This window comes from Malania oleifera, chromosome 7 (assembly GCF_029873635.1).
Source record: "Malania oleifera isolate guangnan ecotype guangnan chromosome 7, ASM2987363v1, whole genome shotgun sequence".
NCBI classification, from domain to species: domain Eukaryota; kingdom Viridiplantae; phylum Streptophyta; class Magnoliopsida; order Santalales; family Ximeniaceae; genus Malania; species Malania oleifera.
In genome coordinates, this window is record NC_080423.1 from 106,038,897 (window position 1) to 106,110,985 (window position 72,089).

At 32.4% G+C, this 72,089-nt stretch overlaps 1 protein-coding gene and 1 pseudogene across 2 annotated transcripts in view; both read right to left on the bottom strand.

Moving 5' to 3' along the window:
- LOC131159335 (uncharacterized) overlaps positions 1–5,948 on the bottom strand; it is a 22,907-nt gene extending 16,959 nt beyond the window's left edge. For both annotated transcript variants that reach the window (XM_058114179.1, XM_058114178.1), the window contains exon 1: positions 5,813–5,948. In XM_058114179.1, coding sequence (XP_057970162.1) covers positions 5,813–5,918 — 106 coding nt within the window. In that variant the 5' untranslated portion in view covers positions 5,919–5,948. The remainder of the gene's footprint in view (positions 1–5,812) is intronic.
- Positions 5,949–24,513: 18,565 nt separating this feature from the next.
- Positions 24,514–53,617, bottom strand: LOC131160994 (uncharacterized; annotated as a pseudogene).
- Positions 53,618–72,089: the final 18,472 nt, after the last annotated feature.

The following is a 72,089-nucleotide window of genomic DNA, read 5'->3' on the forward strand; positions in this document are numbered from 1 at the left end:
GTTCGTCGACAAGGTCTCGCCTTCGTCGACGAGCTCTTCAGTAACTTCGTCAACGAAGCCCTGCGTTCATCGATGAGTTGCTGGTTCTGAATTCAGACAAGTCTCGGTTTCTTTTCGTTGACAAGAACCCTGTGTTTGTCGACGAAATTTGCACAGGCCTCGTCGCCGAATCCCCTGTATTCGTCAATGAGGGGTGCCCTGAACTTTTAGGTACTCTCAGTATTTTCTCATCGATGAGGACCCTATGTTCGTTGACGAGGGTCTGTGTTGTACTCGTCGACGAAACCCTGTGTTCGTCGACGAGGCCCCTCTTACTACTTTAAAAATCCTTTTAAGTTCGAAGTAAAAGGTCCTTGTTCATTTATGAGGAATGATCCCTGATCCACTATAAGATGTCTTAGATTTAGTAAAACATGTTTTGAGGGTTTTTAGACATCTTACGTAGTTTTACTTGTCTTGTTGTGTGTGTGTGGGACTGTGCCTGTTGTTCAAGTGATGCGTGTGTGATATGCCCATTTCTTGCTTGTTCTATTGAGTCACTCCATATACAAGGGATTTACAAAAACAATCTCTCTAACTCTCACACTCAATCTTTAGAACACTTGCATACCATGTAGAGTCCATGAGTGCTTTGGTTTGAGTGGCTGAGCTCTGGTCATGTTACATGTTGCTTTTGGCTGATTTGAAGCTTGCTTGTTTTGGAGCCATTCTGTGCAACTGAACTGGACTAGAGAAAAAGGTTAGCAATCTTAAAGAACTGCTAATGGGCTGTTGTCATCAAACCAAAGTTGGAATCAAAGACCCTTGACCACTTGGTCAAACACTACCGATAACATAGCCTTCAACGATGTTGATTGTTCTTGAGAGGCTAACTCAATGAACTCCTCTGGCGACCTTTCCCCACAACAAGCACAACCATCTCCTATATACTCTTAGAAGCTGATCGACCTCCACCACTCCCTATCTTCCAACAGCAACCTGGCTCCATGAGCGATTTCCGTCCATGTTTTTGCTATATGCTCCATTCAAGCTTGACCAACAAGAACTCTCCAAAACAACAAAGCCATCCCTAAACTGAGACCACCCTTCCCATTCCAGCCCTTCAGGAACAAAGATGGAATACTTCTTTCCGCTGTATCCATGTCCTAATTCCAAGAATTTCCTTGCCCTAGTTACATGAATCCCCATCCAATAATCAACATAACCCACCCTAACTCTTTGAAATCCCTTGCCCAAACTACCAGCAAGATTTAAGAACCCATGAGAAAACCATAAAGTTTCTCCTAAAAAGAGTTGAACCCATCGATTGCACTTCTGATTCTTCTCAGGAACAAACAGAGCTCCAACCTTCCCTACCTTATCTAGCCTCAAATCAAAGGATTTCCCTTCAATTTAGATATAGAGAACCCCTACCATCACACCTTACTAATAACACTGTAATAGACAAGAGAGAGAGGAGAGATGAAGGGGTGAATGCACGAGAGAGACCACCATCGCGAGAACGACCTGCCACATACAAGAGTAATACAATCCACTAAACATAAGTTGGTCCTCAATCATTGGATACAAAACAAATATATCCACAATACGGTCATGAGTCAAGTAAGAGAAAAAGGAATCACAAGAGAAATCCCCAAATGCGTCTAAGCTCCAAACCCTCTTACCAGTCCCCAAATGAGCATGAAAATAATCGAGTAACCTAGTTAAAAGGGCCAACTCTCTAATTAATATTTCTCTCAAAATGGAAATTCCAAGAAACTCTATCTCCTTGCAAAAGAAGAAATGTAGAAATGGGAGTTTCATGAAGAATAGATAACCGAAAGACGAGGAAATGTAATAGGCAAAGGCATGCCCCCCACCCAAGCAAATTCGCTCCCCATTCCCATTGGCTTTTAGGAAGGAAATAATCATAAATTTAAGAAACAAACTTCCAAGGATGCAAATAAGTAGTATTAGTTCTCGCTTTAGCATCCTGCCCATTTTGTAGTATTCTAAACTTACTCTGAATTACCTTATGCCAAAGAGAATTAGCTTTTAAAGGAAAGCACCACAACCATTTCCCCACCAAAGAGATGTTTTCAGACACCAAGTTAACAAGACCCAAGCCTCCCTCCCTCTTAGGCCTACACATACTCTCCTATCCTACCAAATGATCTCTACTACCCTCTCCCCACTTAACCATAAGAAATCCCTCATTAAATTTCTCAAGCATCTGTGCCAAACTCATGGGGATTCTAAAAAGAGAAATGTAATACAAAGGTATATACGATAAACAAGCATGAATGAGAGTCATACGACCCCTAGAGTGAAAAACGCTCCTTTTCATGAATTGAGTTTTTACTTATTGAATTTTGTGCTAAATACTATGCACAAGTATTTCTTTTTTTAGAAGCATTGAGGGTATTATTTTATCATCATTCTCATGAATAAACCAAACACGGAAATGCCGCATCACCAACAATATATCAATAATATAATTCTAAACTATACACGGGAATCCCATAATCCAAGTATTATGATTCCCACAAATCACAATGCCAGAAGGCATACTAAATCCTGAAAACCATAAGCCACATAAGGGTTGGTATTTTAGGGTTCTTATAATGCTATAGATTCAGCTTTTCATAGATAATAAATTTTCAGATATTTGTGATTTTTTTTTTTTTTTTTGTGATTACAAACCCTAGAAACTCATTCATTCCCTCTTCAATACCTCTGTGTCTGCAGCCAACATTCTGTTATATAGCTGTTGGAATTCCATATTCAGTCACTACACATCAACCTTTACTGCCCAATGTTGCACCAGTGATACCAGAACGATCCTGAATTGCAGGATGCCTAGACACGTAAGAAGTCGGGGTGGAGGAAATACAAACCAGCAAGCAAAGATGGCTGAGATGTACCGTATGATTGAAGATCTATAGCAAGCAAGCAGACATTCCAACAACTGAAACGTCCAGAAGTCCGTATATTGATCAAAAGTTGTATAGTCAAATGGTTTAGATTCAAACTCATATATACAGAATTCTAAAAGAAAGGCATTTGATTTTTATAAAAAAACCAACAGGCAAATCAAAATTTACATTTTCTTCTTCCCTATTATTTCTCTACACTGTCTCTCTAAATTCATTCCTTCTTAAAATATTATCTAGAAGTTTAAATTCTGCATATGCAAATTTCCAACATCATGACATGTCTATTAAATGTAGGATAGCCAGGTTGCTTCTAGAAGTGCAGCGAGCAATATAAAGCATAAGCTAAGCTCTATTATTCATTGAGATGATCCACTACAAGGCCATTTGAACACCATTTGGTGGAGTATCTTAAGGAGAATGTTAAAACACAATCACCTAAAAGCTTAAGCTGTTAGGTAGAGCAGACCAACAATGTATATTAGGCTTAGCACCCAAACTACTGCTCTTTGCTGAACTGAAGCGTTGGGATAGAATTTTTGGAAACTATTTTATTCCTCTCTTTTCAAACACACCAGAAAATTGTAACAGGAATGAAAGACAAAGCCTTCGTCTTTTTCTTTGTTGCCAAAATCCCTATCCACTCTCCAGGCCCAGACTGCCATCCAACAGATCTAGCGGTAACCCACCGTTGTCCAATTAGAGTCAAAGCCACATTCCAAATAGTTCTAGTCTAGGGGCAATGGAGAAGGATATGGTCTACTGATTTTGCCTCAGCCATGCAAAGGGCGCATCTGTTGGCAATGGAGAACCCCCTTCACTGCAAGTTGTCCAAGGTCAAGATCTTACCATGAGCTACTTCCCAGGTAAAAAAGGCAACCTTAGTAGGGGCAGCTGTCTTCCATAATTGAGACTAAGGGAAGTGAACGTTGTTTAACTCTCGAAGAAAAAGTTTCCAGTAAAAGGATCTGTCAGTAAAAACCCTCTTCTTGTCCAAGGACCAAAAAGGACTTGGCACCTGCCTCTATTGTCATGTTAAAATACCACTTTATCTAAAAGCTTAAGCAATTAGGTTATGGGCCAACAATGCATATAAGGACTTAACAAAGAACATGTTTTTGGGTGCCTTGGACAGTTTAATTATATTTTTCTAATAAAAATAGAGACTTCATTTGGCAAACATTGAAACATATTAAAAAACATTGGAAAAATCATACTACAATGTATATTGAATAGCATTGGAAAAATAAGCTCATTTTGTCATTCATATACAAGTTAAGAATTTTGTGAAGTAGAATAATTTCATTTTTTGGTTTCCATCTGAGAAACTAGCACGAAACTCAGACAAGACACGACATGGACGCAACATGTTTAGGCATGTTTAGGCTTTTAGGACTTAGGAGCTTATTCCTACACACAAGAGTGGATAAGGTCAATAGTCTGCTCAAGCAAGCATCAATTGATAGGGCCCTAAACTTCTAATTTGGAGTGTTGGACTAGGATGATCAAAGATAGATATGCTTGTGGTCAAACATCAACTTAATCTAGTAGCGCTCTAAACTTTGGGGTTAAGCCATAATGATCAAACGTAAAATGGTTAATTTTATGAAAAAGCACTCTCTCCCCCATGCTAAGGATTCTTTCCAAGGCATGGGGTGCAAAGGACCATCCTTTGCATGTCCTTACGACGGATCTATTATCATTGATCAAATCATCGGTGGTAAACATAATTTTAACTTTTAAATGGGGGCTACAACAAATTCATAATGCCATTTGGTAAAGGATCTTTTGGGGTCCTGATACCGTTTACACATGGCCATATTGATGGAAGAAAAATCACAGCCATACCAGCCATTATGGATCGCTACCATTAGGTAAAGGCTGCTACAAACACGACTATTATGGCTAAAAATATTTTAATCTTTGTACTTTTCTTCTCATTTGACCTCTCTTTTTTTCCTTTCGTAAATCAATCTCAATTAACAATGTTAAGAGTGGGTATTAAGATTATAATAAGGATGATAATGATAAAGAATCATGATACACATTAATTAATAATTTGATACGATCAATGTTTTATTTTAAAAAAATTGTTTTTATTTTGATAATATTAGTAATTTGATACTTCTTTTCTATATTGTTCAACTTCAACCTTCTTTTCTTTACCTAGTTTTTATCTTGTTCAAGTTGTTAATCTTGTTCAATTACCCTCACTCACTTCTTAATCCATCCTTCCACAAAAAGCCCTTCTTTTTCTTACTAAAATGTTTGTAAACTTCTTATACTTGATAGCCAAGTTACTAAGCCAAAGAATTGTCGTAAAATTCCATGAACATAAATTATTAATCCTGTACACCTCAACCAAGGAGAGAATCCTCAATCCCCTCGCCTCATTACCCAAAACAAAAAAATATAACCCAAATGCATCATCTTATTAAAATACATGTCCTCACATCTCTCTATAAAGTATCTCCGATTGTGCCCAATAAGTGCTGGAAAACAATTTTTTTTTTTTTTTCATATATTCAAGTACACCCCGGATAGGAATCAAAAATTATGGTCGTCCGACACATTTCGGAATTCAACAAGGGGTTTTGAAGCATCGGTGCTTCTTAGATTTCCACTCGTCGTGATCGCTTTGCGCGAAGAACCCATTCATTTGATGAATTTGTGCCCTCAAGCCAACTAAAACAAACTAGTATGATTCAATGTCCAACAAAACAACCACACACAGTGCAAAAATTTTCGCCTAAAATAAAGAATCTAGCCTGAAAAATACCCAATTCAAGATAGAGTTGCCAAAATTTATACATACATATAGATATACACATAGGGTTAGGGAGAGAGAGAGAGAGAGAGAGAGAGAGAGAGAGAGAGAGAGAGAGAGAGAGAGAGAGTACGGAAACAGCGATCCAAATAGGATTCCTGAGTAACAGGGCCGAGGCAGATGGGGCGGGCAACGGTGGCGATGGCCGAGGAAGAACAGCTACTGGCATGCTGGCTCATGTTTCGCCGCGAAAACAACCCCCCGTTTTCCAGAACGTCTTGCCAAATTGTAATCCAAATACGGATTCGGATTCGGGTTCAGAATTATTTTAAAAATTTTAAATTTAAATTTAAATTTTTTCATGTTGTCAAAATATTTTTCCATGTTCAGAATTAATTTTTTAGATTAAATAATTAATTTTATAAGTAATTTTTTTAATTAAAATTAGGATAAAATTATCAGAGGAATTTAAAATATAATTGAAATAAAAATATTCATAAATTTTCTAAAAAATAAAAATAGTAAAGGTCATTACAAAATATTTTTACTATTTTTCAATAGTCATGCATAATAAGATTGTTCTTAATAATAATTAAATAAAATAATTATAATAATTAAATTCATATTATTATATTTTAAGTTTCTATTTCTGCTTTTTAGTTTTCATTTTGGATTTTTATTTTCATAATTTTCTACAATTATATCAAATGATTCCTAAATTTTTCCTTCTTAGTTATTAATTAGAAAAACAATTATAGATACGATGGGCAAGAGTCGGGCAATGTTTGGCATCACATATTTCACGTCTAAAATTGAATTTATTATAGCTGTAAATTATATTTTTTTAAAATTTTATTAAATAATTTTAAATTTTAAATTGCAAACTTTTCTTGTTCTTAAATATAAAGAAAGAGCATTTTATTTTAATTATCATGGTAATTATTGGACAATTATGGGCATGCTTTGAGTATTTAAAAATTTAGACCAATTTGAAAAAAAAAAATTTTGCTTAGTGTGTGATTGAGTAGCACATGTATTGCAACAAAGTTATATCAAGTTCTATCTAATCATATTTGTCCTCGTAGTCGTTGTGTCATGCCCCAAACCTCGAATGGGACCCAGGGGTGAAAAAGTAATCTAACCTGTCCCTATATCATACAAAACATCCAAAGATAACGGACAAAGGATGAGGGTCCAACCCAATGGAGTTCCCAGACACCCTAAACCATATACGCAGTGGAAAGAGGTCATTCTATATATACATGTAGTACCATACCAAAGTCTATATAAGAGCAGAAACAGACTCTAATACACAACATACAATTGGGTGCCCAACACATCCCAAAAAGGCAACCCACCAAAATACAGTCCTAGCACTTACTCAAGCGCTAACCGCAATACACCGGCCACTACGCTCCCTGCACCAGGACGCTAATTCTGATTACTCGAAGGACCTGTAAAAATGTACGTACAGTAGGGGTGAGACACCTCTCAGTAAGGAAGAACATATGTTATATTGGTGTGTGGCATTTAAGTGTTATCATGATACAACATACACGCAGTTAAATGCAATCCAATACTAATTTCACATCAGTGCATACACACACGCACACACATGATCAGCAATCCCGGTATCGTCACACCCTTCGGCCCAAAACAGGCCTACAACATACGGCGTTGGTCTGTAGCCAACCCGCATAACACGGCGCCACCGGTATATGGTTAGTCCCTGATTCCCATGGCATTGTACCGGTGCTAATTGGTAGATCCACACCCTTCGGCCTGATCTGCCGAAATAGGCTCACGCCCTTGGATATAGAGTCGGACACTTTTGCCTACATGGCAGGTGATAAACACATGCCCTCAGATATAGAGCCGGACACTCTCAGTACCTAGAACAATTTGGAACCTCGTTCCTACTAGCATTTCAACAAATCACACACACATGCATGCTCATATAACCAAACAACACTCATTTGGTAATCTAAATCATGGTTTTCCAAACAAATACAGTTTAAACAAGTCAAGGCACGGTCAAAACTGTAATCATGAAAAACTCATAGTTTTCTCCGTTAGATTCCCTCAAATGAGTAGTCAAAACACACACAGGACCGTGAATCACTGTTCCACCGAGTCCAATTTCAAAAATAACGGATACAAACACAGCTCCCCTTACCTTTTCCCCAAATAACAAATCCCGAACTCCAAGACTCCTAAATAGCGAACCGAGTTCCAAAATCTACAAATCATATATAGAATATACTCACAAGACTATTCTTTACTAAGCTACCAAATCAGAATTGAAAACTGAGCTTTACCTCGATTTTTCGCCAAAACTCGAAAATCTCTGAAATGGGATTCCAATCCGTAGAACTTGTAAAAAATTCTTCCACAATCCTCATGGTAACTTCAGATTCACGATTCTAATGACGATCGGCGAAGAAGTCTAGAGAGAGGAAGTGTAGGGAGAGTTCTAGAGAAAGAGAGGGATATGATTTAGTTTTCTTAGTTGAGAAGTAATGAAATTTGATATTTATAGCCCTTTGACTCGGACGTCTTCATCGACGAGATGGTGTACTCGTTGACGAGGCTCTATAGTCCTCTCGTCGACGAGACAGTGGATTCGTCGATGAATCCTGATATCATCGGTTCCAGAAACTCCTCGGCTTCTCCTCATCGACGAAAGATGCATAACCTTCGTCGACTAGAGATGCATAGTCTTCGTCGACGAAACCTGTTCAAATTCCAGTTTTACCCATCTCTTATTTATTTAAACCCATTTATCACAGTTCGAGTTCTTACACGTTGCCCTCATCGAGTCTCGCATTTGTCTTGTAATGACCCAAATATATATATATATATATATAAAATAATAAAAAATAATAAAAATGATCATTAAATTAATATCAATACAAATGTGCTTTTCTGTAGAATCCTTGATTTTATGTTTGATACCTAAAAAAGACATTGTCTCAGCGAGTGCTCAAAGACCATTGTGACTCAGTTGCTCCTTGGAGATCGGCCTGGTCAAAATGGAATTTCATAGGATAAACAGAGTAGATAATGTTTGTACACGTAAATAAATACATATATATAAAATAATGTTTTGACTGACATAATAATAATAATAATAATAATAATAATTATATAAGTATCCTATGCGGGGCCCACATTACTATGTGGGGCCCACACGAGTCATGAAATCATGTGGGATCCACAAGAATTTCGAAGTTGTGTAAAGCTCATAAGACCGTGTGAGTACTATTGGAGTTACGTATGACTCACTTGGGTCTCAAAGTTGTATGGGGTCCACATGAGTTTTTAAAATTCAAACTTAATTCGTTTTCAATATATATATATATATATATATATATATATATATATACTAAAACATAATTTACAAATAATAATAATAATAATAATAATGATTTTAAAATTAATTAATTAATTAAATGGGAGTGTCGGCAAGCACTCCCATTTTCCTACATGTACCTCATCCTCATCTCATACCTCCCAACCCAAGCTCATCTCATGCTCATTTCTTACCTATTCAATTTTTAAAAAAAAAATTATAATTTCATCTCTCTCTGCACACTTTTACAAATTCTTTTTTTTTTTTTTCAAAATTTTCCTATAAATAGGAAGCTCTCAATCTTCATTTTTTACAAAAAATTTTCAAATGAAAAGAAGAATTAGTGAGTAAAAGAATTAGTGGTGGAGGAAGATTTTTTGTGATCGTATCATAAGGTTGAGTAAAAGGTAATTAAATTTGATTATGTTAAATTTTTATTTAAAATTTATACCTGAATTTATTTGTAAGTAAATTTTGATTATATCAGTTATTTTCATAAAATTCTCCCGAATTTATTTTTACGCATATTTAATTATATCAATTTTATCTTTAATATACTTGTATTTTTTTTTTAGTGAAAAAATGTTCTAAATCCCTCGAGTATTTTACAGTATTAATTTCTATTGAAAAAAATATTTTTAGTATGAAAATTGTGTGACATGAGTTTATTTATATGTGCATATTTCATGAAAATATGAGTAAAGATAACATGAGTTGATTTTTACGTTACGTATTTCACGAAAATATGAATAAAAATGATATTTTCATGAAATTATTTTAATTATATAAATTATATAATAAGATGTTTTCAAAACCCCTTATGATTCAGACAATACAGAAAATTACAAATGTTCGGTGCCATAACTTAAAGATTAAACGGATCAGAGTGCACTCATATAATTTACAGAGTGGTTATATATGGCAGTGGATTTATCCTAAGTGCACACCTGGTTCTGGGTTAGGATTTAATAGGAAAAATCTCACTTAATAATGATATGCGTTGATTTAGTTTGACCGGTCAATAAGTTAAGTCCAGTCTTTGGACCGCACAACCCAGTTATAGGGATAAACATGACTCACGATTAATAGAAACATGACTTACGACTAACAAAAATATGACTTACGACTAACAGGTCTGAGGGTGATTTTTACAGTATATGTATATGCATATTTAATTACGTGTATAAAGTTATTAATGATTTGAAGGAAAAATATATGTTTATGTGAACATGATGATTTTTGTGCCTAAATGATGATCTAAAGGAAACGTGTAAGAAAAAGTATATATATATATAATTAAATATTATAGTTACAATTTTAAAGTTAAAATTTTAATTTAACAATTAAAGTATATGATTATAAAATTTTACTGCTGTAGTTGATGGTAAAAGTGTTATGTAAATTTTTTTAAATTCACATATATTTTAAAAGCAGTTTTGAAGTTATAAAATTTAATATTATTTTACGAAAGTATAATATTATGAAAGCTCATTTTGTCACACACTAATAATAATCTTATTTACTTACTGAGCGTTGTTTCTGTAACAACCCGAATTTAGAATGATATTTAAATAAAAAAGAGAGGGAAATAGAGACCGGAAACAGAAGGAGGCCTTCGACTTCGTTGACGACATTGAACTTTGGAAGGAAACACGGAAAAAGGGGATCAGCAAGACTTCGTCGACGAAGGCTTAAAAGAATTCATCGACGAACATAGGGGGCTTATCGACGAGAAAATACCGAGAGGGGTTTTTGAGCCGACTGAATTTCATCGACAAGGAGTGTATTTCGTTGACAAAATTTGTAAAGGACTCGTCGACGAAGGATGGGCTCGTCGACGAAATTCCATATTCTATAAATATGGGAAATCCGAATTTTAACTTCCTAATTAAGCTATCTTCATCCTCTCTCTCTCTTTCCCCCCTTCGGTTCTCCCTCTTTCTTTCGTCAATTTCGGGCCAAATCTTCGCCGGATCGACAATCCAAAGTCACCACGACGCTCCTGGGGAAGTTCTCTCCAAATCTGCCGGAGCGAATCGTTGGTGAAAGTTAGTTGGAAATCATCCCAGAGTTGAGGTAAGACTTTTTAAGCCATATCTGGTCTTACGCTAGTTATAAGAAATGTTGTGCGCATGAAAATACTAAAATTTAATACTGGGGGTTTTCAATTTCAGGGTATTGGTCAGGAAATCCCTCAGGAGACTTGAATACTTTTGGATAAAAACTTTCTACTCAATATTTGGGTTTTTGACAGTTGAGGAAAGTATTATATGCTTAGAAATACTGAACTTTAATACTGGAAATTTTCATTTTTAGGGTGTTGAGTTGGGAATCATGCGGGTGCGGGGAAGATTTTCTTAGGGGCTTTGTAGGAATCAGGTAAGGGGATCAACTAAGCTAGTACTTTTTGAAAAATGTTTGAATATTATTATAGAACTCGAATTTCAGGGAAATGAATATATATATTTATATATGATTTATATTTGGGAAAATTCTGTTAAAATGACAGTATGTTGAATATGTGAAAATTTGTTAGTGTGACATGAGTATAGAATGCTATGAAATACTGGTTCTGGAATTGTGTTTATGATATGAATTTTTATAATGAGAAAATCGGCGTACGGGCCAATATTTTTATATGTTATATGTTTGCTGGCGTACGGGTCGTGCTATGATGTGATTTGCTAGTGTACGGGCTGTGCTATGATGTGGTTTGCTGGCGTACGGGCCGTGCTATGATGTGATTTTCCAGCATACGGGCTGTGCTATGATGTGATTTGCCAGCGTACGGGCTGTGCTATGATGTGGTTTGTCGGCGTATGGGCCATGCTATGATTAAATGTGTAATACTGGCGTACGAGCCAATGATTTTCATGATATACGTATATATGCGAAATGATATGATTAATGTGAAAATTTATAATATGAGATATCCATGTATTACGGTTTTAGTATATATTATATGATATCAGAACCTGGTTGACTTGGTCTAGGCTAGCACTTGCACGGTACCGCTGCTTTATGTCCATGGTTTTCGTGATCATGATATCTGTGTTAACGCCGCTATACGAAGTGGTGTGAGATTGGATGGTCGATGTGGTTATTTTCAAGAAGTGTGCTGTTATCGCCCCTAGTGTACGGACCAGGTTTGGCAGACCCATTGGACCTACAGACTACTGTTTGACTTCGCAATGGTTGACCAACCATTGTCAGGTCCTGCATTCGGGCCGTACAACCCAGTCATGTGGGGGTAATACATGACAACAACTAGTTAACCTACCATGATTGTTTTTATGTTATTATTATGATATGAGATGAGATATGCTTATGAAATGCAGTATGTTCTGCCATATTTTGATATACATATGTTTTCCCATATTTGATCAATAGAACTGAATATGTTATATATGATATATATAGAACACAGAATACTCATGTTGTCACACGCTAGTATTAGTTTATTTCCCTTACCGAGAGGTGTCTCACCCCTAAATCTTATAAGCTTTTCAGGAGCCCCTGATAGAAGAGCGGGAAAAGCTCCGCTGACCTAGTGTTGGATATCTGCCCTTTTTAAGGGTAAGTTTCTTTTGTAGGGATAGTCAGATTTTGTGGGAAATGTCCCTAGATTTATTTTGGGATGTAAATATGGAAATACTGTGGACTATAGTAACTCTGATATATTGTAATATATGGTATTGAGATGTACATTATTGTATGTTTTCTGCTGCTAGGACTTCTGCTGTATGTTCTGATATATTCCTGGTACCCACGGGTCTAGGTGAATTGTGACTTGCTGAACTGAAATATGAGAAATGTGCTACTGATATTATCAAAAAAAAAAAAATTTGTGGAAAAATGAGCAGGTCGTGATAGTTTCACCTCAATCGTTATTTTACATTTCAGATAATTTTGAAGAGTATACTAAAAATCTGGCGTAGCAAGTGCATGAGTGGGAGTTGAAAGAACATAGTAGAATAAAAATTTAACATAATACAATTTAGAATATGTTTGTATATTTTTGAATTTTAGAAAATTTCATTTTAATAGTTGAAACATATATTTGTAATAAAGCTAATTAGTGCTCTGGTAATAAAAATAATTTAAATTTATGTGCGCCTGCTGAAAAATTTATATGCTGGAATCCACTTGGGTTCGAGTCCTTACATGTCCTCATCGCCCTCATCTAGTATTGCTCGTGATAATTGATATCTAGTTTTTCCTTTAAAAAAATAATAATAAGTTTGAAGATCTCACTCATATTCTTTCAAGATTTACTTGAAGAAATAAAAACTGGACAAGATTTTAGCTAGTCAAATATGAGTTTTTGAAGAGCCAAAATAAGATATAAATATAATCATGTTCACAAATTTTTTATAGAAATATTTTGCCAAAACAACTCAAATAGAAGCCATTTTTTTAAAATGCAATTATTAATCATACGCACATAAAATCTTCATAAGCTTCGAATTGACAGAGTTAAGCATATGCTTATTTTTTACTTAAATCCTAATTATTTTATAAGTAAAAATAATTATGGATTCTTAGATAAATTTCAGACGAATAATTTAAGGGTTTCATTTGTAAATAAATTTTGACATCTAATTGATATGCAACATGAGATGAATTACTTCTTATTATATATGTAGCTCAAATCGCGTGTGATCTTCTAATAGACTAAAACAAACTTTCATTATAAAATGCATCTTCAAATAATATTAACTAATTAGTATTTTTTGTATTATGAAATTATTTGTTTTGCTTCTAAATATAAGGGTGGGTTTAGCCGTGGAAGATGCTTTTTATTTTTTATTTTTTCAAAAATTATAAAATTAGCATTTTTTTTTTTTAGCTTTTTGAGATTCTATTAAAAAGTTAGAAAATGAAGAATTTGTTTAAATGTGAAAAAAAAATTCCATTTTGTATTTCTAGATTTTAAAATAAATACAGAAAGACAACTTGTTTTTTCAATTTTCTAAAAGATTATTGAAGGTAATAGCTTAAGTCATAGATTTTGGGACTTGAATTTTAGATTTGTGTGTATTTAGAAGAACCTTTATGCATAATCCAAACATATTGAAGTATAATATCTGAATTCCATGCTTCCATACACAAAATAAGAGTTAGAAATTTAGAAAAATAATGAAAAGTTATTTCCCAACTTTTATATGTAAATTAATAAAATTGAAAATAAGGCAGTATTTTTTTGTTTTCATTTAAAAAATTAGAAATGATAAATTAAACTATTTTTTCAAGAAAATGGTCGAAATTTTGTTTATCATTGTTCATTTATTTCATATAAATGTTAAAAAATGAAAATTAGTTGATTTTTTTTTTTTACTTTTTTGGAAAACTAAAATGAAAAATGAAAATTATTTTCTACAACCAAACAGGTCCTTAGAAAGTGTCTATAATTATTTTCTATAATAATATTATTTGATGTTCAATAGTAAGCAAACTTCATAAATAATTTCAACTAAAAAATCTTATTACACCTTAAATGTAATTTTTTAATAAATTAAGTGAATAATATTTTTAAAAATAAAAGATGTTTTTACACTGAAAGTTAAAAATTGTGGATCTAAATTAGGTAAAAAGAGGTATAAGGTGGAAGATGAGCTAACTCTTGTTGTGCAATTCGTACTCAATGCAAACTTTCAATTGACCAAAAAAAAAATAAAATTCAATTGTCTTAATTAATAAAATTTATTATTATTATTATTATTATTTTTATTATTATTTGTGTTTAAATTAATATGAACACATTGCACATGCTTCATCGCTAGCGCTAATAATAAAAAAGGTCACCATAGTACATTATGAAGACCCAAATGGTAAAATGTTAATAAAATATTTATTAAAATTACCTTCTCAATTAGTATTTTAGGTTTCTCATTAAGTATTTTGAAATTATGGTTTTCCTATACATTTCAACTTAATTAGTTCATTTAATAGAATTTCCTTTTAATTATATTTCTATTTTTAAATTTTTTCTTGAAAAGTTAGTATTGAAAATATTGAGTTAGTTTCAGGAAAATAATTACTTTTTAATCATGCTCTCCTAAATTGTTTAAAAGTTCTTTTGATAGGAAATTGCATTTTTCACGCTCTCATAAATTTTTTTTATGTTGTGTGAAATTTTCGAGATAAAATATTCTTAAAAATGTTTTGAATTGACTCTAAATGTGTACCCATATTCTATCTAGCATATTCTGAATATTATTAGATGATAAAAATACAAATTATCAAATTATCATTTGAGATTCTATTAAAAATTTAGAAAATAAAGAATTTGTTTAAATGTGAAAAAAAAAATCCATTTTGTATTTCTAAATTTTAAAATAAATACAGAAAGACAACTTGTTTTTCCAATTTTCTAAAAGATTTTGAGACTTGAATTTTAGATTTGTGTGTATTTAGAAGAAACTTTATGCATAATCCAAACATATTGAAGTATAATCTCTGAATTCCATGGTTCCATACACAATATAAGAGTTAGAAATTTAGAAAAATAATGAAAAGTTATTTCCCAACTTCTATATGTAAATTAATAAAATTGAAAATAAGGTAGTATTTTTTGTTTTCATTTAAAAAATTAGAAATGATAAATTAAACTATTTTCACAAGAAAATGGTGGAAATTTTATTTATCATTGTTCATTTATTTGTTAAAAATGAAAATTAGTTGATTTTTTTTTTTACTTTTTTGGAAAACTAAAATGAAAAATGAAAACTATTTTCTACAACCATACAGGTCCTTAGAAAGTGTCTATAATTATTTTCTATAATAATATTATTTGATGTTCAATAGTAAGCAAACTTCATAAATAATTTCAACTAAAAAATCTTATTACACCTTAAATGTAATTTTTTAATAAATTAAGTGAATAATATTTTTAAAAATAAAAGATGTTTTTACACTGAAAGTTAAAAATTGTGGATCTAAATTAGGTAAAAAGAGGTATAAGGTGGAAGATGAGCTAACTCTTGTTGTGCAATTCGTACTCAATGCAAACTTTCAATTGACCAAAAAAAAAAAAATTCAATTGTCTTAATTAATAAAATTTATTATTATTATTATTATTATTATTATTATTATTATTATTTGTGTTTAAATTAATATGAACACATTGCACATGCTTCATCACTAGCGCTAATAATAAAAAAGGTCACCATAGTACATTATGAAGACCCAAATGGTAAAATGTTAATAAAATATTTATTAAAATTACCATCTCAATTAGTATTTTAGGTATCTCATTAAGTATTTGAAATTATGGGTTTCCTACACATTTCAACTTAATTAGTTCATTTAATAGAATTTCCTTTTAATTATGTTTCTATTTTTTAATTTTTTCTTGAAAAGTTAGTATTGAAAATATTGAGTTAGTTCTAGGAAAATAATTACTTTTTAATCATGTTCTCCTAAATTGTTTGAAAGTTCTTTTGATATGAAATTGCATTTTTCACGCTCTCATAATTTTTTTTATGTTGTGTGAAATTTTCGAGATAAAATATCCTTGAAAATGTTTTGAATTGACTCTAAATATTATTAGACGATAAAAATACAAATTATCAAAATATTTTAATATGAATAGTCGTAAAAAGTGTGACGAGCATTAAATTTAGGTTTTTTTTTTTTAAGAATGTATTTCCCAACTATAGAAATTTATTAACTAAGAAACTCAATAATTTAAATATATTGATACCTCGCTTTTGAGGTAAAATATTCTTGCAAATGTTTTGGATATACTTCAAATGTATCCACATATTTTATCTAACATATTATGAATATTATTATATAAAAATTTACAAAGTATCAAAATTTAATTTGAATATGAATAGTCTCAAAAAGTGTGACGAGCATTTAGTTTAGGTGTTTTTCTTGACGAACACATTTCCCAAATATAGAAATTTATTAACTAAGAAACCCAATAATTTAAATATATTGATATGATGCATGAAATTTTTTGAGATAAAATCTCATTGAAAATGTTTTGAATATACTCCAAGCGTACCCTCATATTTTTTTCTAAATATTATTACATAATAAATCACAAAACATCAAAATTGAATTTTAATATGAATAGTCTTAAAAAGTGTGATAAGCATTTAATTTAGGTATTTTTCTTGACGAACACATTTTCTTACTATAGAAATTTATTAATTAAGAAATTTAATAATTTAAATGCATTGATAACATTTAACTAATATAAGTTTGTTTTATTGCCATTAGAATATTTACCTAAAAAAAAAATAGAGAATGCACATTAAAGTTTTCATGTTATTATATTATAGGGGGCCTAAAAAAGAAAGATTTTTCATATCATCAATGACAACAAATAAGGAAAAAACTAATTATAGAATGGATAACAGTAAAAATATTTAGAATACTACAAGTGTCAATTTTTTGCAACTACTCCAACCCTATATAAACTTGCTCAGACCTAAAATTTTCATATCAATTCATTTGTTCTCAGAAAATAAAAGCAAAATGAGTTTCGACGCAACATTGAAGTTTTTCATCTCGATGGTCGATGGCTCCCTCCTCTTGAAGTATTTCAAGACAAAAGATTTTTGTTTGAGAGGGCAGAAAGAAGAGTCTTTGCAAAAGAAGGTCCTTGTTCTTGGCAGATCAATGAAAAATACTTAAGTTGAGTAACAAACAGTTAATTTTGTATTAGTTCTATAATTAAGTATATAGTTTTCAAAATTTTATGTTGCTTTTTATTGTTTAATAAGTGTGATTATTCAAAACATTTGATAAAAATTGAATGATATGTAAGTGAGTTTTATGTTTTCTAAGGCATTTGTTTCTATATTATATCTCTGGACTATCAAAGCTGTTTTTGCTTATTTGTTGATTATTATCCAAATTTGAGATGAAAAAAATTGCAATACTAATTAGGGTTTTCATTGTCATAATTTTTTTATTTCGAAAGACTTAATTTTCACCGCACAATATTCTGTAATGTACAACATTTTTCACTGTTTTTTTTTTTTTTAAAATGAGGTTTGAGTTATTTGGATTATTATTTTAAAAATCTTAAATTCAATTCTTTGTCACATCAAATTCCGTGTCGCTAAGTATATTGAAAATAACTAATTAATGGGCTCTTGTGTTGTATGTTTGTATGCATAGTAACGGAATAATTTCAAAAATAAAATAAAATAAAAATAGAAAGACATTTAAATTTTATATTTAAGGGGAGAAAATACCAAAGAAAACAATATATATTGCTTTTACACAGAAAATATCATCATCACCAATACCATACTGCGTTCTTATTTCTAGTTCCATTTCCCACAGTACTGTTCTTACATTATATATATATATCAAACGTTTGGCTTAAAAAATTGTTTGAGATGTAATTAGGAGTTCAAGTTTTGTCTAGTAGATTTGAATATGTATGTCGTATTTATCTAAATCTATATAAATCTATATTTAAGCACTCGAATACTAGGAAATATTGTGTGTGGGAGTAGTGGTTTCAAGTTTTCAATTTCAATAGATTCAAGGGAAATTTAGTATAGCTGCATATTACACTTTATTTAAGTATATACATTTATGACCCAAATTGAAATATGAATAAAATTGAATTAATTAAAAGTAAAAACTTTACGTGTTTAGTTTGATTAGCGAAGTGAACTTTTCGGTGCTGAAATATTGTGTAATATACAATATTTTTTACATCATGTTTACTTTGTGGCATAAAATGGGAGAATGAAATAAAATTTTGAATGAAATGTATGATAAAATCAAGTGATAGGAATGCTTTCTTTTAACATATGGTTCAAAATTTTTGAATGAACAGTTCTAACACTTTAAATTTGATTATTTGTCACATGAACACGTGTCGCTTAGTATCCTGAAAATAATTAATTAATGAGCTCGTAATATATTTATGTATGTATGTAAGTACACATAAAATAATAGGATAATTTTTTTTAAAAAAAAAAGAAAAAAAAAAACACAATATACATTTCTCATACAAAGGAAATATCATCATCACCAACCTGTGCTCTTACGGAAAATATGCATTATAATTCATATATCACAATCCGAAATATTGATTAATTAACTCACTCTATCTTTCTGGAACGAAAAAGGAAAAACACACCACAGTTTTGTAGCGATATATGTAAATGTAATTTAAAATTAAAACCAATCCACTCAGTAATGATCAATTTGAAAGTGGATTACTTCCTTAAACCATTTGGTGATGCATTAATCTTACACATTCATAATCTTAACGTTGAGGTAGAAGCACAAAACTACTTGGTTAATATTGTGGCAACGACCATTTGAAACCTAAATCAAATTACGATGGTAGAAAACCCATATTGTGGCAATGACCATTTTAAACCTAAATCAAATTAAGATGGTAGAAAACCCATATTGTGGCAATGACCATTTGAAACCTAAATCAAATTAAGATGGAAGAAAACCCAAGGGAGAAGGAAGAAAAAAAGTTCCAAGACCCACCTCTAATGCCTACAACAAATTGAATGGAATCTCTTATGCATTCTTGAATGCAAAAGAAACTAAAAATATTTATAGCAAGCTTAGTGTTTGTTAAGAGTCCTCATCTTGAACCATTAGCTGTGCATAAACATGGCTTCTTAAATCATTGACACAAAATTTTTGGCCAATACAAAAAAATCTAGATCAAAACTTGATTATCTAAAATGTAATCTTCCAATGCTTGCAAATTTTAAGTCCTATTGAAATACTACAATTAAATTATTGACACCCTAAATTCAAGAATTTGTAAAAGCAAGATTAACCCACCTTTTTCAGAATCAATGCAGCCGTATATCAAAACATTTTAACCATAAATTCAAAATTTTGGCAAACCATTAACACATTTTACGCTTCTCCTTTGGAACCAAATCAAGTTTATACCAATGAGAAAGCACTGATACGCAAAGTACTGAAAAGTTCACAAAGAAGAAAATAAAACAAAGCATTACTAAATTCACGAAGAATTGTTCAATCAGTCTCATCGAAGTCGTCATCAAAGAAATACAAGTACGGAGCAAAAGGCTTGCCTTCATGGGATTCTCCTTGCGCAGCCTCACTATTGATCTTGGGAGTAGTTATCCAACCCAGCTGTTGCATATAAACTTCATCATAGGCTTCTATATTCAAGCCTGAGCAAGAAATAGTTCTATTTCATTCACAAACCCCTCTGCTCTTCCAGTCTGAAAAGGCCTTGCAACATCTAAGACCAAAGACTTGAAGGCTTCTTGTTTTGCTTCAGGCACACTTCTAAGTTGCTCATTTCTGGATAATTGAAGGTTAGTGTAAACACAGTATGCAAAATCATTATAATGGAAAAATGACACTGTATTCACAATATCCTTCACAATTCGTATTGATAGTTTTAATGCCAAACTTTAGCGTGTAACTTATAAGCCAGCAGAATTAAAAGTCAGTTAACAATTTAAATTTTATTCCATTTTGGATGGCAAGTTATTATAGTAAAGATGCATCAATATTGGATGCATGTTAGAATGCTAATTATTATTTTTTCCTGAATGAGTCAATTACGCCAAGAACATGATGCCAACATCTTACATAGAAATATTGCATCAACCATGTAGTTCTGTAAGATGAAAGGGAAAACTTACACACATTCAGCAAAAACATGCGGTCATCCTGATAATGGGTTTAAATTGATCAAATATTTCGTAAATGGGCAAAATCAGAAAGAAATCTAAAAAATATTGACTACAGGATCTTTGTTTCTTCTAAGAAGCATGTTATGGATTTCATTAGAACACCATGATTTTGTGGTAGGATGTTGAACGTGGAGGTCCAATCCCACCAGACGACATACTAAAAGCCAACATCCCTTTCGTAAGCTTTCTAATATGGTCCATCTGTTTCCCAGAGTGAAATCTAGGAAATGAGTATTTGTGGAGCAGCATGATGCAGCTGTAACTGTGGTGCTGTTGTTGGCAATTATTTACGAGCAAAATAAGTTATCCAACCGTGAGATTTGCCAAAACAATGCAGACCTCCTCGCATTTGAAAAATGACTCTACTCTTGGATGAGTTCCAATAAGAACACAACGTTATCCCATGCAAAGCTGGCCAATTGAAAATGCAACTAGAGAAAAAGATGCACAAAATTTATCAAAATAAAATTTTAGACAAACTAAATTTGAATATTTTATTTTATTCAAAATTTATCAAAATAAATGATAAAAAGATGCTCTAGCATATTCTGAATATTATTAGATGATAAAAATACAAATTATCAAAATAAAATTTTAATATGAATAGTCGTAAAAAGTGTGACAAGCATTAAATTTAGGTATTTATTTTTAAGAACACTTTTCCCAACTATAGAAATTTATTAACTAAGAAACTCAATAATTTAAATATATTGATACGTCGCTTTTGAGGTAAAATATTCTAGCAAATATTTTGGATATACTTCAAATGTATCCACATATTTTATCTAACATATTATGAATATTATTATATGATAATTTACAAAATATCAAAATTTAATTTGAATATGAATAGTCTTAAAAAGTGTGATGAGCATTTAATTTAGGTATTTTTCTTGACGAACACATTTTCTTACTATAGAAATTTATTAACTAAGAAATTTAATAATTTAAATGCATTGATAAAATATGACTTTTTGTTGGAAAAGCCAAGCATGTGCTCATTTTTTCAAAAATCTAAATCTTAATTTCTTTGGGCCCCGTTTGAAGCTTGGAAAATATAAGGAAAAGGAAAGGAAAGGAAATGAGAATATAAAGGAATCTAATTTCTCATGTTATCAAAGAAATAAAAAAAAATGTCAAATCAATGAACAAAAATTTGATTTTTATGTTTAATTTTCCTTAATTTTTAATTATATCAAAACAAATTTGTATTTTTAGTAGAATTTGATATAAAGAGAAAAATATAATGGAAAGTGAGTTTCCTTCTTAATTTCCTTTCTCCACCAAAATGCTTAATCCAAACAAATCTTAATTAAGTGAAAATGAATATGACGTTTTTTGTAAGTACCCTCATACTTTATCTAATATATTATGAACATTATTAGACGATAAAATTACAAATTATCAAAATTGAATTTTAGTATGAATAGTCTTCAAAAGTACGGCCAACTATTAACTTAGGTGTTTTTCTTAACAACACAAATTTTTTGAACCAATGGATAGTCTTTAAAAGTGTGATGAGCATTTAATTTAGGTGTTTTTTTTATGGACACATTTTCTTATTATAGAAATTTATTAACTAAGAAATTCAGTAATTTAAATGTATTGATAACATTTAACTAATATAAGTTTGTTTTATTGCTAATAAAAGAAAATATACATTAAAATTTTCATGTCATTATAGAGAGCCTCAAAAAGAAAGATTTGTTGCATCATCAATGACAACAAATAAGGAAAAAGGCTAATTATAGAGTGGAATAATGGTAAAAATATTAAGATTTTAAAATTTTGCAGCTATTCCAATCCTATAAAAACTTGCTTGTGCCTAAAGTCTTTCATGCCATTTTAGCTGTTTTCGAAAGATAAAGGTAAAATGAGTTTCGACGCAACATTCAAAATTCTCATGTCAATGGTGGATGGTTCTCTTCTTTTGAAGTATTTCAAGAGGAAAGATTTTTGCTTGGGAGGACAGAAGGAAGAATCTTTTCAGAAGAAGGTCATTGTTCTTGGCAGGTCAATGAAAGACACTTAGATTATATAAATATATATGCTTTATAAATATGTTGTTTTCACAATTTTTTTTCGCTTTTTATCTTATATTTGGAGATGTCTTAAATCTAAAATTGTATTGTATTTGGATAAGATATAATACAAATTTGTATTGAAATTTTCCAAATCCACTCAAATTCAAACCCATGGACCGAAATCCATACTCCCAAGCATTACCTTATAAAACAAATACAAATTTGTATTTGGAGATGTCTTTTATGTTTTTTTTTTTTTTTTTGCTTCTTTTTTCATTATTCTTAAAAGGTGACACTGTTGACTCTCTTACTGGTTTATTGGAAACAACATTCTCAACTTTGATGTTTTTGGTTTGACATATAATCACTAGGAATATTTAAATGGAAAAAGAAAAAAATGCTTTACTTATTTGTGGTTATAATAGTAACCAGGGTTTTGATTGTTATAATTTTTTTTTCATTGTGCAAAGCTACATTTATACAGTTAAATACTGTGTTATGTATAATTTTTCCTTTATGTCATGTTCGATTTGTGAAATAGAATGGGGTAATAGAGAAATGGTATGAAAATTTGAATAGAAAATATAATTAAATCAATTAATAAATTTGATTTAATTTCATTCTCTTTTGATTACACCAAATGTTCAATAAATGTTTTCTTTTAACATGCAGTCTGAGTTTTTAAATCATCACTTATAATAACACTTTAAATTTTATTTTGTGCCACATCAAACATCGTGGCTTCAAATCAACATATCAAGAAATCAATTCCAAGTAATTAATCAATTAAGCTAAGTACGAATCGCTTCATCCCCGGAGGGTTATCTTCTATATTTTCTTTTTCTATAATAGAAGATTTTGGAGACTTTTTGATTTAATTTTTAAAGATGTAAAAAATGTCTTTTGAATTTTTTTTTTTTTTTGGTTGGAATTGTTTTGAGGTTGTAGTTGCAAATTTAGGTTTCAAGTATTAAACTTGAATTTGTATATTGGATTGTTCTAACTCTCTATAAATTTAAATTAAAGTTCTTGAACATTGGGTAATATCGTTTTTATTGATTTCAAGTTTTGAATTTTGGTGGTTTCAGATGAAGTTTAGTTTATTTGTATATCACAGTTTATTTAAATAAATATGAACTTAAATTTATGACCAAATTGAAAAATGAATAAAATCAAACTAATTAAAATTAAAATCTTTATGAATTTAGTTTGATTCGCGAAGTGAATTTTTAGATTAAAAAATATTAATCCAAAATCATACCCCACAATCCAAAATATTGATTAATTAACTAACTTGATATGTAATTAAAAATATAGGAAAGGTTTTGTAGTTAACAATGGGGAACTCTGAGGTTACATTTAGTTTGTAAAATATCTATTCTTAATAGGTTAGTTAAAATTAGTGATATAAGAAATTATCCAGTATTTAACAAATACAATAACTGCAGCTATTACTATTCATTAAGAAAGTGTACCAAATTTATCGATCAGTTTTTCAATCAGCCAAGCATCATTAATGCAACCGCACTCAGAACACCATCGTCTTACATGCTTCAAGCTCAGTACGGCGTTGAATTTTAAAAATTCTCATCACAAGCCCAACCAAAACTTGATTATCTAAAATGGAATCTTCCAATGCTTGCAAATTTCAAGTCTATTGAAATACTGCAATTAAATTATCGACGCCTTAAACTCAAGGATTAAAAGCAAGATTAACCCACCTTTTTCCAGTATAAATACAGCCATAATCCAAACATTTTAATCACAAGATAAAAAATTTGGCGAACCATTAACACATTTAAATCTTCTTCTTTGGAACCAAATCAAGTTTACACCAATAAGAAAGTACTGATAAGCGAAGAACTGAAAGGTTCACAAAGAAGAAAATAAAACAAAGTATTATTAAATTCACAAAGAATTGTTCAATCAGTTTCATCGGAGTCCTCTTCAAAGAAATACAAGTATGGACCAAAGTGCTTGCGTTCATGGGATTCTCCTTCCACATCCTCACTATTGATCTTGGGAGTTATCCAACCCAGCTGTTGCATATAAACTTCATCAAAAGCTTCTATATTCAATCCTGAGGCAAGGAATAGTTCTATTTCATTGACAAACCCTCTGCTCTTCCAGTCAAAAAAGGCCTTGCAGCGTCTAAGACCAGAGACTCGAAGGCTTCTTGTTTTTCTTCAGGAGCACTTCTAAGTTGCTCATTTCTGGATAATTGAAGGTTAGTGTAAATCCAATAGCAAGATAATTATAATGGAAAAATGATTCGGTGTTCGCAATATCCTTCGCAATTTTTATTGATAGTTTTAATGCCAAACTTAAGCATATAACATTATCCAGCAGAATTCAACAGACAATAATTTAAATTTAATTCATTTTTTACAGCATGTTATAATAGTAAAATGCTTCAATTTTGGATGCATGTTAGAATGCAACTTATTACCTTTTCCTGAATGAGTCAATCACACCAAGTACATGATGCACAATGATGTCAACATCTTCCTCCTACATAGAAATATTATGTCAACCATGTAGTTCCGTAACATGAAAGGGAAAACTTACCACATTCAGCTAAAACATGCAGTCATCCTGAAAATGGGTTTAAATTGATCAAATATTTTGTAATTGGCAAAATCAAAAGGAAATCTAAAAATCTTGACTACAGGATCTTTATTTCTCATAAGAAGCATTTTATGCATTTCATGAGAACACCAAGAGTTTGTGGTTAGGATGTTGAATGTGTAGGTCCAATCCCACCAGAGGACTTACTAAAAGCAAACATCCCTTTTGTAAGCTTTCTAGTATGGTCCATCTGTTTTCCAAAGTGAAACCAAGGAAAAGAGTATTAGTTGAGGGTATATTATGGCTTGACAGACTAATTTGACTCCGTATGTGGTAAATGGAGGAAGTCCTAATGCCAAAAAAGAGGCACATGCCGTTCTTGGATGAGTTCCAATAAGAACACAACATTATCCCATGCAAAGCTGGCTAATAGAAAAATGCACCTAGAGAAAAAGATGCACGCCTAAGAGCAGATGTATTTGCTCTGCTACTGGGCTCATTTCTGTTTCTGTAGGGGAGGTCAACTAATGTAAGGGGTGCAAGTATCATTATATTTTTGTATGTGCAAGGGTCCATGTTAATTTGTCAAACCTCATTTGTGTAGTTTGCTAAAGTTTCTTTCAGTTTACTAGTGACTTTGTCAATGCCCTTTTGCCTTCTCCAGAATTTTTTTTTCTTTATTAGTTGTAAAATTTTTATCAGTTGCATTTGTGATTTTTATTTACTTTTTCTTCTTACTTTAGTTGTTAGACAAATGGCCCATCCATTAAATATGATTTTATTTTCATTAAACACCATAAACTTCACATTTTTATTATTTTTTATTGGTTAATTCCCTTAAAAGCATAAATTTCAATTTTTCATTAATTTTTTCTTCATTTCTCCCCTTATTTTTTTTAAAGAAAGCATACACATGATTTTTTATTGTTATAAAGTTAATTTTTTAAAAAAATTTCTTGAATTCTTATACTATTTTTTTCAATATTTTAAAAGGGTGAACGCGTAAGGCAAGGTGTTTTAACCCTTAAGAGGCAAGGTGTAAGCCTTGAGGAGTTGGGGGCATAAGCCTTTTGAGAATTTGGTTTTAAGATAAAAATATGTTAAATAAATTATATATTTAAAATGAAGTAAAAATTAATAAAATTACAAATATAATGTAAAAAGTAAAAACTAGATGTACTTTGCAAAATACTAGTTGGTCATTCAAAAATTGCTAACTTGAATAGGTGACATAAATCATGACAAGAGATAGCTATACCATTAGAAAGTTCAAACTATTTTCCTGATGTAAGATACAACTTTCAGTTATTTTGAAAAGGTTGAGATTCAAGAGTTTTAGAAATAAACTCATATTATGACATTCATTTTATACAAACATGTAGTTAAAATTTTCTAACCAATTCTAACTTGAGAATCACACACCCTAAATGCGTAAGCCTCAACTAAAAAGGCACAAAAACGCATTTTTTTCTTTTATTTTTGTAAAAAATGCATAAGCCTCAGCATATGATGCATTAGCCTTTTTGGAATTTGGTATTTTAGATTGAGCCTCAAGGCGTTTTAGACATGCCTTGCCTTGAGGCGAGCCTTGATTGAGCCTTTTAAAACACTGATTTTTTTTACTATATCTTAGCTGCCTAGGAGAGCAAATCAGTTATTTTCCTCAGAAGCCCCTTTGGAAAACAGCAGGTCCTTTGAAGGTTGCTATTCACCTGGGAGGCTGCTCTAGGGAAGATCCTCACCCTTGACAACCTTCAAATAAAGAGCTTCTCTATCATGAATAGGCGTTTTGTGTGCCTAGAAGAAGCAGAATTGGAGAACCACATCCTTATTCTTCGCTGCCCCTGGACCAGGAATCTCTGGAACTTGGTCATTTCCATGGTCAAACAGAAACAGATCACTGCAGCTTCAGGTGAGGGTGAAATTTGAACTTCTAAAGGGATCTGTTCCCCAAGTTCAAAAGGAGAGCTCTTTCCCTTATCCCCCTCCCTATTTTTTGGGTGACTTGGAAAGAAAGGAACAGAAAGGCTTTCGATGCAACAGTCATTCTCTGCAGGCTGTCATGGAAAACTGGTTATGTATGATCCCTAGTTAGCATAGTGAGGTGCTAGGGAGGGACTTCTGTTATTCATGACACCGTGGATGTACTTCAGTGACTGGTGCATTGGTTTTGTTATTTGTTGTTTTTTCTGTACTTGAATGGCATCTTCTTGATGCCCTGTCTTTTTCTAATAATATTTCTTTGCTGACCCCCTCCCCCCCCACCGCCCCCCAAAAAAAAAAAATAATAGACCAAAAAAGAAAATCTCTAACAACTCTCTTGAAGTCTCAATATTCCAAGCTAATCCTACTAAGATTTTAAAAATAGAGAAGTAAATAAACAGGGATACTAGAAAGACAAACTTGAATGAGGATGATGCAATCACCTAAAAGAAAATAAAGCACCCTTCGACCCATCCAAACACTTAGACAACTTCTCCACCACAAGATCCCAAGAACCCACAGACCAAACATTAGCACCCAACAAACCCTGATCACATCCAGCTAAAGAAGCCAACTCCAAACATCTAGTATCACTTAAATTAATACCAGCAGTTCCACTCTTCCCCAAATCAACCCCTTAAACAAACCCTGCTCGAAAAAGGGTAGTATTAAAAAAAGACTCCCCATGATCTGGTAAGAAAAAAATAGTGTTCTCTGCAAATTGAAGATGAGATAACATAACCCCTTCAGTCCCCACCCTAGTCTCTCTTATAAACCCTAGACATAATCGCCCTTACTTTACTCTCTACAAAAAGCCCACCCAACCAAGTTATCTGGGCTAGGAATATGGTTCAATTCCAAACCCTCAATAAAAGCCCAACAGATATCACCTTCGATAAAATTATTAGCAAAAAAATGTGTAATCTCATTGGTGATCAAACAAGAATCAGAAGTAACCTACCCTCCTCCCAACTACCCCAAGAAGTACCAATTCCCTAATCAAGTTCATTAAATCCTCCCTAATAAAAAAAATCCATATTTAAAACATTCAGAACAGGAGCCTGGTCCCTCTCCATCCCTACACAACTGCCTCACTTCACTATCCTCAAAAGGCCTCCCCAACCAAGTTACTTGGGCAAAAAAAATAGGATTCCATTCCAAACCATCAAGGCATCAATCATAGGCCTACAAACATCCCCTCAACAAAAAGATTGGCAAAAATTCAACCAACCTATGAAAAAATTTAGAATTGTAATCTCTCCCAACACATTTAAACTCTTTCTTTTGCCTCCTACTCCTCACTTCCCAAAAAATCAGCGCTTCTAACTCATTTTTCAAACACCTCCTTGTACTCCAAAAGCTTCCCCTTCTTTTACCTATCCAACATATCAAGCTCCCCTAGAATGCTAGTCTTCTTAGCACTATTGTCCCCAAACTTCAATATTCCACTTCTTCAACACCTCTTTAAGACGTTTAAGATTTTCATGAACCTAAACCTTCCTAACCCCTCTCATAATGCTCAGTCCAAGAAATCCTAACCAAAAATTAACAAGACCAATGATAAAGCCACATGTTTTAACCCAAATGGAGTGAAAACACTTAACCTTGCTGGACTTAACAAAAGGAAAACGTCTCACAACGGTCTTAACAATGCAACTTGAGAAGGACGGGAGATTTGTCTTCCCATTCACTATAAAACAAGAACCTAACCAACTAGCAATTGCTCTCGCTCCACCCACTAACCAAAAGAATAAAGCATTATCCCTAAGAAAATCTCTCAACCCATACTCACTAATAAATGTATCAACACACTGCAAACCTAATGTAAATACAACCTCATATGAATCTGTGCGCTAAGCAAATAAAAGAATTTCACAAAAATTCTAATAACAATATAAAAAAATCATTCGCTAATTTTGAACAATTTTTCAGTGTTGGAGTCATTTGATTGAATTTGCTAGATAAAAGAGATTCTCCCAACATAGAATGAGGATGCATTTTCATGTATGTTAACTCATTGCATCCTACGTCACATTTAGAGCTTTATAAATATCCCCAGAAATAGATCTATACCCTAAAATACCATATACAGCACAACAAGAAGATTCAGTTTCAGGACGACATCCATTTGATCCCATATAAACTACAGGTCATGAGGTAACAAAAAACAATGACACAAGGGAACAGAAACTAATGTACACCTGAGTTAAAGCTTGGATTTCCCTGTCCAACCAATTGTGGAGCCACTGATTTTGTTGAAGATATTTATGTGACTTCCAATACCGTGAGACATTGAATTTATCATTTAAGACACCTGATTCAACAGATAAATAACTGAAAAAGGTAGAGAAAACAGTTGGTTTGTCAAGAAACAACAAAGTAGAAAGCCAATAAGAAGAAAACCAACAAAGAATAAAACTGAAGAGCAGCATGATACCTGATTCAGTGTAGTAGCACTGCAATCTATACCTTTGGACTTTTGAAAGGGAAAAACTGTAGATGTCATCAATGAGAAGTAAAATTGAACAGCATCTAACAAATATGCACGGTAAATCAAGTAAAATAAATGGACAGTTTACCATACTTATTTCCAATATCCTGGTTAACATAATGTCGTTGGAAAGAGCTTCCATCATACCCATGTATGATAGAAAAATTTTCTTTCTGCAAATTAGTCAAAATGATTAATCACTTAATTCACAAGGACAGAAGTGCTAAAGATGATTACTAAATTCCACTTAAAGGAAAATTTACCAAAGCAAACTAAAAGTACAGTTCAAACAGAATTCAGATAGAATCCAAAGGTACTTTGAAATGATGAATTTTTATAATAAGCATATGTATTTTAAAAATGCATCAACTGGAAAACACATTACATGAAAAACATCAAACTAAAACCTTGTATCATTAGAATTTTAGCATTCCAGAACAAAAATGTACCACGTCTCAGAACATCTCAACCAGTATGTGGCTCGCTAGGGCGTCGATGTTTTCTGGTAAATATAGCTCAGACCTCCAATACTCATCCTCATCCTCTTTTCATGCAGCATTGCATGCATTTTTGAATCATATATTAAATGTTTTTTCTGTTGGACATTTTGCATAATGACTCAAATCTAAGTTTCCTAATATTCATTTCATAAGGGTAGAAAATTTGGAACCAACCACAAATCAGTCAAATTGATGCGAAATTTGTGCGTTCTCTTATTTAAATAATTTTGCTTGTGAGCCAATCATTGTATGCCATTTTTATGTTTTACAGCAGTCAATTACTGCCAAGTCAAGCACAAGCATTTAAAACTTCAAAGATGATCATGAAGGAGAATCAAACTATTGCAATGTGAAAGGATTAAGCTTCTACCAGCATGCCAAGGCATTTCACTATGTTAATCATTAACACATTTTCCATGGCTGTCAAACTCCCCTGTTTTAAGGAGTGTCGAGAACTCAATTCTTATTTCAAGGAGTGTTTCAAGCACATGACGTCATTTTATGTCTTCATCCTTATAAATAAACAATTTAAAAAAGGATACTTTTGAAATCAAAAGGCCAGGCAAAGTTTGGATTTCCTCTTTCTAATAGTATATATGTGTGAAAGAGACAAAGAACTTTTGCAATACACACACACACATAATTTAAATTAAATAATAATATATATAAATATTATTATATGCACACTTTGGAGGCACCTTCAATCCCACGATCTTTTAAATCCAGCTGCTCCCACACACTCACTTTTGCTCAATAAATTGGTTACCTAGGTTGAGGGTTCTAAAGTGAGCAAAAGGAAGCAACATTGTAAAACTTTTAGAAGAAATCTAGTAAAAGCACAGAATTTTGGTACAACCACATATTGAGATGCATGGCCACACGGTGATTACTATCACCTATTACCTACTATCGCACCAATCAACCCCATGCACCTTTGTCAATAGCTTCCAATATATGAATCCTTGAATCACCCAAATCCCCAATATCAAAAGAATAAGAATTCCTAAACACCACTTGACCCCAACTCAGCACTAATCCAATACCCATCACTTTGATCTCAGCCATCTCCACCAAATCCCTCAATCATGTCTCATTGAGCCCTAATCCCTACATGAACCCTAAATCCCAACCCTCAAAATCAAACATAAGCACCATCAAGACTACAAGTCCACTGGACAGGTATAGTTGTCCTGCCATGTTAAAGCTGCTGAAAATTCCCTCTTGTAAATGTACCCATCATAAGGATCCTTTTGTCGTCTAACATAAATTGGAAAACTGACACCCTTTGACATTCGGAAGCACAAACCCCATTCTGAAGTACATAATCTTTGCTGGCTGTTTTTCTTATCAGAAAAGAAGAAATATTATTAAGAAAGAAAAATGAAGGAGAAACACCTCAAAACACATTCCCTTGAAACAACCTGCAGCAACAGCCCATAAAGAAGCCAAATTTGGATCTTTTCCCAAACCAAAAATACATCATCTTTGCCAGTTGTTAATGAATGACATTCTGGGTCAATGCAACAAGGCCCAGAGGCCCCAGCCCCTCCTCCATCCCTTTTGTGCTAGTGATACAATGTTGATTTTAGAGAAGAAAATAATTCTCTTATTTTATTAATGATAAATGTACAGCCAGTATATAATGGAAGGAAGAAAAGATCCTTTCACTATATTTGGTAACAAGATACTAATTACCACAAAATCAGGAAACTAGCCAAATATAGGAAACTACAAAATAGGAAACAAACTAATAGAGATATCAAGAATTTTCCAGAATCTCTTTATCCCTAAATTAACATAGTCAACTAATAATAAAATCAGAATTGCTGCAGCGGTATCCCTGAAAATCAGGGATCGGGTATTTCCACACTTTCCTTCCAGTCTTACAATCCCTCTTTAAAGTACTATCACAAGGATTCTTTGTCATCAACCTAAGTTGGAAAGCCAACAACTCTCGAGAATCGAGATAGAGAAACTCAAACCACATTCCACAGTACCTGACATTCGCAGGTAGTTTCTAGATAGTTTCCACACACTAATGAAATTCTTGGTCATCACAGCGAGGCATAAACAGCCCTTCTTCCATCAGAGTGCATTAGTGTTTCATGTCTTCAACCCATAATTCAGGTTCTACAAGAGTTGAAAAACGTGCACATGTAACCTTCTTTTATCCACTAATCATCCTTTGCCCACCATTACAGCTGACATCAATTCACACATAAATTAATCTGCCCAACTTTTTATCCATGATCTATTCCATTATATAGACCTACTCCATATCAATTAAACCACGAAACCTAAATTACCCTTTGACCTATCCCAACTCACTCAATTAAACCATGAATAGAAATTGAGTTGCACATCGCACAAGTTCAATTTGGTTCATCAAGCCACTAATCTTTGATGCAGGAGCCAATGTCCAATATCTTAATTCTCAAACCCAATCTCCCTAAAACCTAATACATAAGGGCCTTTTATAAGCTTGAAGGGAAAGGCAACTAAATTGAAAGTTGAAACCTAATTAAATCAAAATATAAGTTTCTTAAATAAAAATAATAATGACGTAAGAGTCTTGAAGATATTCCTAACAACAATATCATAAACAAAAACAAGAAATAAAAATAAAATCCTCCATAAGCATTCTACATCAGCTGGATCATGCAAGACCAAACATTCAACAACTTCATTCTCAATTCCAATCTCCCTAGGATAAGGGCGGGCATTTTGTAGGCTTACAGTGCTTGAAAGGAAAGGTAACTGTACAAAAACCTAATTAAATCAAAATAATAGTTTCATAAATAAGAAAATGACCCTAATAGCAATACCATAAATAAATAGAATCCTCCATATGCCAGCTGCTGCCCCTTTCATAGGAATTAAAGGAAAAAGAAATAATATTGGGATGATATTTGCAAGAAGATAATAGCTTTAACTAAGCAAGCCCATGCCCCTACCAAGCCCTCCGATCTAAATGTGTTGAGCATTTTGATGTACACAAGGAGGGGTCAGTCAGACCATGCCATAGGTGGTGTGCCAGCACAATAAGGTAATCCAATCCCATACGAAAGCTGAGAGCTCAATGAGACAAAGGCACAGTCCAATAGAAGGATATGACAACAACAGAGCACTACTTGAGAATGCACAGGCAAATCAAGAGTTGTAGTGAAACCCAAAAATAATGTGGCAACAATTGACCTCCTAACCTGAAAAAAACAAATGCCAAAAGAGGACAAAGAGTATATTACCGCGTTGATTAGGTTCATGGTGCTAGGGTATATGCTTGGACAGAACAACCAGGTTGCTGATGCCCTGGAGTAGGAAGACAAAGCTGTTGGCATTTAAGTGTGAAGCAATAGCATCCACTAGCAACCACTGAACACATGCCAAAAGAGGACAAAGAGTAGATTACCACGTTGATTAGGTTCATGGTGCTAGGGTATATGCTTGGACAAAACAACCAGGTTGCTGATGCCCTGGAGTAGGAAGACAAAGCTGTTAGCATTTAAGTGTGAAGCAATAGCATCCACTAGCAACCACTGAACTGTTTTTCAGATATGTTAGTAAAGAATATGCAAGAAGTCTTCGGCACCAAGCTAGGGAATGCAAAACTAGGTTTCGATTGGCTCTCAGTCACAAAAGGAATTGACCTTTTTTCCTTCTAATCCCTTCTTATTTCAGTATGCCACTCGATGGGAAAGGTGTGACACGGCTGAGAAGGGGAATTCTTTTTTCTTTTGTGTGTTTAGGGGGGAGGGGAGAAATAATTTGTTTGTGGATATAGTGGATCCATGTCTTCCTTGTTCACATTAGCTAGGACCAAGTTGCCACATGATTTCCATTTACTTTCCTTTCTCCTCCATCCTTCTAAAACTGATTAAAGAAAAAGAAAAAACATAATATATGAGTGAAAAAGCACTTATCCTATTAACACACCACAAACCCACCTACAAAATTCATGAACTTGCTTCCTTTTATAAGGGTATCCAAACCACATTTGGACTACAAAAGCTTCCCTGCAACTTAATTTTCACTCTCGTTCGAGGAATAATCTTTGAATATGTCATAGCTGTCAAAATATACAAACCATTGGCTCTTACATGTCAACGTGCAATTAGTAAAAGATAAGAAACTTTAAAAGGTAGCATTAATGATGAGCCATCACATTCACAGACAGAAAGGATATGGGAATATATTTACAATTGACTGAAACAGAAGCCAAAACATAGTACAATCAAAACAAACCTTGCATAGAGGACACCTCAGAGAGCACAGTGGGCGACAATGCTTTCCAGCAACCACTTTGGTCCAATGCACAATGCAGTTGTAGCAAAATTTATCTGCAGAACAACAATGATTACCCTCAGAGTTTGAATAACTACTAAAAAAGGGCAAATGTGTACGCCATGCGGTATGCATATTTTCCAACCACACATCTGCCCTGTCAGTGTGTGTAACTTGAACTCGCCTACTTTGACGGGTGTTTTTTTACTGGCAGAGTTTATATACATACATGCATACACACAAACATATATATGTGCAACTGAAAAAATAAATTTAATCAATTTTTTGAGAAAGAAGTCAAAGTGAAGAAAACCTAAATTGGTCATGCAATGGGTGCATTTCCAGGTGCAACCATTCATAAGCATACTCCATGTTCCCATATCCACTTTAATGCCATCAGGGGCTGATTTAGGGAGTGAGGGGCCTCCTCCCCACTCCCCTCCTTTATTCCAATCAAGAAAAAAAATAATTTACTCTTAAATTTTTATACTTTTAGTGCATGAGTATCTAGAGTCCAAGAGATGGCCAAGTAGGCCAAAATTTAGCATCCATGCCAGAATAGCAATTTTCCTGCTCACACACCCATAGTGGATTACTTTTCATGATAATATAGTAGTATAATATTTTAGGGGCTTTTATGTCTCTTGAATTTGAGTCTTTTCCTTGGGTTATCTTGTCCTAATCTTTTTAAAAATAAGAGGGCGAAGATTAAAACTTAAAAGCTCCGAAGGGAGATTAATGTATTTGGTGTGCGAACTCAGCCAACAATTCCTGGGAATCTTTTCATTGATTTCTAGAAATAATGTTTGGTTCACATTTTATAATCAGGAATCCCACTCTCGAAAATGGTACATATTCCCATAAAGCTCTTTCTTTTTATTTGTTTATTTAATTATGTTTTGATAAACAAAGAAATATATTAGGGAGAGGAGAAAATTACAAGAAGAAAAAGGAAGAAGAAAGAAATGGAGAATAAGATATCCTCCCAAAACAAAAGAAGAAGAGCAAAAATAAAAACTCCAGAAGATAAAGGTTACAAAAACAGCTCTACTCAAGCAAAGCGACACAGTCTCGCTGCAAATCTAACTGAGGAAGAAGACAAAAAAAGCTACTTGCCAAAACCCAACACCACTCTAATAAAAACAAGTTTAGAGGGCTGTCCAAGTTTCTAAAAATTATGGCGTCTCATCCCAACCAAATACACCAAAAGATAGCCATAATTGAACACTGCCACAAAGCCTTTTTCTCCTTCTCCTTACAAAACCCCAAAAGTTGAAGAGCAAAATGCCTCCAAGAGGAATGGCAAACCCACCCAATTTTATCCAAAAATTCCTAATAACTTGTCCCTAAGGGACCAAAAGAAAAGATAATGTAAGAACAAGTGAGAGCAAGTCTCACCATTCTCAAAGCGAAGGACACACAGATCAGATGAAAGAGCCTTGTAAGGTTTACGTTTCTGGTGCAAGTCGTTGGTATAATTTTTTCCAAGATCGCAATCTACCAAAAGGCCTTAATCTTGGAGGGAGCTTTAGCTTTCCAAATGGAGTAAGGGGCAAAACGAGAAACATTAGGGGGCATGAATCAAATGAGAAAAGTAAGAATTACAAGAAAAGGCCTAGAAGAATCCAAACCCCAAACCCTTTTGTCACTCCCCTACCCAAACCGCAAAGAGTTAAGCACATTAAACAAAAGGTCCAGCTCATTGGTCTCTCTCTCATTGAGGTTCCTCGCAAAATGAAATCCCAACAATGCCCATTCTCTAAGCAAAGATAGAAGAGTCATTAAGAGCAGGTAAACGAAAGAGATAAGGATACATAAAAGCCAAAGGAGCCTCCCCAATCTAATGATCCTCCCAGAAACAGATTCTCTCCCCATTAACAACACTGAGTCAAACATGAGGGATAAACGAATGGTGAATCTAGGACACAAATTTCAAGGACTCAAATGGGTAATATTGACCCCAATTTTAGTGTTCCACCCATTATGAAGAAGTCCAAATTTATTTCAGATAACCTTATTCCAAAAACAGCTAGGTTCTAAAGAGAAGCGCCACAACAACTTCCCCATAAAAGAGACAATTATGGACACCAAGTTACCAAGAACAAAACTCCCTTCCTTTTGAACCAATTCACAGTCACCCAACTAACAAGATGTCCTTATAGTGCTTACTTATTCCCAACCACAAGAAATCTCTTATCAATTTCTCTAGCCCATTCCTATATGAATTTCAAAAAGAGAGGCAATAATAGGGAATAGAAGACACAAAACCATATATGAGTAATGCGACCCCCAAGAGTGATAACCACCTTTCCACATATCCAACTGCTTGGCAACTCTCTAAAAATCTTAATCCCAAAAAAAGAAGCAAGGTTACAACCTAAGGAAAGAGCTAAATAGGTGATAAACCAACTCAGAACACCACAACCAACAAACTTAGAGAAAAAGGACTCGTGTTGATCCCAATACCCATGGTGTCACTCTCAAAGAAGTTGATTCGAAGACAAGACACTTTTTCAAATAGTTGGAGATTAATTAACAAATTGGAAAACCTACCCATATACTTCAAAAGAAACAGAACAGTGTTGTGAGCAAATTGCAAATGCAAAACCGGTAAGCTCTCTTGGCCCACCTTAAATCCCTCCACGAAACCTCTATGTACCCCTCTATCAATCATTCTCCTCAAAGTGTCAGTTGCAATAGTGAATAGGAAAAAGGAGAGGATATCCCTACCTTAGGCCCATAGAGGCGCTAAACTAGGTTTAGCACCACCACCCCAACCCCCAATTCACTAGCACAAACAAGGCCATAGACAAAAGGCACCCCTAATCCATTTCTTCCATCCAGCTCCAAAACCTTTTCATCGAAGAAACCCCAATAAGCTCGATTATAAGCCATTTCAAAATCCAATTTCATAACCAAACCCCTTTTATTTCTTATGATGGCATTTTCAACAACCTTATTAGCTATCAAAGCAACATCTATAATTGTTCTATCACCAAGCCGTGAGAGATAGCACCCACCAATACAATAGCCAATCCCCCAGATAACACCATAACTAGGGGTCCTAAGACTGATTGGGGATAAAGGCAATAAAAACTGAATTAATGCTCTTACCCACAATCCAATTATGAAAAGTTCGCCAAAAATTTTCAGAAGATCATCCTTCAATAAATTCCAACCATCGTTACAAAAAGCCAAAGAAAAACCATCTAGCCCAAGAGCTCTCTCTGTCCAAATCAAGTACAATGCTTCTTATCTCTTCCTTCTCAAAAGATTTCTCAATCCACTCTACTCTTTTAGAGGGAATAAAGCACCAATCCAACCCTTCAACCACAACCCTGCCTCCATCCTCTTCAATAAAGAGACTCCTCTGATAATCATTAATTATACTAGCAATGTAATCAAGATCCCTATCAATCATGCCCAAGGTCTTAAATTTCGATTTTGGTGTCAATTTCGATTTCGATTTGAAAAAATAACGAAAATTAGTAGTAAAGCATGGAATTTTTTGCGAAACTTTAGAAATGGTTAACAAACATAATAATAATTATATAAGTTTTAGGATAAATATATTACAAATTAAATACATCTTTGTTTTGTATGAGGTGGAAAAGTTGTAAAATACTATGTGTATCAAACATATTTGTAAGATAATGCACATTAAACATATTCAGTTAATACAAATGAAATTCATAAATAATTTAAATATTATTTCTTATACAAATAATGATAATGTAGACATGAATGGCTAAAAAAATGTTACTGTAAGTTTATTTTTTCATATAATTTCAAAAAAACTTGTAATAATCTTTTGCTTCGATAAAATAAATTAAAAGAGAAATTTCACTTCACTCTTAAATCTCTCATTTGAATTCTGATAAAATTTCATTGTATGGTTAAAATTTTGACAAATTTCGAGATTTCGATAAATTTCGGATGATTCGTTGAGATTTCGATGGAAATTATGCAAGACGGAAATCTACTGTCATTTCGATTTCGAGGGTGACGGAAATCGGAAATTTTGATGGAAATTTTGACAATTTCGTGGAAACTTAAGACCATGATCATGCCCCTCTCATCCTATAATTCTTTAATAAAATTCCTCCTCCTCCCACTCACCACTTGATCAAAGAGTCTTGCATTACAATCTCCATCTCTAACCCAATTTGCTCTAGACTTCTGCTGCCAATAGACCTCTTCCCTCTAGAGGACCTACTCAAATTGCCTAGACAACTGGACCCATTTGCTCACCAATTCTTCTAAGAGAGGCTCCTCCTCAGTAAATGGATCTAAGACACATAGATCTTGTAAATTTTTATTTTCCCAAAAGTGCACATCATTGAAAGCCTCCACATTCCAAGGACTAAGTTTAAGTTTCAAAAAAATCAGCTGTCTCAAAGCTCTTTAATGTCAGCATCCTTATTCTCACTTTGAAAGTGATTCCTAACCTGTGTGAGCCATGAAAAAGTATGAAGTGACAAAAAAACACCCTAGTTATATTCTTAAAGTCCAAAAAATGCCATTGCATGTTTATGTCATTCCCAATCTCAATTACCTCTCCCTCTCTCTCTCCATCTCCACAACTATTTTTCCCTCATCATCATCCTCATATTTTAATTATTGTTTTTTTTGGATAAACAAAGAAAATTTATTAGAAAGGGCAGAATGTACAAGGAAAATAAAAAAAAGGAAAAAGAAAACAGGGAGAATAAAATCCTCCCTTTACATCAAAAGAGAATAATTACTGAACTTCCAGACTATACCTAAACCAAATCAATGCAATAGAGCCAACCAGTCCCACTGCATGTCTTCCAAAGAGATAGGCAGACGAATCCATTTTACCGACACTCAAAACAACGCAAAATACACCATTCTACTCCAAAGCAAATTATTAGACATAGCCACACCTTTGAAATTCTATGATTCCTGTCCAACCAAACACACCAAATAATTGCCATAATAGCACATCACTATAAAGCTTTCCTATCCTTTCCTTGATCAAAACCTCTATATGTGATTGTACAAAACACCTTCAATGGGGAGGGGCAAACCTAATTCTCACCAAATATACTAAATAATTTATTGCAAATAGCCCTTGTTAAAAGGCAATGAAGAAACAAATTTGCACAAGTCTCTCCTCTAAAGCAAAGGACAGAAATGTCCAGTGACAAGGCTTTATTAGGTCTTCTCTTCTGGAGCAAATCAATGGTGTTGATTCTTTCAAGTATTGCAGTCCATATGAAAGATTTTACTTTAGAGGGAGCTTTGCCATTCCAGATTATTGGATTTTTTTTTTCATAATAAAAGGAGATGGATTAAGGTAGAAATGTACAATCAAAGCATGTTTACAAAATCCTTGCAGTAAAATAAATAAATAAAAACAGAACGAAAACAAAAAATAGCAACAGCTAATCATCCAAGGAATCCCTTCTTTAAACCCTTCCCATCATGGTTCACCAAAGACTTCAAATTAGCTAACTCCCTCTGGCCCTTTTTCACCCTAGATTTTTCACAATCAAGCCTAATTTCATACCTCCTTGATTAGACAACATGAGGCCAAGTCATTCAACAACCTCTCAATTTGAATGTCCTTCTCAAAAATTTCGTCTAGAACGGGAGTAGGCAAAATTCCATCCTTATAAGTTAAATCTAGTTAAATCTCCAAGATGATCAATGGAAGAATCAGAGGAATATCCACACAGTTCCCAAATATGGTCCAATAGCAAACCTTTTTCGCATTCAAAATCATTACCATCTATACTGTCCTCATTCGCAACATCTTCCCATCTCTTACTTTCCTTACTCAAATTTACCCTCTCCTCGATTGGCTCTTCTCGTATAGTTAATACCCCTTTGGGATCTCTCCTTATAAATTTATATGTTTTCTCACCAACAAATTCTCGCTTATCTTCAAAACATTTCCTCCCCACAAAACCCATTTGCATTTTCTTACGACAAGCATACACCTTACCACTCCTCAACTATTCAAATAGACTCCCTGTCCAACTTGATTTCCTACTAAACCAAAAATGAAATCTTGATTCTCAAGATCACAAGAACTAAAATTCTTAGAACCAGATTGCCCTATTCAAATCCTAGAGATACCCCTATTGCCATTTCCTTCCAGCCCAGGAGAAGCAACATACATACCACACCTTCCTCCTTCGGTCTTCTACACTTTACCTTTGTCGGGGCACCCTTCATTATGGCCATCAAAGATGCTATTAGAAGAAGAACAAAATAGTGGATCACCTTGTACACCATTCGGAGATGGACTCCGTTCGATTTGTTGTAGATTTGAAGAACAATGACCCCCCGTATCCTACCTGATCGTACGTGAAGAGATACCTTGATCACAAGCTCCCCTTCTGTTCAAGGAACTATAGAGACTCTTGGACCTTCCCAGTTAAGTGGTATATCTACTCTTCTAACAAAGCTTCCCTACTACCCAAGTGTAGTTTTAAATCAAATGTGCTTTTGGGCCCTTTTATTATTTTCAAATAGCCAACGCAAATCAATGTGAATTGATAATAAGCCAAGCTCAGCCCACTCTATCATCATCAACCTACCTTCCATACAAGAAACCCTAGCTACCTCACTCTTCTTCTCCTCGTCGTACACATGAGAAACCCTAGTCGCCTCTGTTTTCAACTACTCTACCGGTAACATAGCCTTCAACGATGTTGATTGTTCTTGAGAAGCTAACTCAATGAACTCCTCTTGCGAACTTTCCCCACAACAAGCACAACCATCTCCTATATACTCTTACAAGTTGATCGACCTCCACCACTCCTTATCTTCCAACAGCAACCTGGCTCCATGAGCGATTTCCGTTGATGTTTTTGCTATATGCTACATTCAAGCTTGACCGACAAGAACTCTCCAAAGCAACAAAGCCATCCCTAAACCGAGACCACCCTTCCCATTCCAGCCCTTCAGGAACAAAGATGGAATACTTCTTTCCACTTTATCAATGTCCTAATTCCAAGAATTTCCTTGCCCTAGTTACATGAATCCCCAACCAATAATCAACATAACCCACCCTAACTCTTTGAAATCCCTTGCCCAAACTACCAGCAAGATCTAAGAACCCATGAGAAAACCATAAAGTTTCTCCTAAAAAGTGTTGAACCCATCGATTGCACTTCTGATTCTTCTCAGGAACAAACAGAGCTCCAACCTTCCCTACCTTATCTAGCTTCAAATCAAAGGATTTCCCTTCAATTTAGATATAGAGAACCCCTACCATCACACTTGACTAATAACACTGTAATAGACAAGAGAGAGAGGAGAAGGGGTGAATGCACGAGAGAGACCACCATCGCGAGAACGACCCGCCACATACAAGAGTAATACAATCCACTAAACATAAGTTGGTCCTCAATCATTGGATACAAAACAAATATATCCACAATACGGTCATGAGTCGAGTAAGAGAAAAAGGATTTACAAGAGAAATCCCCAAATGCATCTAAGCTCCAAACCCTCAACCAGTCCCCAAATGAGCATGAAAATAATCGAGTAACCTAGTTAAATGGGCCAACTCATTTATCTCTCTCTTATTAATATTTCTCTCAAAATGGAAATTCCAAGAAACTCTATCTCCTTGAAAAATAAGAAATGTAGAAATGGGGGTTTCATAAAGAATAGATAACCGAAAGACGAGGAAATGTAATAGGCAAAGGCATGTCCCCCACCCAAGCAAATTCGCTCCCCATTCCCATTGGCTTTTAGGAAGGGAATAATCATAAATTTAAGAAACAAACTTCCAAGGATGCAAATAAGTAGTATTAGTTCTTGCTTTAGCATCCTGCCCATTTTGTAGTATTCTAAACTTACTGTGAATTACCTTATGCCAAAGAGAATTAGCTTCTAAAAAAAAGCACCACAACCATTTCCCCACCAAATAGATGTTTTCAGACACCAAGTTAACAAGACCCAAGCCTCCCTCCCTCTTAGGCCTACACATACTCTCCCATCCTACCAAATGATCTCTACTACCCTCTCCCCACTTAACCATAAGAAATCCCTCATTAAATTTCTCAAGCATCTGTGCCAAACTCACGGGGATTCTAAAAAGAGAAATGTAATACGAAGGTATATACGATAAACAAGCATGAATCAGTCATACGACGCCTAGAGTTAAAAACGCTCCTTTTCACAAGTTGAATTTTTACTTATTGAATTTTGTGCTAAATACTATGCACAAGTATTTCTTTTTTTAGAAGCATTGAGGGCATTATTTTATCATCATTCTCATGAATAAACCAAACACGGAAATGCCGCATTACCGACAATATATCAATAATATAATTCTAAACTAAGCACAGATATCCTATAATCCAAGTATTATGATTCCCACGAAACACAATGCCAGAAGGCATACTAAATCCTAAAAACCAAAAGCCACATAAGGGTTGGGATTTTACGGTTCTTATAATGCTATAGATTCAGCTTTTCATAACTAATAAATTTTCAGATATTTGAGACTTTTTTTTTTCTTTCGTGATTACAAACCCTAGAAACTCATTCATTCCCTCTTCAATAACTCTGTGTCTGCAGCCAACATTTTGTTATATAGCTGTTGGAATTCCATATTCAGTCACTACACATCAACTTTTACTGCCCAATGCTGCACCAGTGATACCAGAAAGATCCTGAATTGCAGGATGCCAAGACGTGTAAGAATTCAGGGTGGAGGAAATACAAGCCAGCAAGCAAATATGGCTGAGATGTACCGTATGATTGAAGATCTATAGCAAGCAATACAGACATTCCAACAACTGAAACGTCCAGAATTCCTTATATTGATCGAAAGTTGTATAGTCTAATGGTTTAGATTCCAACTCATATATACAGAATTCTAAAAGAAAGGCATTTGATTTTTATATAAAAACCAACAGGAAAATCAAAATTTACATTTTCTTCTTCCTAATTATTTCTCTACACTGTTTCTCTACACTGTCTCTCTAAATTCATTCCTTCTTAAAATATTATCTAGAAGTTTATATTCTGCATATGCAAATTTCCAACATCTTGACATGTCTATTAAATGTAGGACACCCAGGTTGCTTCTAGAAGTGCAGTGAGCAATATAAAGCATAAGCTAAGCTCTATTATTCATTGAGATGATCCACTACAAGGCCATTTGAACACCATTTGGTGGAGTTGTTAAAACACAATCACCTAAAAGCTTAAGCTGTTAGGTAGAGCAGACCAACAATGTATATCAGGCCTTAGCACCCAAACTACTGCTCTTTGCTGAATTGAAGTGTTGGGATAGAATTTTTGGAAACTATTTTATTCCTCTCTTTTCAAACACACCAGAAAATTGTAACAGGAGGAAAGACAAAGCCTTCCTCTTTTTCTTTGTTGCAAAAATCCCTCTCCACTCTCCAGGCCCAGACTGCCATCCAACAGATCTAGCAGTAACCCACCGTTGTCCAATTAGAGTCAAAGCCACATTCCAAATATTTCTAGTCCAGGGGCAATGGAGAAGGATATGGTCTACTGATTTTGCCTCAGCCATGCAAAGGGCGTATCTGTTGGCAATGGAGAACTCCCTTCACTGCAAGTTGTCCAGCGTCAAGATCTTACCATGAGCTACTTCCCAGGTTAAAAAGGCAACCTTATTAGGGGCTGCTGTCTTCCATAATTGAGACGAAGGGAAGCGAACATTGTTTAACTCTCAAAGAAAAAGTTTCCAGTAAAAGGATCTGTCAGTGAAGACCCTCTTCTTGTCCAAGGACCAAAAAGGACTTGGCACCTGCCTCTACTGTCATGTTAAATTACCACTTTATCTAAAAGCTTAAGCAATTAGGTTATGGGTCAACAATGCATATAAGGCCTTAACAAAGAACATGTTTTTGGGTGCCTTGGACAGTTTAATTAAAATTTTCTAATAAAAATAGAGACTTCATTTGGCAAACATTGAAACATATTAAACAACATTGGAAAAATCATACTACAATGTATAATGAATAGCATTGGAAAAATAAGCTCATTTTGTCATTCATATACAAGTTAAGAATTTTGTGAAGTAGAGTAATTTCATTTTTTGGTTTCCATCTAAGAAACTAGCACGAGACTCAGACAAGACTTGACATGGACACAACATGTTTAGGCATGTTTGGGCTTTTAGGGCTTAGAAGCTTATTTACCTACACACAAGAGGGGATAAGGTCAATAGTATGCTCAAGCAAGCATCAACTGATAGGGCCCTAAACTTCAAATTTGGAGTGTTGGACTAGGATGATCAAAGATAGACATGCTGGTGGTCAAACATCAACTTCATCTAGTAGCGCTCTAAGCTTTGGGGTTAAGCCATAATGATCAAACGTAAATGGTTAATTTTACAAAAAAGCACTCTCTCCCCCCATGCTAAGGATTCTTTCCAAGGCATGGTGCAAAGGACCATCCTTTGCATGTCCTTACAACAGATCTATTATCATTGATCCAACCATCGGTGGTAAACATAATTTTAACTTTTAAATGGGAGCTACAATTGGTAAAGGATTTTTTGGGGTCCTGATACCATTTACACATTGCCAAATTGTATGAAGAAAACTCACAGCCATACCAGCCATTATGGATCGCTACCATTAGGTAAAGGCCGCTACAAACACAACTATTATGGCTAAAAATATTTTAATCTTTGTACTTTTCTTCTCCTTTTACCTCTTTTTTTTTTCCCCTTTCGTAAATCAATCTCAATTAGCAATGTTAAGAGTGGGGGTTAAGATCATAATAAGGATGATAATGATAAAGAATCATGATACACATTAATTAATAATTTGATACGGTCAATGTTTTATTTTAAAAAAATTGTTTTTATTTTGATAATATTAGTAATTTGATACTTATTTTCTATATTGTTCAACTTCAACCTTCTTTTCTTTACCTAGTTTTTATCTTGTTCAAGTTGTTAATCTTGTTCAATTACCCTCGTCCGATACATTTCGGAATTCAACAAGGGGTTTTGAAGCATCGATGCTTCTTAGATTTCCACTCGTCGTGATCGCTTTGCGCGAAGAACCCATTCATTTGATGAATTTGTGCCCTCAAGCCGACTAAAACAAACTAGTATGATTCAATGTCCAACAAAACGAACACACACAGTGCAAAAATTTTCGCCTAAAATAAAGAATCTAGCCTTAAAAATACCCAATTCAAGATACAGTCGCCAAAATTTATACATACATATAGATATACACATAGAGAGAGAGAGAGAGAGAGAGAGAGTACGGAAACAGCGATCCAAATAGGATTCCTGAGTAACAGGGCCGAGGCAGATGGGGCAGGCGACGGTGGCGCCGGACGAGGAAGAACAGCTACTGGCATCCTAGCTCATGTTTCGCCGCCAAAACACCACCCGTTTTCCAGACCAAATTGTAATCCAAATACGGGTTCGGATTCGGGTTCGGGACACAAGGCTACAGAGTACCTCTAACCATCCTCTATCGTTTTATATTATCATTACCGTTTTCTATTTTCTATTTTTATTTCTATATATTAAAAATAAATTATAAAAATATGTATTTTTATGGTATAAATTTTCTCTTTTTTTATTAATTTTTATTATTTTTAAAATTTTAAAATTAAATTTAATATTTTTCAGTTACCTTAACAACTTCTTGTCAAAATATTTTCCATGTTCATAATTAATTTTTTAGATTAAATAGTTAATTTTATATGTAATTTTTTAATTAAAATTAGGATAAAATTATCATAGGAATTTAAAATATAATTGAAATAAAAATATTCATAAATTTTCTAAAAAATAAAAACAGTAAAGGTCATTACAAAATATTTTTACTATTTTTCAATAGTCATGCATAATAAGATTATTCTTGTAAAGAGAATTTTTCAAAATAATAATTAAGTAAAATAATTATAAATAATTAATTTCATATTATAATATTTTTAGTTTCTATTTCTGCTTTTTAGTTTTCATTTTCGATTTTTATATTCATAATTTTCTACAATTATACCAAATGACTCCTAAGTTTTTCCTTCTTAGTTATTAATTAGAAAAACAATAATAGATACGATGGGCAAGAGTTGGGCAATGTTTGGCATCACATATTTCACGTCTAAAATTGAATTTATTATAACTTTAAATTATATTTTATTTAAATTTTATTAAATAATTTTAAATTTTAAATTGCAAACTTTTCATGTTCTTAAATATAAAGAAAGAACATTTTATTTTAATTACCTTGGTAATTATTGGACAATTATAGGCATGCTTTGGGTATTTAAAAATTTAGACCAATTTGAAAAAAGAAAAAATTTTGCTTAGTGTGTGATTGAGTAGCACATGTATTGCGACAAAGTTATATCAAGTTCTATCCAATCATATTTGTCCTCGTAGTTGTTGCCCTCATCGAGTCTCGCATTTGTCGTGTAATGACCCAATATATATACGATTAAAGTATAATAATAATAAAATAATAAAAATGATCATTAAGTTAATATCAATACAGAGGTGCTTTTTTGTAAGATCATTGATTTTATGTTTGATGTCTAAGAAAGATATTGTTTTAGCGAGTGCTTAGAGACCATTGTGGCTCAGTCGCTCCCTAGAGGTTGAGTTGGTCAAAATGAAATTTCATAAGATAAATAGGGTAGGTAATGCTAGTACACGCAAATAAGTACATATATATAAAATAATATTTTGACTGACATAATTTGTAAAAATAATAATAATAATAATAATAATAATAATAATAATAATAATAATAATAATAATAATATGGGGCTCATATGAGTCATGAAGTCGTGTGGGGTCCACATAAGTTCCGAAGTTGTGTAGGACTCATAAGACCGTGTGAGAACTATTGGAGTTATGTAGGACTCACTTGGGTCTCGAAGTTTTATGGGACCGACATGAGTTTTTGAAATTCAAACTTAATTCATTTTCAATATATATATATATTGTTGACCACATTGGTCACGCCCAGTTTTGATTATGATAAATACTCTTGGTATTAATGATTGTACTGAGAATTGTATGCAGGTTCACCGTGCACGTATATTTGGACTGAAAGACATATCATGATGGCATGTGGTGTTCGTGCCGAAGAATGAAGCTTTTTGTGTTGTATTTGTATTTATGTATTTATCTCTTCATTCTGGGATGTAATTTATTATGAACCATGCGCGTGTATGACTTGTAATAATTTACATCATGCATGGTAGGTAGGTATGCTCAAAATGACCACAGTTGGACTTTCGGTACCTACACAAATCTTAGGGATTTTTCCCAGTAGAATAGAAAGTCCTTAGGTCTCTAAATGCACAAAAAGTCCCCATTTTCATCTTTATATCAAGGGAATTGCAATTGGCTAAAATATGAACTTAAAATTAAAAAGGTTGAGAGGGTTCGGTATGCCGTGTAAAGCGGCTTGGGCGACCAATCAGAGTCAACATGTTGACTTAGTTTCTAGCAACCGAACCTCTTTTGAACGTATTTCCTTTGGGCACCCGAGTGTTCTTCAGTTCATTTGTCTTAATTAGTAAGGATTAGCAAACTTGATTAGGGCAAAAATTCTCTCAACTCTCAAAACCCTAGAAACCCTATATTAGCCAAATATTTCTTGTAAACACTCACATACTCTTCATTCTCTTTCTCTAAACTTTGTGAGTATCTCTATAAGGCTATTGTGCTTAAATCTCTCTAGCATATACTCTCTCTTGATATATTGATTAATTGATTTTACTTGAGAGTATAGCCTAAAGTTCTTCCACCGATTTCATTTGATAAATCTAGTGTGGAAAAACTTTAAGGGTTTTGGTTCTTGCATCATTGTTGCAAGTTATCTAAACCTAAATTTTGTGTGCAAAAATCCTTTACAAAAACTAGTCTTTCAAACAACTTCATTGTGCTTTATACATTGAAATATCCTATTGAGTTTGTTTGATTTATCTTACTTAGCATATTTGAAGCCCTGACCTAATTTTGAAAAATTCAAATAGTGTGTTTCAAATCTTGCTTAGATATACACTCTAAATCTGAACTGGAAATATATATGTGATTGAGTGTTTAGCACACATTAGAGCACTGAGCATATTTACATATCATTCGTGCTTGCATTATTGACTGAGTTATATTGGTGCACACATCTACTTATATTGGTGCACACATCTACTTGTGTTGAAGCGCATTTACTTGTACAAACAATTTATACATATTGTATTCTAGGCACGAGCCTGAAAAGGAAGACTAGCCCTGTGGATTAGTTCCGGATTAGCTTAGACCCAGTTCGGAAAGTTAGGTGCGCCATCCTGTTAAGGCATGTCAGTTGAGGTCAGCCCCTTGAATTGACTTGATTATATAGGTGCCGCTCCTCCCGGTTAAGAGAGCATTTTAATGATAATCCTTGTGCTAGTGTGGTCAAGGCGGGGACGTAGGCACAGTTGGCCGAACCCCGATAAGATATTGTGCATGTTCTTTACATTTTTGTAATTTATATTTACTGCACATGTATGCTTGTTTGATGATTGCATAGACTGACCCTAGGCTAAATTATATTGTTATTAAAATTTGTAGACCTAGGTAACAAATTTTTAAATACCCAATTCACCCTTTCTCTTGGGGTTGCACCAGAACTATCATATACTAAAATGTAGTTTAAAAAAAATAACAATAGTAATAATAATAATAATAATAATAATTTAAAAAAAAATTAATTAATTAATTAATTAAGTAAATTAATTAAATGAGAGTGTCAGCAATCACCCCCATTTTCCCCACATGTACCCCATCCTCATCTCATACCTCCCAACCTAAGCTCATTACATGCTCATCTCATGCTCATTCCTTACTCATTCATTTATTTTTTTTAAAAAATATAATTTCACCTCTCTCCCCATACTTTTACAAATTCTATTTTCTTTTTCAAAATTTTTCTATAAATATGAAACTTTCAACCTTCATTTTTCACAAAAAATTTCCAAAAGAAGAGAATAATTAGTGAGTGAAAGAATTAGTGGTAGAGGGAGATTTTTTGTTATAATTAAAATTCTCACTCACTCACTCTTTTCGATCTCATTTTTTTGAGATATTCATTGTGATCGTATCATAAGGTTAAGTAGAGGGTAAGTAAATTTGATTATGTTAAATTTTTATTTAAAATTTATACCCGAGTTTATTTGTAAGTAAATTTTGATTTTGTTAGTTATTTTCATAAAATTCTCCCAAATTTATTTTTACGCATATTTAATTATACGAGGTTTATCTTTAATATACTTGTGTTTATTTTTGAATTAAGAAATGTTCTAAACCCCTCGGGTATTTTATAGCATTAATTTCTATTGAAAAAAATATTTTTAACATGAAAATTGTGTGACATAAGTTTATTTATATGTTGCATGTTTTATGAAAATATGAGTAAATATGACATGAGTTGATTTTTACGCTACGTATTTCACGAAAATATGAGTAAAAATGATATTTACAAATACTCGATACCATAACTTAAAGTTTAAACGGATCAGAGTGTACTCATACTATTTACAAAGTGATTATATATCGTTGTAGATTTCTCCTGAGTGCATACCTGGTTTCGGATTAGGATTTAATAGAAAAAATTTCACTTAATGATGATGTATGTTGATTTAATTTGACCGATCAGTCAGTTAAGTCCAGTTTTTGGACCGCATAACCTAGTCATAGGGATAAACATGACTTACAGCTAACAAACACATGACTTACGACTAACATGCCTAAGGATGATTTTTATAGTATATGTATCTACATATTTAATTACGTGTATGGAGTTATTAATGATTTGAAAGAAAAGTATATGTTTATATGAACATGATAATTTTTGTGCCTAAATATAAGGGTGGGTTTAGCTGTGGAAGATGCTTTTTATTTTTTATTTTTTATTTTTTCAAAAATTATAAAATTAGCATATTTTTTAGCTTTTTGAGATTCTATTAAAAAGTTAGAAAATAAAGAATTAGTTTAAATGTGAAAAAAAAAATTCCATTTTGTATTTCTAGATTTAAAAATAAATACAGAAAGACAATTTGTTTTTCCAATTTTCTAAAAGATTTTTGGAGGTTATAGCTAAAGTCACATATTTTGAGACTTGAATTTTAGATTTGTGTGTATTTAGAAGAAACTTTATGCATAATCCAAACATATTGAAGTATAATCTCTGAATTCCATGCTTCCATACACAAAATAAAAGTTAGAAATTTAGAAAAATAATGAAAAGTTATTTCCAAACTTCTATATGTAAATTAATAAAATTGAAAATAAGGTAGTATTTTTTGTTTTTATTTAAAAAATTAGAAATGATAAATTAAACTATTTTCACAAGAAAATGGTGGAAATTTTGTTTATCATTGTTCATTTATTTCATATAAATGTTAAAAAATGAAAATTAGTTTATTTTTTTTTTTTTTACTTTTTTGGAAAACTAAAATGAAAAATGAAAACTATTTTCTACAACCAAACAAGTCCTTAGAAAGTGTCTATAATTATTTTCTATAATAATATTATTTGATGTTCAATAGTAAGCAAATTTCATAAATAATTTCAACTAAAAAATCTTATTACACCTGGAGTGTAATTTTTTAATACATTAAGTGAATAATATTTTTAAAAATAAAAGATGTTTTTACACAAAGATTGAAAGTTAAAATTGTGGATCTAAATTAAGTGAAAAGAGGTATAAGGTGGAAGATGAGCTAACTCTTGTTGTGCAATTCATACTCAATGCAAACTTTCAATTGACCCAAAAAGAAAAATTCAATTGACTTAATTAATAAAATATTATTATTATTATTATTATTATTATTATTTGTGTTTAAATTAATATGAACACATTGCACATGCTTCATCGCTAGCGCTAATGATAAAAAAGGTCACCATAGTACATTATGAAGACCCAAATGGTAAAATGTTAATAAAAAATTTATTAAAATTACCTTCTCAATTAGTATTTTAGGTATCTCATTAAGTATTTTGAAATTATGGTTTTCCTATACATTTCAACTTAATTAGTTCATTTAATAGAATTTCCTTTTAATTATATTTCTATTTTTAAATTTTTTCTTGAAAAGTTAGAATTGAAAATATTGAGTTAGTTTCAGGAAAATAATTATTTTTTAATCATGCTCTCCTAAATTGTTTGAAAGTTCTTTTGATAGGAAATTGCATTTTTCACGCTCTCATAATTTTTTTTTTTTATGTTGTGTGAAATTTTCGAGATAAAATATTCTTAAACAAGTTTTGAATTGACTCTAAATGTGTACCCATATTCTATCTAGCATATTTTGAATATTATTAGATGATAAAAATACAAATTATCAAAATAAAATTTTAATATGAATAGTCGTAAAAAGTGTGACCAGCATTAAATTTAGGTTTTTTTTTTTTAAGAATGCTTTCCCCAACTATAGAAATTTATTAACTAAGAAACTCAATAATTTAAATATATTGATACGTCACTTTTGAGGTAAAATATTTTTGCAAATGTTTTGGATATACTTCAAATGTATCCACATATTTTATCTAACATATTATGAATATTATTATATGATAATTTACAAAATATCAAAATTTAATTTGAATATGAATATTCTTAAAAAGTGTGACAATCATTTAGTTTAGGTGTTTTTCTTGACGAACACATTTCCCAAATATAGAAATTTATTAACTAAGAAATCCAATAATTTAAATATATTGACATGATGCATGAAATTTTTTGAGATGAAATATCATTGAAAATGTTTTGAATATACTCCAAGCGTACCCTCATATTTTTTTCTAAATATTATTACAAAATAAATCACAAAGCATCAAAATTGAATTTTAATATGAATAGTCTTAAAAAGTGTGATAAGCATTTAATTTAGGTATTTTTCTTGACGAACACATTTTCTTACTATAGAAATTTATTAATTAAGAAATTTAATAATCTAAATGCATTGATAACATTTAACTAATATAAGTTTGTTTTATTGCCATTAGAATATTTACCTAAAAAAACAATAGAGAATGCACATTAAAGTTTTCATGTTATTATAGGAGGCCTAAAAAAGAAAGATTTTTCGTATCATCAATGACAACAAATAAGGAAAAAACTAATTATAGAATGGAATAATAGTAAAAATATTAAGAATACTACAAGTGTCAATTTTTTGCAGCTACTCCAACCCTATATAAACTTGCTCATACCTAAAATTTTCATATCAATTCATTTGTTCTCAGAAAATAAAAGCAAAATGGGCTTCGACGCAACATTGAAGTTTTTCATCTCGATGGTCGATGGCTCCCTTCTCTTGAAGTATTTCAAGACAAAAGATTTTTGTTTGAGAGGGCAGAAAGAAGAGTCTTTGCAGAAGAAGGTCCTTGTTTTTGGCAGGTCAATGAAAAGCACTTAAGTTGAGTAACAAACAATGAATTTCGTAGTAGTTTTATAATTAAGTATATAGTTTTCAAAATTTTACGTTTCTTTTTATTGTTCAATAAGTGCGATTATTCAAAACATTTAATAAAAATTGAATGATATGTAAGTGAGTTTTATGTTTTATGTTTTCTAAGGCATTTGTTTCTATATTATATCTCTTGACTATCAAAGCTGTTTTTGCTTATTTGTTGATTATTATCCAAATTTGAGATGAAAAAAATTGCAATACTAATTAGGGTTTTCATTGTCATAATTTTTTTATTGCGAAATACTTAATTTTCACCGCACAATATTGTGTAATGTACAACATTTTTCAATGTTTGTTTAAAAAAAAAAAAAAATGAGGTTTGAGTTATTTGGATTATTATTTTAAAAATATTAAATTCAATTCTTTGTCACATCAAATACCGTGTTACTAAGTATATTGAAAATAACTAATTAATGGGCTCTTGTGTTGTATGTATGTATGCATAGTAACGGAATAATTTCAAAAATAAAATAAAATAAAAATAGAAAGACATTTAAATTTTATATTTAAGGGGAGAAAATACCGAAGAAATTAGTATATATTGCTCTTACACCGAAAATATCATCATCACCAATACCATACTGCGTTCTTATTTCTAGTTCCATTTCGCACAATACTATTCTTACATTATATATATCAAACGTTTGGCTTAAAAAATTGTTTGAGGTGTAATTATGAGTTCAAGTTTTGTCTATTAGATTTGAATCTGTATGTCATATTTATCTAAATCTATATAAATCTATAGTTAAGCACTCAAATACTAGGAAATATCGTGTTTGGGAGTACTGGTTTCAATTTTTCAATTTCGATAGATTCTAGTGAAATTTAATATAGCTGCATATTACACTTTATTTAAGTATATACATTTATGGCCCAAATTGAAATATGAATAAAATTGAATTAATTGAAAGTAAAAACTTTACGTGTTTAGTTTAATTAGTGAAGTGAACTTTTCGGTGCTGAAATATTGTGTAATATACAATATTTTTTACATCATGTTTACGTTGTGGCATAAAATGGGAGAATGAAATAAAATTTTGAATGAAAAGTATGATAAAATCTAGTGATAGGAATGCTTTCTTTTAACATATGTTTCCAAATTTTTGAATGAACAGTTCTAACACGTTAAATTTGATTATTTGTCACATCAACACGTGTCGCTTAGTATCCTGAAAATAATTAATTAATGAGCTCGTAATATATTTATGTATGTACGTAAGTACACATAAAATGATAGGATAATTTTTAAAAAATAAAAAGAAAAAAAAACACAATACACATTTCTCATACAAAGGAAATATCATCATCACCAACATGCGTTCTTACGGAAAATATGCATTATAATTCATATATCACAATCCGAAATATTGATTAATTAACTCGCTCCATCTTTCGGGAAAGAAAAAGGAAAAATACACCACAGTTTTGTAGCGATATATACAAATGTAATTTAAAATTGAAACCAATCCACTCAGTAATGAACAATTTGAAAGTGGATTACTTCCTTAAACCATTTGGTGATGCATTAATCTCACACATTCATAACCTTAACGTTGAGGTAGAAGCACAAAACTACTCGGTTAATATTGTGGCAATGACCATTTGAAACCTAAATCAAATTAAGATCATAGAAAACCAAAGGGAGAAGAAAGAAAAAAAGTTCCAAGACCCACCTCTAATGCCTACAAAAATTTTAAAGGAATCTCTTATGCATTCTTGAATGCAAAAGAAACTAAAAATATTTATAGCAAGCTTAGTGTTTGTTAAGAGTCTTCATCTTGAATCATGAGCTGTGCATCAACATGGCTTCTTAAATCATTGAGACTAATTTTTTGGCCAATACAAAAAAATCTAGATCAAAACTTGATTATCTAAAATGTAATCTTCCAATGCTTGCAAATTTTAAGTCTATTGAAATACTGCAATTAAATTATTGACACCCTAAATTCAAGAATTACTAAAAGCAAGATTAACCCACCTTTTTCAGTATCAATACTGCCGTAAATCAAAACATTTTAACCATAAATTCAAAATTTTGGCAAACCATTAACACATTTTACGCTTCTCATTTGGAACCAAATCAAGTTTTTACCAATAAGAAGGCACTGATACGCGAAGTACTGAAAGGTTCACAAAGAAGAAAATAAAACAAAGCATTACTAAATTCACGAAGAATTGTTCAATCAGTCTCATCGAAGTCGTCATCAAAGAAATACAAGTACGGAGCAAAAGGCTTGCCTTCATGGGATTCTCCTTGCGCATCCTCACTATTGATCTTGGGAGTAGTTATCCAACCCAGCTGTTGCATATAAACTTCATCATAGGCTTCTATATTCAAGCCTGAGGCAAGAAATAGTTCTATTTCATTCGCAAACCCCTCTGCTCTTCCAGTCAGAAAAGGCCTTGCAACATCTAAGACCAGAGACTTGAAGGCTTCTTGTTTTGCTTCAGGCGCACTTCTAAGTTGCTTATTTCTGGATAATTGAAGGTTAGTGTAAACAGAGTATGCATAATCATTATAATGGAAAATGACACAGTATTCACAATATCCTTCACAATTCGTATTGATAGTTTTAATGCCAAACTTTAGCGTGTAACTTAAAAGCCAGCAGAATTAAAAGTCAGTTAACAATTTAAATTTTATTCCATTTTGGATGGCATGTTATTATAGTAAAGATGCATCAATATTGGATGCATGTTAGAATGCTAATTATTACCTTTTCCTGAATGAGTCAGTTACACCAAGAACATGATGCACAATGATGCCAACATCTTCCTCCTACATAGAAATATTGCATCGACCATGTAGTTCTGTAACATGAAAGGGAAAACTTACACACATTCAGCAAAAACATGCGGTTATCCTGATAATGGGTTTATGTTGATCAAATATTTCGTAAATGGGCAAAACCAGAAAGAAATCTAAAAATATTGACTACAGGATCTTTGTTTCTTCTAAGAAGCATATTATGGATTTCATTGAACACCATGATTTTGTGGTAGGATGTTGAACGTGTAGGTCCAATCCCACCAGACGACATACCAAAAGCCAACATCCCTTTCGTAAGCTTTCTAATATGGTCCATCTGTTTCCCAGAGTGAAATCCAGGAAATGAGTATTTGTGGACCAGCATGATGCAGGTGTAATTGTGGTGCTGTTGTTCGCAATTATTTACGAGCAAAATAAGTTATCCAACCGTGAGATTTGCCAAAACAATGCAGACCTCCTCGCATTTGAAAAATGACTCTACTCTCTTGAATTTAAATTTAATGATACTCATACCCCCTTTGTCAGCTGAGGGTCTATGATGGCTTGACATTTTTAATTTGACTCCCTATGTGGTAGGTCGAGGAAGTTCTAATGCCAAAAAGAAAAGTCCATATGCTGTTCTTGGATGAGTTCCAATAAGAACACAACGTTATCCCATGCAAAGCTGGCCAATTGAAAATGCAACTAGAGAAAAAGATGCACGCCTGTGAATGTATTTGCTTCGCTACTGGGCTCATTTCTTTTGATCTTTTCACAATTAGATGTCTGAAAGAAACAGATTAACGAACTTCTGTTTCTGTAGGAGATGTTCAACTAACATAAGGGTGTAAGTGTCATTATATTTTTGGATGTGCGAAGACCAATGTTAATTTGTCAAACCTCATTGTGTAGTTTGATAATGTTTCTTTTAGTTTACTAGTGACTTAGTTATACCCTTTTGCTATTGAGAAGAAAGATGGTCGAGGAGGGTGGGTGGGCTTCTAGTTGCATTCTCCAAATTCAAAGGTCTTTTTTTTGAGTGAAAGACATTTACCACCTCTTAAGCTTGACAAAAGGACATTGATCTCCCTCGATGTTTCAAAATTTTCAAGGACCTCCCATTAAGTTTGCCAAAACGACACAAAGCTACCCTTGTATTTTGCAAAAGACATGTCTTTTGAAGGAATATTTGTCCTTTTGGCAAACCTCGACAGAGGTATGTGACACTTTTGAAACCTCAAGGGAGGTCAATGGAATTTTTTAAACCTCAAGAGAGGTCCCTAATTTTCTGTCAAACCACAGGAGAGACAAGTGTCTTTTGCCCTTCTTTTTCTTAGTAGTAAAATTTTTATCAGTTTCATTTATGATTTTTATTTACTTTTTCTTCTTGTTTTTGTTGTTAGAGAAAGGTCATGCATTAGATATGAGTTTATTTTATTAAACACCATAAAATTCAATTTCTTATTATTTTTTATTGGTTCATTCCCTTACAAAGCATAAAGTTCAAATTTTCATTAATTTTTTTCTTCATTCCTCCCCTTATTTTTTAAAAGAAAGCATACATATGATCTTTTTAGTGTTAAACATATTTTCTTGAGTCCTTATCTTATTATTTTACTATATCTTAAACTCTTAGACTTAATGTTTTGGTTTTGATTGGTAAGCTTTTAGTGTATCAATACATATGACTTAATGCATGTGATTTGGAATCGATTTTCAAATTTTGTTCTTGATTCATGAAACTGGGATTTTGAATCATAATTCAAATCTCAATTTGACAACTACACTTAGACCTACAAACAATCTCTCAACTAACCAAATGATCCTTCCTCTCCCCAACACTAGATCAAAGATAGTTGAGGGCTCAGCCTCAGATACCTTCTTAGTTTTAATAAGGCTCTCTTGGGGAAGTGGCTCTGTAGGGTTCATGCCTGAGAAAAATAATTTCTGGCAGAATGTTATTGCTTCAAAATATGGCCTTCATCACAACAACTGGGCCTCCAGAGAGGCGACTGAAGGTTATGGTACAATTGTCTGGAAATTCATCAAGGAAGGGTGGGAGAATTTCTTTTCTCACATTCACTTCAGCATGGGAAATGGGGAGGATGTGTTTTTTTGGCATGGATTTGATCTTCATTCCCATCTATTTAAAGGCTTGTCTATGATAAAGATGCCCACATTTGCCAACACCGGGAATACACAATCCATGGGACCGTTTGGAACGTTCTCCTGGCCAGGAATGTTTCTGATTGGGAGATTGATACTCTTATTGATTTTTAATGCAGCCTTTACAATTCTCAGAGCCAGGCCTCTTCAATAAGCCCAAGTGGACACTAAGCAAGAAGGAATTTTCACCGTCGAGTCTTATTATAATCATCTTAGCAGCCTAGTGGAACACATAAGTTATTTTCCTAGGAAGCCCATTTGGGAACCTGCAGCACCTTCAAAGGTTGCTAGTTTCACCTGTGAGGCTGCTCTAGGGAAGATCCTCACCCTCGACAACCTTCAAATAAAGAGCTTCTCTATCATGAATAGGAATTTTGTGTGCCTTGAGGAAGCAGAATCTGTGGACCATATCCTTCTTCTTCACTGCCCCTGAACCAGGAATCTCGGGAACTTGGCCATTTCATGGTCAAACAAAAATGGGTCATTGCAGCTCCAGGTGGGGGGTGAAATTTGAGCTTGGAAAGGGATCCGCTCCACAAGTTCAAAAGCAGAGCTCTTTTCCTTATCCCTCTGGCTATTTTTTGGGCGATTGGGAAAGAAAGGAACAGAAGGGCTTTCGATCAAACAGTCTTGTTGGCAGGCTGTCATGGAAAACTGGTTTCCTATGATCTCTAGTTGGCATAGTGGGAGGACAGGGATAGGCTTCTTCCATGAGTTTAAAAACCTCCCAGAAGATTTGAAAAAGACTATTTGATACTTTGAAAAGGTCTATAAAGTTTGTGAAGCCATTGTGGGAGTTATTTTTGTAAGAATATTTCCTCGATTTTCTTCCTGATGATTGCAACAAAAAGGGTATAAGCTTTTCGAACTTTGTGTACCCCGGTTCTAAGGGAATATGTACATAACTACATATTGTATATTATGTGGTTCATTTATTCGCATTTTGTACATTCACAAAAAGAGTAAAATAAAAGGTTTTTAAATTTATTTTGCGATAATTTTCGATAAATTAGGTATACTACAAAAAATAAGGTTATTAATAAATGATAAAACTATTACAAATAATCACAAAACCGTCACTAATAGTATTAGTGACGGTTTTTCAAGTATTAGTGACGGTTTTGAAATAGTGGTCATAACTGCAGTTACTAATAATTATTAGTAACGAATTTTAAAATTCGTTACTATTAATAAAGTATTAGTGACGGATTATAACCGTCACTAAAACATTTATACCGTCACTATAAATTCATTGTTGACTCCGCTCAAAATCGTCACTAATAGTAAACTAGTAGTGACGAATTTCAAAACGTCACTAATACTAGAGTAATAGTGATGAATATAGAATTCGTCACTACTAATCTGCTATTAGTGACTGTTTTGAACTTCGTCACTACTAGTTCAATATTATTGACGATTTTGAAATTCGTCACTACTATTCTATTAATAGTGATGATTTTAAAATTTATACGGTTTTGAAATTCATCACCAATACTTTAAAATGACATTTATTAGTCACGGTTTTGAAACAGTTACTAATAATTTAAAATTATTATTATTATTTTTAATCATTAATTCTTGTAAAAATCGGTAATTACATTTTCGCATACATAACATTAAACCATAATTATAAAACAATTCATAAATTATTGAAAATTCTAATTCAAATTCGAAATTCAAATACAAATACATTATTGAAATTCAATTAGAATACAGAAATTCCATATGTTCATATAATTAAAAAAATTCAAAATTCAAATTCACATTCAAATACGAATACATTATTCAAATTCAAATTAAAATAAAGAAATTATATCTATTCAGATAAAAAAATATTAAAAAAATAATCAAAAGTTAAATTTGACTCTAGTGCATGACATCGTGCTGATGTCGTGACAGCCGCAAACCCTATAAATTAAGAATTATAAAAAATATTAGTATACGATTTTTGAACATATATGTATACGTATTATAAGTATTAATGATTTGATAGCAAAATAATCAGGCATTCAGACATAATTAAAAAAATGATACAATTTTAAATAGTTAAATTTTATCAGTTTAAAAAAAATTTGGCAGCATTTTGTTTGTAAATAGGACATTTTCTATAGAGATATGCTCCAAACTTGGGTGTTTATAATAAACTGTACACAATAATCCAATTAGTAATGAAATTTATAAGTGCACCAGAACTTCATATAATAAGCATTAAATAATGAAAATTTGGCAGCATGCCGTCTGTAAATTGGACATTTTCCCATAAAACATGTATCTAGAACAGTATATTGTTTTCAGCAAATAAATCATTTAAAGCATGCAACAACTTAAATCTACTACTAGCATGCAATTCACAATGTACTGCATTAGTCATGTGGTTGACGTTCAACACAAGCATGTATTCCAGTAGTTCAATCTACAATTCATATAACATAATATTATCGTCTCTTATATTGCAGAAAACATAATAATAAAACTATAATTTTTTTCATTTCTCCACATTTGATTAGATCTCTCACAAGACCAGGGATATCACATCAAGCCGAGAAATTCACAACACCCCAACATTCAATCCTTACTAACTCTACTAGTTTCTAAAATAAATCACAAATAATTTTATGAGATTGGTTGAACTAAGATCCTAACATGACAATGTACAAGGAGAAGCACCTTATTGTTGTGAAGAGGAGCCACTGTCTGTAAATTGGATATTTTCTCATAAAATGGGGACCTGATACCTGGTTGTTTTCAGCAAATAAATCATTTCAAGTATGTATATATATTTAAACATAATAATTAAATTGATTCAATTTTTATAAAATTACTGACTTAACTTAATTCCCTTACCTGATTTTTAAAAAGCTCGATAAAACCCCGACCTACGCCTCACGGTGTTCAAAACTCCTAAAAACCTGAAATTCAAACTTTACAATATTATTCATCACAATCCCCAGAGTAACTTTTTCTAAAATTTCTTTAGATTCTAAATACCCTAAATAGCCTATAAAAACCTAAATTATTAAACTTACCCTGATTTAGGGTTAGTGCCTTGGAACTCCAACTCAAAAACCTATTCTAGTTAGATTGTAGAGAATCTCTCTACGAATCTCCTGACAATTTTCGTTTGTTAATTGAGCTTAAGATTTAAGAAAAATTTAGATAAGAGTGTAAATTGACCTTATCCTAAGAGATATGCTTACGCCGCTCCCACGACAAATCCACTTCAATGGAAATGTCGGTGACAGAGATAGGATACCAGTGATATTTTCTATTATTCGATCGGTCGTATATTGAAGAAAAAATTGAGGAGAGTGGTAGAGAACAAAGAGATATGGAGAGTGAGAGAGAACGCATGGGGCTCTACAAAAGGAATTCAATTTTGAATTCCTAAAGCTTCTGTTCAGGATTCAATTTTATTCATATATAATATATATTATTATAATATTATATTATTATTATTATTATTATTATTACATTATATTATTTAATTAATAATATTTATTTAAAATTTAAAATTAATTATTTTAATTTTAAATTTATTTATTTATTTATTTTTATTATTTTTTTATGATTTTTTTTTTTTTTTACATTTCCATACATAACATTTTTGGGGACATTACATTATGTTTCTTCGTCACCCAATATTTTGATCCATATTTATAACTGTCTTATAAAACTTCCCTTTCAATTTTAGGAGTATTTTATGATCACAAATCACAATTAAAGTATTTTTTCATTTTACCCAATCTGCTTTAACTTTATGCATTACATCATCTTCAATTTCTCCTTCAGTTTGCATAATAGATGCAAGGTATTGAAATTTACAAGTGCTATTTATTTCTTCATCATAAATTTTAACTTTGTCTCCAATATTCCTCCTATCATTACTAAAATTAAATTTCATACATTATGTCTTATTTTTACTTATCCTAAAGCCTCTAGATTCCAAAACTTCTCTCGATAATTCTAACTCAGCCTCTACTCGGTTTCTAATTTCATCAATTAATACAATATCATCTACAAACAACTTATGCCATGGAACCTCCTTTTGAATACTTTTAGTCAATTGTTCCATCACTAAACTTCTCCATTAATCTTCTTAAAAGATAAAACCAAATTGAACCAAGTATGTCTAGTTTTACTAATTTATGCATTTAGTTATATGTGATTTTATTATATGGGATAATATCTTTCTGGGTAAAAGACACTTACCTCCCTTAAGGTTTGACAAAAAAGATAGAAACCTCCCTGTGAGGTTTCAAAAATATCACAGATCTTTCCTAAGATTTTAAAAATGTCACAAATTTCACCTAAAATTTTCCAAAAAGATACAAATATTTCTTAAAAAAAAAATTCTCTTTTGCAAAATATAAGGGGAGGTTTTTGTCTTTTTAACAAATCTTAGGAGAGGTCCTTGGATTTTTTAAAACCTTAAAGGAAGTCTTTAAAATTTTTGAAATCTTAGAGGTTATTATCTTTTTGTCAAATTTCAGTAAAGATTAATGTCTTTTGCTTTATCTTTTTTCAAATTTAAAAGGAAAGTACTCCCTCGTAACAAGACAACAAGAATAACTTTTTATATATGCTAAACCTTTCATATGTACTAGTCTTAAAAGAAAAAGAAGTTGTGTGCATGAGAAACTCTATGTCATTTTTTCCTTTTACCCTGATTGTCTTAAGACAGTATTTGAGAGTATGAATTAAACTTTACTATGTCTATATTGTCACGCCCCGAAACCGCGAGTGGGTCTCAGGTGTGAATTCAGTAACCTAACCTGTCTCTGTATCAATTAAAACACACATGATACCACATACAAAGAGGGTCCGATCCCATGGGGTGAACGGATGCCCTATATATATACATACATACGTCCATACTCATCAAAATATGCAGCGGAATACGGTCTTTTATACATAACCAGTATCATACCAGAGTCTATACCATACAAGGATATACATCCCTACGAATACCATACATACTACCGGTGTCTATAAAATCCATCACCACAACCCGGCTACACAAACTCATACCTATCAGGCACTAGTAGTAGCTAAACAACACCCCTCGCTTTCGGACGCTAGGATGTTAATTTCGGCTACTTGAAAGACCTGAAAAATATTTGTATATATTCGGGGTGAGACACCTCTCAGTAAAGGAGAAAACAGGTTATATCAGTGTGTGGCATACTAGTGTCATTTTACATACTTCATAACACTATACAAACGATACAGTTTGAAACAATTCATACAGTTTCATACAGTTCCAGTATTTTCACAAAAACCATTTCAGTTCATACGATACCCAAATACATACATACATAGATACATATGGTCAGTGTCGTCACACTAGTTCGCAACTACACAAGGTCACCTCGTCTCACAACGATTACATTACTACATACGCAATTACGCTGCGACGATCAAGGCTCAATAGTGAATCCATTGCTACATACGCAACTACACAAGGTCACCTAGTCTCACCCCGATTACATTTGCCACATGCCAAACTATGCTGCAGCAACCTAGGTCCACTGTGAATCCATTGCTACATACGGTGTAGATCACACCCACCAGTGACCAGCTGGAACATACTGGTGATATTTCACACCCCGGATATAGAGCCAGCTACTCTCGCCACGGTAACTACTCGATACCTGGCTGTTTTACAAATCCTTGGAATCATTTTGGAACTCATGTTCCTATACATTTCAACGTACGGTAATTAGTCGCCACATAACTGTTTCACAAATACCTGGAACAAAATACATACATACGAACATACTACACTTTTTTGGTTTACGGCAAAGCATATCGTTTACAAATTCAAGTATACAGTTTATGCAAATATGAATTACAATCACCTCAATAATACAGTTTAAACAAGACAAGCGATTTTCCAAACAAAGTAGAGATGATACCAGAAATCCCGCATTTTTACTCGATAGATTTTCCCAAGTAAGTAGCCAAAACATACATACAATCGTAGCCTACAAGCTTACCGATCCCGATTTCGAAATGAACTGATATAAACAGAATCCCCTTACCTTAACCCGAAATCCAATTACGAACTCCACGGTCCTCAAAACTACGAACCGAGACTCTGAAATCTACAAACCACAGTACAATACATACTTACAATCCATACTACTACACATATACTGAATCAGAAATGAAAACCGAGCCTTACCTCGATTTTAGCCCGAAACCCAAAATCCTCCGAAACAAGATTCCGATCCACTAAAAATGTAGAGAATCCTGCACTGATCCTCACTGTAACTTCGGATTTGCGATTCCGACGACAAACGACGAAGTAATCGAGGAGAGAGAGAGAGAGAGAGGATTTCCAAAACTTAGCAATAAAGAAACCCAAAAATATCTTTTATAAGCCTTTGACCTGAGTAGATTCGTCGACGAATCAGTGGCCTCGTCGATGAAAACTGTAAAATTTCATTTTTACCCTTCTTTTACATAATAAACCCATATATCACAGTTCAGCTTCTTACATGTATTGTTCATCTTTAAATTTAGAAATAATTAATCTCAAAATACTAATGATTTGAACTCTAGTTCTAACATCCATGCACAACAGATCTTTGATAGATTTATGTAAAAAAGTTGATTCTCTCATATTATTTTTTTTCCCTAACATTTTTCAAGTTTCAAATCAATATTTACTAGGCATTACTAAGTTTGAATGTGAGGATTTTTTATATCTTAGATTCAAAAGGATCCTCTCTCTCTCTCTCTCTCTCTCTCTCTCTCTCTCTCTCTCTCTCTCTCTCTCTCTCTCTCTCTCTCTCTCTCACACACACACACACACACACACACACACATAAAGTCAACAATTTTTAGGGAAAATAAAGGTCCTCATTTTGTAGACTACCCCATTAACCATTTTATGACATCCCATAGAAATATCAAACTTGAGTCTTAAACCACCTTCCAATTAAGAAATAAGGAGATGAATATTCAAAATCTGATTCACATTAAACTCTACCTTATGTAGACACCTCAATTTGTCCGGGAATCATATAGCGAAATTAAGTAAATTTCAAGGGGTGTTAGTTCATTTCATTTTCAAGATTTGTGTTTTTAGCGGAGTGCCATCAAATGTCTTTGTCTAGCTAATCATATATTCCAACCAATTAACTTTCGTCCAATATGAGACTATTACTCCAAATGTGCACTTTACTCCTTCCTCTCTTCTATTTATTGAGAAAGTCTCATAGGTGTGCAATTGTGGGTTCTCCACATCTGCATTAAAGATTACACTCTTTATTGTCATAGATTTGTCGATCCTAATGAAATCATAGCGATTTTTCGTAATGTCTCCTCCTTCTTACGATTCTAATCAAATTGTAATAAATTTTCTCATGTCTTCTTCTTTCTACATTATACAATACTTGCTACTTCCATGTTAAATAACATTTGATTTTCAATTGAAACTTTTGAAATCTATACATTCAAAGTTTTGCATGTTATAAGATATATTCCAATTGTTATAATTTCATTAGTTTGACATTTATATATAGGATGTCCTAGCTCAAACTTTGTATAGCTCGAGACTAGTAGTTCTTCAATAGATTAAAAAAAAGAAAAAAGAAAAAAGAAGCACACTCAAAGTTGTGCTTCCTAAAACTCACATCGTTTCATGTACAAGCACAAATCCCTCCATAGCCATTTCTATTTTGATTTTTTGAACCAAGTATGTCTAGTTTTACTAATTTATACCTTTAGTTATATGTGATTTTATTATATGGGATAATATCTTTTTGGGCAAAAGACACTTACCTCCTTTATGGTTTGACAAAAAGATAGAAACCTCCCGTGAGATTTTAAAAATGTTATAGATTTCCCGTGAGATTTTAAAAATGTTACAAACCTCACCTAAGATTTGTCAAAAAGATATAGACATTTCTTTAAAAAAAAAATTTATCTTTTGCAAAATATAAGGTGAAATTTTTATTTTTTTGACAAATCTCCGGAGAGGTCCTTGAATTTTTTAAAAGAAAAAGAAGTCGTATGCATGAGAAACTCTGCCATTTTTTTTTTAACCCTATTGTCTCTTCAGAATACATCCTCTGGATCCTTATGTTCTATCTTTAACTATATATATATTTACCTCAAAGTGAATTTCAATGTTAGTATAGTAGGTGAGACTTCTGAGTTTAATCGTCAAAAACAGAGTGTAGACATCAACTGGTTAACCATGCCAAACATGCAATCCCACTAGGAATTACTCACCAACAGAGTGGCCTACTCTGTTTTTCTAGGTGTACCCAAATGCAACATGCTCACCGGTAGGTGGTTGTGTTTGTCGCGCACAGCTTAAGCACTACTGCTATTGCAGGAATTAGCACTTGGGAACTTTGCCTCTTGCATGTGTTTGCTTTGTTTAATTTGTGAATTCTCCCCATGTGCTTCTAGGGCACACTTCTTTATTGTCATAGTTTTAACAGCTGTAATTAAATCAAAGTGATTGTCCACACTTCTTCTTCTTCTTACCAACTCAATTACTGCTTGCTATGTGCCCCCATGGTCATGTATTAGTTTGATTTTGAAAAGGATTTTTCTTGACTTAAAAAATAAGAAATTGAACCATTCTAGAAAACTTATATTGCACCAAATTTTGAAAATATGTAGCAAAATTTTCCTTTTCTTTCCTTTTTCCGAGAAAAGTCCTTGATCCAAATGAGTCACTAGGGTCAGTTTGGAACTCAAAAATATTAAGGAATTTATAATTTTATGTTTGGTTATTAAGAAAGGTGAGAAAGGAAATTAAAAAATATATATATCAAATCTATAAATAAATTTTAATTTTGCACATCACTAATATTTGGTTTTTCCTAATTTTTAGTGTATTAAAACAAACTTCCACTTTTTATAATATTTAATAGAGAAGGAAAATAGAAAGGAAAATAAGTTTTCTTCTTATTTTTCTTTCCTTTCATTTTTTTTTTAAGAAAAATTCTCGATCTAAACAGACCCTTATAAAAGATAAGATAAGAATGGGATTTACTAAGACAGTCTAGATATCCATAACTTAAGCAAATAGTGTATCAGTGAGTAGGAGTAAACTAGTTACTAATAATAGAAGAGGCAAAAACAAACCTAAAATAACTTAAAATTAGATCATCAAAATTTAACAGCTCTTAAAATATCAAAGAAAATTACCCACGATAGAATAAATTGATGTAAACCTAAAAGGCTTATATCTATAGCTCACCAAACAGAGTACCCTCCCCTGTTTTCTAAGAGTACCTAACACTGTACCATTATTTTTCAGTTGTTGACCATGTGGACAAGACTTATGCATGTGTTTGGCTGGTTTTAATTTCTTTCCAACTCTTTTCCATTATTAGGGAAGAGAAATGTTATTGTGATGGCATGATGGTTTTGTTTGAAACATATTTTGCACATAGGAACAAAAAAATGATAGGCCACTCTATTTTTATGTATTCTACATTTAGTTCTATTTGTATGAGAAATGGGATAAAAGTGCAATTATATGATAGTGTAAGCCCTTAATTAAAAAAATTATTGAGGTTTTAAAATTTTCCACTCTTTGTGGTACAAGTGATTTTCCTTACCCTATGTTCGAAGAGGTTTAAGATTTGAATTTGTGTGAATTTGGATAAAATATAATACAAAATTGAATTGAATTTTGTCCAAATCTAAATTCAAAATATGAAATTCACACTCCCAATAATTAGTATGTAAATTTTTTTTAGCAATGAGAATTGACATCATAACTTGAATACACAGGTGAGATCATAAAATCGGCTTTTGATACCATATTAAAAAGAAAATAACTCGATATAAAAGAAAGATTAACTTGTCGCCTAGTGCATGCACAATAATAGAGTGATGGGATAGACATCATAGTTTTTCTTGTCCTACAACTTTGAAATTCTTATTCTTAGCCCTTTAAATTTTTACTATTTTAAAATATAAATCTTAATTTATCAATAAATTCTTCTTAGGATATTTACATATCTCGTCCCTCTCAAATAATTGTACTTGAGAATCCATATTATTTTGGAGTTTTTTTATGAAAATATAAAGAAAAAAAAACGCAAATGCAATCGGGTGGAGGAAATTTTATGGAAATATATCCACTCGATTTTTGAAAAGTTGGTTCTGTGCCGACTAGACAGAACGTGCAGGGTGCTAGTTTGTGCACAGAAAACATTAAAAAAAAAAAATTTAAATTACACATAACCGAATTTTGAAAAGTTGGTTTTGCCCTGACACGCCCACATGGCCTTTCCCCATCCGCTCATTCCTTCCCATGCATGCTCACCCCCGTCCCCAAAAGTTGATTCTGTATTTTTTTTTTCTTTTTTAAAATATCCAACAGATTTTTCAAAAGTCGATTGGGTTTATTTCTGTAAATTTTCCTCCACCCGAATATATTTATATTTTTTTTCCTTTTTTTCTTTATATTTCCGTAAAAAAAAATCTATTATTTTTAGATATATGTATTCATTGCCTATTCTACTTTTTGTAATTTTGAAATTGTGCCACTATGTCATTTCTTTTAGTTAAGTCTTGGGCAGTGTTGGATGCACCAAACCAAGCCCCCATCACTTGGTTTACTTGAAGTGCATATCAAACATCTCCTTTGTCTTTTTCAGTTCATCCACACAAACCAACCACCATAGATGGCTCAACTTATTGCAACTATTATTTGATGTAAAATGATTAATCAACATTCGGTATAAGCTTCAATTGTTGTCACGGGCAAAGATAATAGTGGGTATATCTATATGTATCGGACAAACACAAAAGTGAACGATTGAATCGATACAAATCGCTTAAACAGAAAAGTGAAATGTTCAGGTTGACGGGTAGTGGGGTACTAAATATATAGTGTTGTCCTTCTAAAAACTAAAGAACTTCTCGACAAGCCATCAATTCAGACACTTTGAGTATGTTTAAATGAATTATCGTGGAATCTATGAGTTGTTGGGCTGGATTTGGAGACGACAGCCCATTATTTTTTAAAACAAAAAAAATTATTAAAGGAACTGGAAACGGCAAGAATCAGAGAAGAGTTCTTTCGGGATTTTGGAGAACATTTTTTTAATGAGAAACATAGATGCAAATTAACTAATTAAGGATTAAAATTAATATTACATAAACTTGAGTTGAGATAGGAGTGGTACAAGAAGTTAATAGTAGGCAAGAAACAATAAAGAAGCAAGAAGTAGTAATATTACTACAAACAGAGTTAATTAAATAGTTAGAGAGAGAGAGAGAGAGAGAGAGAGAGCTAGAAGGAGGAGGGAGGAGCACAGGCAATACAAGCAAGTAAGAGAATGGCAGAGGAAGCACCATCCTCTTCAAGGGTGGAGGAGCTCCTCTTGAACTTGCTTGCTTTCCCTTTGTTGCACTGCATTATTTGCTTCTGCATCTGCTGCTGATGATGAGTGTGATGGTTACGATGATTCGGCTCTTTGCCTTTCTGCTGCTCCTGCCTTGTTCTCACTGCTTCTTCAACCTTGGACACCATTTTTAATCGATATGTTTGATGATTGAGAGTATGAGAGACAGAAGAGAGAGAGAGAGAGAGAGAGAGAGAGAGAGAGAGAAAGAAGATGTGAATATCTGAGGATGCATCCATAGATGAACCTCTCTATTTATAGACCTCACTTCTACTTAAATGCCCTTTCTAAGTTTAATTTCCACCGATTATAATATAATATAATATAATATAATATATCACCTTAGGTTTTTGGGCTATACTTGGCATTCATGAAGAATATCTTATAATTAGTATATTACTCACATTATTAATCTCTTAATATAAGAGAAAGATTATAATACATATATATATAATCATAATTTTTGAAGAATTAAAAAATTAGTTTTTTTTAATGATTCGGAATTTCAAATAACGTCAGTAGGTCCTTTGGACCTATCCAAATAGCATCAAATAAGGTGATGAAAACACTGTCGTCTGTCCATTAACACATCATTGGTAATTTATTCACTATACAAATTCTAAGTGGAAAATTAAACTTGAGATCTTAGGGTAATCAAAGCCCAATTTCGCTTTTATTATTTGAGCAAACCAGCCGAGCGTGGTCTAAATATTAAAGATTAAATATTTTTGAAATTCTAGGCTTATAAATATATAATTAATACTATTTTATAGGATAATTTATCATTATTCAAAATTTCAAATTCAATTATGAGATACATAGATAGAGAAAATTTCAAGTCTCAACGATAGATGCTATAACTATAAAGTGATAGAGGAATTTAGTTAGGGTTTCGAAATTTTTCGGAGCTTACCCCTTCAACAAAAAGTTAAATATGCTAAAAAAAACTAAAAAAAAATATTTAAATTGCCTTAAAATACCCTAACAATCTTCTAATCATTTATTTATTTAATCAACTTATTTAATGTTATCATGGCCTTCATCTTCATTATTATTCATAAAGTAATTTTATTTATTTAAAAAGTCAAAACATATAACAATTTCTTATAGACAATGCGATATATAATTATTTATTTTTTTAAAAAAAATAGTTATTTTTACTATGATAATCATATTTCATGAATCATTATATGTCTCGTAATTTATTAAAAAAAATTATAGATATGAATTTTTTTTATGTACGAATATGAAATAATATGATTTATAATGTAACTAAAATTTTAATTAATACAACTCACCCATTATAATAAGGAAAACACATGTTTGGATTTGCATGTTGCCACCTTGCCCTTCATTTTTATAATAAACCAAAAAATTGATTTTTTAAAGAACAAAAAAAAAATGAATTTTTAAAAAAAATTCTAAAAAAAAAGGGGTTAAACTGTAATAATTTGCAACTCCAGACCCTAAATGGAAATTCCAAAACAATCCTTGTCCTGGGGCACTGAGCTCCAGAGAGTCATGTGCAGAGCCATGTGAGCACGTGTTCATGTTTTTGTTTTCTTTCTAGACTGACTCATCTTACTAGGCCCCATTCTTCATTTATTTAATTTCACCCTTGTTTTTTACTTTTATTTTCGTTTTTATTTTAAATTTTTTCCCCTTTACTATTAATTCAAAAAATATAACTGAATATCCAAAAAGTAAAAATTGTCAAGTTGAGAATACTTAGATGAATGAGTGATATAATACTAAAAGATAAATTAAGAAATAAATATATTTGTAATAAGTTGGGTATAACTCCTATAGAAGATAAAATAAGAGAGAGACGACTCAGATGATATAAACACTTGCAACGTAAGTCACACAGGGCGTCAGTGAAAAAGAGTGAGTTAGTTACTGTGAGGGTAGTATAAGAGGTAGGAATAAACTTAAAATAACTTGAAAAGAAATAGTGAGTACGAATTTAATATTCTTGAATATATTAAAAGAAATGGTTCATGATCGCATAAATTGATGAAAAATGATTTATATTGCCGACCCCACCTATTAAGACTGAAGGCTTAGTTTTGTTGTTGTTGTGCACTATTTATCCAATCTTATCTAACATTTAGTTTATTCGCGTCTTAATCCAAAATGGTACACGTATTACGTCTTTACCCAATCATTCGCCTATTCTAGGATTTATCGATCTCTATACATTGCTTTTACATAGGGTAGAGGAGTAAAGAGATAGAACATGTAGCATTTATTTATTAATTTTAATTACAATTAATTAAATGGTTTTTTGCAAGCTTTTTTTTTTTTTTTTTATCTTGCATGATTTTTTTCAACAGTAGTTGTTAAGTGTTGACTAATTGGCTTAGTTACGAGTGATTTTTCATTTGCCTTTTCAAGTTTTCACCCGATTCAATTTTTAAAATTTTGAGAATATGAACATCTTTATCTCATCCATCGATCGATCAATCAATCAATCATGCAGACAATTTGTTTTTTTTTATTAGTATATGTAAATTAATTTTATCAAATGCACGAGGGTGTACGAATTAACCTTGAAACTCTTTTTTGTTGGCAATCTTAGATTATGAACCCAAGAGAGATACAGTAGAATAAAAATTAGTGTTATTTTGGGCATTGATAAATCTTTTTTATTGATAATATCAAGCTCGGGAAAATTTTACAGCAAGAAAATTATTTTATTTTAAATCATAAGACGATTAGTTGTTATTATTTTTTATCTCGATACTATTTCAATTCATTATCTTTTTTGCATATCTC